At 41.2% G+C, this 72,089-nt stretch overlaps 2 protein-coding genes and 2 pseudogenes across 2 annotated transcripts; 3 read left to right on the forward strand and 1 right to left on the reverse strand.

Moving 5' to 3' along the window:
* Positions 1-1,560: 1,560 nt before the first annotated feature.
* LOC147429430 (expansin-A16-like) lies at positions 1,561-3,784 on the forward strand. The gene is made up of 3 exons (XM_086495669.1): positions 1,561-1,794; positions 2,420-2,738; positions 2,836-3,784. Exons 1-3 carry the CDS (start codon positions 1,665-1,667, stop codon positions 3,143-3,145), a joined length of 759 nt encoding a protein of 252 aa, XP_086351795.1. The 5' UTR covers positions 1,561-1,664; the 3' UTR covers positions 3,146-3,784.
* A 3,101-nt stretch (positions 3,785-6,885) lies between these two features.
* On the forward strand, positions 6,886-16,399 carry LOC147429431 (uncharacterized; annotated as a pseudogene).
* A 787-nt stretch (positions 16,400-17,186) lies between these two features.
* Positions 17,187-18,982, forward strand: LOC147429432 (uncharacterized; annotated as a pseudogene).
* Positions 18,983-25,719: 6,737 nt separating this feature from the next.
* LOC147429433 (acyl-CoA-binding domain-containing protein 3-like) lies at positions 25,720-27,156 on the reverse strand. Its single transcript, XM_086495671.1, has 4 exons — positions 27,000-27,156; positions 26,805-26,922; positions 26,170-26,232; positions 25,720-26,087 (listed from the first exon to the last, which is right to left on the reverse strand). Exons 1-4 carry the CDS (start codon positions 27,009-27,011, stop codon positions 26,023-26,025), a joined length of 258 nt encoding a protein of 85 aa, XP_086351797.1. The 5' UTR covers positions 27,012-27,156; the 3' UTR covers positions 25,720-26,022.
* Between the last annotated feature and the right edge of the window lie 44,933 nt (positions 27,157-72,089).

A 72,089-nucleotide genomic window follows, 5' to 3' on the forward strand; every position in this document is an offset into this window, starting at 1 on the left:
CGCGCCTTGTCAGAGGGGCGGCCTTGCACCCTTGGTCAACTTCTAAAAGGAGTGGCCATCTTCGAAAATTGCAGGAGGGAAGGCATTTGACATGGGCTGAGCCCTAGCAGTCAGCACCAATCGTGAAGAGCGTACCACTTGCACGACAATAATCGTTGCAGTGATCAGGCAACATTTGCACTAAAATTCTGTGTGACAACAACATCATCGTCTCCTTTGAAAAAGCGGGTGGGGCTGGTGCCCTAGTGTGACAGGGATCTTAGATCATCCTGAAAAGGCGAATTAGATAATATGAAGATTGATATTTATTTTTATTTTATCAATGAATATAGAGTTTTTGAGGTTTTTCAAAGACACTCAAGCTCTAGTAACATTAAACTTTTCAGCAAATCACAAAAGGCCACATAAGCAAGATTTCAAGAATATTCAAAAAAAAATTGTTTCTAAATTGGGGGGTAGGTTCATCTCCTTTTTGGAGATTGTCTACTTATTCACCCCTTCCTACTCTATATGTGACAAAGAACAGAGTAAAAGCTTGTGTAAGTATAGTAACGCATTGAACAAAGGTCTATTCTACAGTGCGTCTATATTCAGGCAAGCTTTTACTCTCTTCTTCATCACATAGAGAGTAGTGCTAAAAAAACCCTAAGTTTCGTGTAGTCCCACCTGCATAATATGAAAGTTACGCCTAAGTTTAAGATAGAAGGTGAGGAAACTTACGAAGTTTAGAGAAATTTAGTGTAAAAACCTTCAAATGCAGCCAAATTACGTAGAGAATTTTCTACGTATATGTTTTCCAAGTTTTTAGAAAAAGGTTATTTCTGGGACATTTAAACGCCTCTACTTAAATAAAGTAAGAAAACAAACTCTTTCCTCTGGTTTTTTTTTTTTGCATGTCCAACAATCCACAAATGGGACATACTTGAGAGATTCTCACGCTTGTGTGTGTGATAATTTTCATGGCAAAAAGGGGCCATGAGGACATACCTTGTGAAGGAAGATTTTGGGAGGAGATGATAAAGGGAGTGTAGGATCGATCATAGAGGTGGGAAATGAAAGGGCCGAATGGAGCAAGCAAGGGCTATCATAAGCCGAAAGCAAAATCGCGTGAAGTCTCGGGATCGAAGCCGCTAAGACACTTTTTGAGACTCTTAGGCTGTAAAAAGTGGAGTGTGGGATAGAAAGGTAAAATGGTAGCGTCTGTGTGTGTGTGAGAGAGAGAGAGAGAGAGAGGGGGGGTGTGTGTGTGTGTGTGTGTGAGAGAGAGAGAGAGAGAGAGAGAGTGTGTGTGTGTGTGTGTGAGAGAGAGAGAGTGAGTGAGTCGTGGGTGCGTGTGTGTGTGTGAGAGAGAGAGAGAGAGAGAGAAGGGAGGAAGTGAGAGGTGGGTTTACCGCTCAGTGGGTTGTGTGCGAGCTGGGGGAGAGGAGAGGCTAGAGCGAGGGTCGAACTGGAGAAAAGAGGTGGTGCGGGCCCCTTCTTGTGGCGACAGTTAGAAGTTGTCATGATTTCACACCTTGAAGGGGTGCTTTTATCTTGAAGGGCGTTTAAAAAGAGGGGGGTAGGGAGGGAGAATGAGCATCCAAACTTCAAACTGTCTCCAGGAAGAGAGCGTGAGTAAGCACACACAGGCACTCTAGCTTGCCCTGTGCGTGTGTGAGAGAGAGATGGCTAACTACCTTCTCTTGCTCTTGTTGACCTTCACCTCGCTCCTTCATGTGGTGATTGCCCAATACTCAGTTTGGAGACACGCCCATGCCACCTTCTATGGAGGGAGCGACGCATCTGGAACCATGGGTACTAACTACCTCTCTCTCTCTCTCTCTCTCTCTCTCTCATTTTCCAATTGTGAATTAGGGCATTCCCCATTCTCTTCTTCATGAGAAGACTTAGAAATATTCTCATGTAGGAAAGCGAAGTCTTTTCATACAATGCATAACATCATGAGCTTCTGCTCGAGAGGCACCACACACCTAGCTAGGTATGATTGGGGGCAGGGAACCACCGGCCCCCCCACCGGGCCAGCAGTCCCCTGCCCCCAATCGTACCTAGCTATGTATGCGGTGCCTCCCTCGCAGAAACTCAAGATGTTGAGGTAAGTCACAATGTGGGAATTATTGTGAGAATTTGTGTAAAACTTCTTGTGAGCTTGCAGCTTGTACAGAATTTGCTTTCTGGTGCTTTTCTGGACACTTTTTTCTCATTGAATGGAAGTCCAGAGTTTGCTTGTATGCTACTTTTTTACATTCCTCACCCTGCATGCATGTATGCTAAAATCCTACTGATGCAGCTCTGCAACCTGCATTTGCATTTTTGTGTGTGTGTGTGTGTGAGAGAGAGAGAGAGAGATGCTATGCACACGGCAATCTGCCCACTTGTCTAGGTGCATTATCTAATCTCTAGTTCATGTGAAACTGTGCAGGTGGAGCATGTGGATATGGAGATCTATACAGCCAAGGGTATGGGACACACACCGCAGCCTTGAGCACAGTACTTTTCAACAACGGGCAGCAATGCGGAGCCTGCTTTGAGATAAAGTGTTGGAATGATGCTCAATGGTGCTTGCCAGGCAACCCCTCAATTATTGTCACCGCCACCAATTTTTGCCCACCAAATTGGGCACTCGCATCCGACAACGGTGGATGGTGCAATCCCCCTCGACGGCACTTTGACATGGCGGAGCCTTCCTTCCTCAAGCTTGCACAGTACCGTGCTGGCATTGTCCCAGTCCTCTACCGCAGGTAAATTGCATTGCCCTCACATATAGCTACACTGAATTGTTGAATGTGAGTGGGAATTCATTCAATTTAGCTCATATCATGTAATGGGTTTGTGCAGGGTTCCTTGCAGAAGAGAAGGGGGCATTCGATTTACCATAAATGGCTTTCGATACTTCAATTTGGTCCTTATCTCCAATGTTGGCGGTAGTGGAGATGTGAGCCAGGCCTTCATCAAGGGCTCAAAGACCGGGTGGGTTCGGATGACACGGAACTGGGGTCAAAATTGGCAAGCCAATGTGGTGTTGGTTGGCCAACCTCTCTCATTCAAGCTCATTACAGGCCATGGCCATGTCATCACGTCCTATAATGTTGCATCATCTCACTGGCAATTTGGGCAAACCTTCTCTGGCAACCAAGTTAGGACTTGAACAAAGGCTCTTAGCTACTGAACCTCAGGACTTCCACAATGCAGCAAAATGCACATAGCTTTAGTATTTGTACACATATAGCCAGTTGGTCGCATCTATGATCCAACAAGTAGAGCATCAAGCAAGCCGGGAGAGTAACGAGTTTTTAGTCCAGGCTGGGCCGAGCATAGGTTAGATTTGCTTGATTTTATCAATGTATGTCATAGAAGCACAGCTTGTGATGCAGCTTTCAAGCCAGCCATCCAGCTACAATCACATGGGTGGTTACCCACAAATATTTGCACATCTCGCGCAACACCACGTTGGTTTCTTGCTACCAAATGGAAGCATCAATCAATTCCACAAGCCTCATATCAGCCTCAGCTAAATACATATTTGTCCAAGTTGCCCATTGTGGCAGATAATTGGTAAGCACTTCCTAGGCACTAACTATAGCAACTATTCATCAGGTTTCACATTACTTTATGTGCTTCTCATAAAGGATGCCCATCATGAAGGCCACATCTAGGGGAACACAATAAAGAAAAATACATTCCTTATTGCACACAAGCCATTTCATTAGCAACCCCAACCTCATACAGCCTTAGAATTGTAACCTTTGTAATGGAAAAAGCTTAGCAGGTCTTACTTTTTTCTTAAGAGCTCTCTCTCTCTCTCTCTCTCTCTCTCTCTCTCTCTCCACATACATTGCAAAAACATATTCTTTTACTTTAAATATACATGTTTCTGAACACCATTTGCGCCATCAAAAGCAAAAACATTTATGGTGGCCCAATAACGCTAGAAACCATTCAAGGAAGCATCTCATATAGCAGCTCAAAATTTTCGTGCTGGTTTGCATGAGAGCACTTTCCCAGCATCCAACCATGAAGAGCAACATGAAACCATACGTATGTTAAGAGTGTACCTACTCCACTCTACTGCTAGCCACCCATTGCAATGCATTTGGTAGTGTGACAGAACACTATTCGTCCAACCGCCCATGCCATAGGTAAGGCCGTAAGGGGCTGCTTGCACTTCCAGATATGGTTGTACATATTGCCTTGTGATCATTATGGCAGTGCGTGCTATTCACCTCAGCCTTCAGGACTAAGTGGCACGGGCATGGGAGGGTGGGATCTACGGTCGGGGGGTTGTGGGCCGTAGATCTGGAATGCGGTACCTTAGATTACTTTTGTGAAAAGTAAACTACGGTACCCGAGTTTTGAAAGTAAACTAAGGTACCCACATGGGTTTTGAACACGTGACCTCACCCATGAGAGACGCACATCGTAAACACTACACCATGCGCGCGTTGTGAAACGTGGGGACCCTAATTTACTTATAACATGTATGCACAAGGGCGGCGCCGAAAGTAATCTAGGGTACCCTAGTTTACTTTTTAATTATAAAAAGTAAACTAAGGTACCCTAGATTACTTTCGGCGCTGCCACTGGGATTTACGGCCCACAATCCCCCGGCCATAGATCCCACCCTCCCATGCCCGTGCCACTTAGTCCTGAGGCTATTCAGCCCGTACCTTGACGTCACTATCTTACACGGGATCAATGAGGGGGGATCTAAGGCCCAAAATTGGGGGTGCAAAGCGGCTTTTATGGATCTAAGGCCCATATTTGGGTGGTGCGAAACAGCTTTGATCTCAGCCGTCCGATCGGGTGGTGAACTAGGCGGTGAACTAAGGGTGAACTTGGAGCAAAAATGGCGCTCCGAGTTCACACCTAGTTCACCCGCCTCGTGGGATGTGGGTCAAACCCAAGACCATCCGGTTGCCACACGAATGCTCTACCACCACGTTAGCGCGTATCATACCCTAGTTTATCCGCCCCTAGTTCACCCTAGTTTACTAGATGATCCGATCATTGAGATTTCAGTCGTCTTGCCCCCCTAAAATTTGCGCCCTAGATCCCCTCTGCACCATAGGTCCATGACCATAGATTATCCGACGGCTGAGATCAAAATGGCCTTGCTCCCCCAAATTTGGACCCTAGATCCCCTTGGACCATATGTACGTGCCATATAGTTTGACGAGGCTCTCCGTAGCTTTTTGCCTCTCATTTGTCGTAACCTTGACTTAGTCTTAACCTTGCATTCTGGCATGCGATCTGCAAGGGACATTACATTCGATTCCAATATAGGCTGACATGACTCAAGAGGGGGGTATGGCTTGTGATTGATATGTACATACCATACAAGTTAGATGTTGCCGTGCTCTGGGCATAAGAAACCTCACCTTTCCAAAGAAGGCACCACCATCATTGGTGGAGAGATACTAATCACTAGAGTATGTACATTGTATATAGAGGAGCATTCTCTTGGCCTTACAGAAGAGAGGATCCTATATCTCTTCTTGGTGATCTTTATCGCTTTCATGTATAGACTTGAGTGGAATTTCATTGCTTTGGAATTCCTTGTGGAGTTGATATGCAAGACCTCTTCTCAAAGGATCCTAACAATGCAAATTAGTTAGTCTCGCTTTCCCTATTTTGAGAGGACAATTACAGCATAGATTGTTTAGTTTGGCTACCCCTCTTCTTAGCATCACTACATTGCAAATTTCTACGTCGCATGGAAAATGTTACAAGCAGACTACTTAGTCGGGCTCTCTCTCATCTTGGAGGAGTCTGCGTGTTGACACAATACCATCTGGTTGTGGTCGTGCAATCTATCGATGCCTATTTCTACAAACGATAGCTTCTACAGTGCAAACCATTGAGTCTGGCTTTCCTTAATATGGAGGCCTTTTGCGGTACAAACTTCTCAATCTGAACGTCTTGGGAGTTTTTGTGAATCAGTTGCTTTGCTCTTGGATTGAGGTGTCTTCCTCTACTCTTCAGATGAGTGACCACGGCTCTTCATCGGCAAGCTTACACATTTGCAAGCCTATTTGCACTTCTTTACCAATGTTGAGTCTATCTCAGGAGTAGTTGCTAAACTCAATTCAAGACCTTTCTCTTGGAGCAATATATTTCCATTACAATAGTACAATATAGCATTCTCCTACACTACAAGTGACAAAATCATTCTACAGATATTTTTTACCAATCGGTATTCCTCAAATGTTGCTACATGCATGGAGGATTGTCCTTTTATAAACATCACAATAGACATCTTCATTAATGGCCTAATGAGTCACATCTTTAGCTTCTGGTGGTTTGTTCAACATCAGGTGTTGGGAGAACTTTGCTTCTTCACATTATGCTAGGACATGCTTGTACAACTAGTGTGTCTCTCATGATGCCCATCTACTGCATTTGCATTAAGGTTGGTCCTAGCTATGCACTTTTGTGCATATCGTATTGGTATTCTTTGCCACGTCATGTAATATTCAATAACATTTTGCACATGAAAAGAACCTCCGACTGTAAAATTTGATGCATGTCTATGGGATGAGGTGGCTTCCAATTAACACAAGCCAATACATCTTGCCATGGAAGCACCATGCATGTGAACAAAGAGTACCTTTTAACATTTGAATGATTTATTCACATTCACAATATTCTCCAATGGTGCCTCTCCCACCCCCCCCCCCCCCCCCCCCCCCCTCTCTCTCTCTCTCTCTCTCTCTCTCTCTCTCTCTCTCTCTCTCTCTCTCTCTCTCTCTCTCTCTCTCTCTCTCTCTCTCTCAGCCCGCCTCTGTCGAAACCTAGCCCGCCTCTAAGTTCTATCACATGTCTCCCCTAGGCAAGGGCTGCCCTATGGGGGGCGTTAGTTGAAAGCCATTCCCTCCCTCCCCCTAGTCGATGGCCACAATGAGAGTAAACATGAGGAGCGTTTGCAAGCTCTTCTGTGCATGTGAGCTGCATCCTATTCGATGCTACAGTGCCTCAAACCAAAGGTATACTCCTCAGCCCATGGCGCCCCCTCTAAACGCTTGCATATCCATCAGCTCACGGTGCCTGTGTGCCAGCAAAACCTCTTGAGCACTTTTAGAGAAGACAAGTAGAAGCTTTTAACCAAGGGTTCTTAGAAAAATGGCTCGCAAGAGGACAACCCCAATTGAAAAGGCTCCAGCAAAGAGGGTCTCTCAAAGACCCCGGTGCAGCCTCGGCTAAGATTTGCAGTTGTCGTAGCGGTTTCGAACAAGGCCGATGGCTTAAGACAACTCAAGAGGCCCTTGATAAAGTGATGGAAGAGAATTGTGACCTCAAATCTTGCCTTAGTGTGCTTGAGACCCGGTTTGAATCAACGATCAATATTGCCACCAATAAGGAAATGGAAGTAGAAGCACAGGTCACCCAAGCTACAACGTCGGTGCTCGCTCAAGTGGAGACATGTGTGGCAATGGAACTCGAAGAACGAAAGTGCCAAGAAGCAAATTCCCTTAAGATCCGCATTGGCGGACTACCACAATGTGAGGTCCCCAACCCGCCCACATCAAAGGGGGACAGGGTCCTTAACAGGTCTCTAGGCCTAATAAAAATCCGAGTAAACTTTAGAAAAAAATCCAAGGAATAGACCTTTACCATTAACAATGGCTTGGGTCTATAGCCCTAGCAAAAGGCCTAGTCCTGTCTCACAGCGAAAACGGGACAATAATTGAAAATTCTAGAACTATTTCGGCCCTATAACTTCAACAATTTGGTAAGGTATTTTCAACCAACACTTATTTCCCCCTAACAGATGTGAGGGCACAGCCGTTGGTGAACTTCTCTTTCGATTGAAGAAGTTTACTAAATGATTTTAGTGCGCAGGAATGAATAGTTACTTGACTAATCAAGTCCACCTGTCCATGATTGACAAGCTTAATAAATCCCCACTTACTACCCCACTCACACATGATTCTTTTGTTATTTAATTACTACCATGTTCTTATCACAATTAAAATAATGATTCCTTTTATCTTTCATAACAGTAATTCATTAAAACAACCCTTGAAAGCAATATTGAAAACATTCTTTTACAAACAAACATCTTTAGACTTAAGACAAGGTTCTGTCAATCTAAAGTATCTCTGACCAGTACTGGCTTGTCACAAGAACACCTATAGGTACAAGGGCGAAAATGGCACCCATTCCTTATTCATAAAAACCGGGGTGGAAAAAGACATCACCCAAAGTCCGGGCGCCCATACGCCAACCAGTTGCACATACAATCAAACGGTTCTCCTAAGATAAAAATGATATCCTAAGTAGTATCCACAAACATACACATGTATGGGGTAACGACTCCACGTACACAGAGGTAACCGACTCATCCATGGCTAACTCGCCATCATTACTCATCACTTGGAGTAAAAATATTTCAAGGAATCAAAGGTGTCTTGAGACAAGTTGTCTTAAGGATGATCAATCATTATTTCCTAGGTTAATCAGTCTTAGGCCAAACAGTTCTTTCCTAATTACAAACAATGCTCGTTGGTTTCTTGGAAGTTACCTTCCGTTTTCGGTGAATTATTCCTTTCTGATTCTTACTCACTCCTTACGTATGCAATGTTACCTTATAAAAGAATTTAAAATATTTAAAGACTTAATTAAATAAGTGGAAATCCACCTAGGACTGATCAGCTATATGCTGTTGCGCTAATCCTAAAGACTCTCCTCCGTAGGCCTACTACTAGGCCTAGCCTCATGGTCATGGGACGTCCTAGCCCTCTTGTGAATTGTATTGTCCTCGTTGGACTAAGGATTTCCCTGGGTCCTCTTCGGAGCCATGGTAGTAGCTTTATAAAAGGATACTTAATCGATTAGAGAATTAATGGAATAATCTCTCTTATTTCTTTTATCCAAAAATAGAGATTTTTGGACTAAGTAAATATCTTCGATAAATATCTGGGTGAGATTTTTTTCCTTAACTCCATAGTAGTATTATTGTGCTTTCATAATTATCCTATAATTATTGGAGCTATTTTACTAATTTCCTTATTTAATTTCTCTTCAAAAATAGGCTTTAGTAATTTATGAACTACTTATCTGCTTATGGGATATTTATCCTAGGTGTATTTTTATGTATTATAATCTTGGTAATTATCTTGCTCACTTATAAGTTGATTTACTAATTTTTCTTCTCAATTTATAGTCAAAATCACACAGTATTAGGTAAGCTAATTAGCTAAACTGATTATTTATGTTTAAGATAATTATCTCGACTTCTTAATGCTATTTTCTATCTTTCTTTAATTACTATATAATTATATAAATTAATTTACTAACTTCCCTTTCCAATTTATGCTAAAAAATAGACCCTTTTGGCCTAATTAATTAGATAAAATAATTTCTTGTGCACGATATAATTATCTCCACTTTGTTACATTGATTTTTAGCTCTGATAATTACTATGTAATTATCTAAGTGATTTAGCTAATTTCTCCCTTTAATTTATGTTCAAAAACAGACAACTTTGGCCTAATTAATTAGATAAACTAATTTTTTGTGCATGGCCTAGTTATCCCAACTAATTGATAATATTTCTAGATTTGATAATTATTGTATAATTATTTAAGTGTTTTAAATAATTTTCCCCTTTAATTTATGCTCAAAAACAGACAATTTTAGCCTACTTAATTAGATAAACTAATTTTCTTTTGCATGGCCTAATTATCTCAGCTTCCTAACATTGATTTATATCCTCGATAATTACTATATAATTATCTAAGTGATTTATCTAATTTCCCTTTTTTATTTATGCTAAAAAACAAACAATTTTGGCCTAATTAAATAGATAAACTAATTTTCTATGCATGGCCTAATTATCTTGGTTTTCTAAAATTGAGTTCTAGCTTTGATGATTATTGTATAATTATCTAAGTGATTTAGTTAATTTTTCCCTTTAATTTATGCTAAAAAACAAACAATTTTATCCTAATTAATTAGATAAAGTAATTTTCTATGCATGGCCTAATTATCCTATCTTCTTAACATTGATTTATAGCTTTGATAACTATTGTATAATTATCTAAGTGATTTAGCTAATTTCTCCCTTTTATTTACGCTCAAAAACAGATAATTTTAGCCTAACTAATTAGCTAAACTAATTATTTGTTAATGAGTAATTTACCCCATGTTTTTAATAGTTTTTTTAATTGTGATAATTAACTTAAGAATTTTTTAGTTAATTAAGTAGGTTTTTCCTTAGTTTTTTGATATAAAACAACTAATTTCTACCTAATTAATTACAAAAAATAATCAAAAATTTATAAGATAATTTTTCTAGCTTTTTGACAGTTTAATCCAGCTTTGATAATTATCTTATAGTAATCTAAGTTTAATTAATATAATAACCTTTAATTTAAGACATAAAAGATTAATTTCAACCCTAATATGGCTTGATAATTAATTAGATTGATATCCCTAATCTTAATCTAAGTACTCAGCAAAATATTAAGAATTAAGAGAGTAATTTAGAGTGTAAATAAATTTAATCTTCTTAATTAATTAAATTAATTAAAAAATATAGATAAATTAACATACTAATTAAAAAAGGATTAAGCTAATTACCATGGATAATCAGCTAGAGTTTTTGCTCTCTAGTGATTTTTTAGTAGAGTTCTCTCTATGTGAGAGAGAAATGACCAGGACTCCAAGTCTGCCTTAATTGTGAAGAGGGGGGCCTTTTTATAGCTTTTTAGGGCTCCTAGGTTGTTCCTTGCACTTCAAGGCAACCCCAGCTTCCCCCTAGTGCCACCTACTGCTAAATCAAGGCTAGGCAGGTTCATTACTACCCCACACAGCCCCCAGATACACCAAATCGATTTCTGCTATTACATCATAATTTATAAAATGTCTGTAAATATCTAGAGAGTTCTATGATAAATGTCTTTTGCAGCAATGATTACCAAGACTTTACAATTTACTTAGTTAATTTAGTTACCAATATAAACTTCCAAGTGGCCATAACTATGTCAGGTTTTGTCAGAATTCAGTTCTGACAATTTCTAACCATAGTAAAGTCATGATTACGGTTCCAAAAATACCAATATTTGCCATGGTCAGACAACTCTACATTGCTTTCTTAATAAACATATCAATTTGATTAAGCTTTATACAATTTCTAAGGTTTCAAGAACTGGAAACCTTACAATCACCCAACTTAAGGAATTGAAATGTCCATGAAATTGGGAAAATCTTTGAGAAGTGATACATCGTCCTCCCATGTGGCGTTTTCACTGGGGTAGTCCTTCCATTTTACTATATGCACTCTGATTATTCTGTTTTGCAGATTTCTTTTCCTGGTATTGAGAATACAATCTGGTTGGAGTTCAAGAATTCCTTGTTTTTGCATCACAATTTGTTCGTCGTCTAGAGTGTCATTGGGGTTTGGGATATAAGGTTTTAGAAGACTGATATGGAATACATTATGAACCTTGAGATGTTCAGGCAGCTTTAGTTTGTAAGCTTGATCTCAGTGATTACGTTTATCACTTCATAAGGTCCACAATATCTGGGGCTAAGTTTTTTGAATTTTCCCAAAGATAGACTGCTTCTCTTTGGCCGGACTCAAAGGAATAATTTATCCCCTTGTTTGAAAAACCGGTCAGACCGTTTTTTATCAGCATAATGTTTTTGGTGGTCCTTAGCAACTTGAATGTCTTGTTGTATGACCCTAGTTTGGGCGTCCATCTCTTCCAGCATTTGTTTTGAAGCTTCTACTCTTGTAGTGGGGTCAGAAAAATTTAGGGGTGATATACATTCATGCCCATAAAGTGCATTAAAAGGTGACATCCCAGTGCTTTTATGGAATGAAGAATTATAGGCGAATTCCACCAAAGGAAGAAATTGTATCCATTTCCGGGGTTCTCTTCTAAGGATGTCTTTAATAACCTGATTCATTCTTTTTGTCTGACCATCAGTCTAAGGGTGACAGGCTGAACTGAAACATAGCTGGGTACCTAAGGCTTCAAATAAAACTTTGAAGTAAATTTTGCATCTCTTTCACTGACTATTCTTTTTGCAAGTCCGTGTAACTAAAGATCTCTTTGAAAAAAAGACGGCTTATGTCTGATGCAATGTAAGTTATTTTCACATGCATCAAATGAGACACCTTGGTCAGCATGTCCACTACCACCATAATGGAATCGTAACCTCCTTGAACGGTAGGAAGGCCTGTTACGAAGTCCATGCTAATGAGTTCCCACTTCATTTGAGGAATGTCAAGGGGTTGAAGTTTAGCTGGCATCATTACTTGTCCAACTTTAATCCTTTGACAGGAAAGGCATTGTTTGATGTAGCGAAGTATATCTCCTTTCATACCTCGCCAAAAATAGCTTTTCCTTATAGAATTAAGGGTCTTTGCATAGCCAGGATGGCCGGTCTGCTGGAACGTTGTGTCCTTCATAAAGGATCAACTCCTTCGAGGTTGAACTCCTAGGAATATAAAGTCGGTGATTGTAATAGAGAAATCCATCTTCAAGTGAGTAGTCCTTGATTCTGACCTTCTCTTTCTCCTTTAGGTCCTTTTGATTGATAACCTGTAGGAATTGTAAATAAACCTCATCTTCCAAGGAAGCTTCCTTAACCTTGTCTAGAATTGGGTTATTGACTATGGAAATGGCCCCAAAAAAACCTTGCGGCTAAGGGCATCAGCAACCACATTCTCCTTACCTGGTTTATACTTTGTTTCAAATTCATACTCTTGTAAGAGTTTAATCCATCTTCGTTGCCTCATGTTGAGTGTTGCTTGAGAGAAAATCCACTTCAAACTTTGATGATAAGTGATTAACTGAAACTTTCCCCCTAGAAGATAGTGCCTCCAAAGCTTGAGAGCATGGATGACGGCTAGGAGTTCCAGGTCATGAGTTGGATAATTCAGCTCATGGATTCTCAATTTTCAAGAGGTGAAGGCGACTGGTCGGCCTTCTTGGTTTCAGACCTCCTCCTATAGCAAGGCCGCTTGCATCGGTTACTACTTCAAATTCTAGAGTGAAGTCAGGGAGTTTGAGTACAGGGGCTAACGTGAGATTTCCTTTTAATTTGAGGAAACAATCCTCTTGCTCTTTTTGCCAAGTAAGTTTGGATGTCTTTTTAAGTAGCCGAGTCAAAGGCGCGGTGATGACTACGTAATCTTTGACAAAGAATCTATACCATCCTGTAATGCCCAGGAATCCTCAAATCTCGCTGATGACAGACTTGGGTTGTGGCCAATCTATTATGCCCTTAATCTTTGCGGGGTCTACAGAGATTCCTTCTGGGTTTATATAAATCCGAGGTAGCTAACTCAAGAGTAAAGAACACACATTTTCTCATCTTAGCATACAACTGATATTGGCGTAGAAGATGTAGTACTTTATATACATGGCCTTCATACTCTTTTTCATCTTTGGAGTATACCAATATATCATCGAAAAATACCAATACAAAATCATCCAGATATTCTTTGAATATCTCTTGCATGAGTCGATTAAAAGTAGCAGGAGCATTTGTAAGACCAAAAGATATTAACTCATAATGCCTGTATCGGGTGTTGAATGCGGTCTTCTAAATATATTCTTCTTTAATCCGGATTTGATGGTAGCATGACTTGAGATCAATTTTTGTGAATACCTTGGCCCCATATAATCTATCAAGTAATTTGTCGATGCGAGGAATAGGATACTTATTTTACAGGCACCTGGTTAAGTCCCCTATCATCGATACAGAGACGTAAAGATCCATCCTTCTGTTTTTTAAATAGAATCGGCGCTCCCCAGGGTGAAATGCTTGGTCGTATGAATCCTTGTTCGATAAGTTGACGAAGCTGTTCTTTCAATTCAATAGCTTCAGGGAGTGACATTTTGTAGGGTCTCTTTGAAATTGGTTCACTACTTGGAAAGGTCTCTATTTCATGATCTATGTCCCCTGGGGGAGGCAAATTTGAGAGATCTTCCGGAAATATATCTGAAAATTCCTTAAGCCATTCTGGAGTTGGGTCGTTGGATTTGGGTCGTCTTTTGAATCATCAGTCTTGTTGAGTTTTACTACAAAGATCTATTGCCCCTTGCGTAACCCTTTCAGAAGTCGACTAGCCTTAACTAAATGAGCCTTAGGCGTCCCATTGGATCCTTGTACTAATGTTTCTTCACCTAAGTGATTCTTGAAAGATAGGTTCTCTTGAGCACAATGAATGTGGGCTTGATTTTTGATTAACCAATCCATTCCTACAGATTCCTACTGGTAGGGTCCGAAAGTAAGATGAAATAAGGGTTCCTCTTAGTTCGAATTCTACTTCCCCGGCTGTAAATTGAGATAGAACCTTTTTCCCATTTGCTAGTTCTACTACTAATTTTCTGAGCTTCCTTAATCATTTAGGGGAGAGAAAAGAGTGTGTACTACCACAATCTATAAGTAATTCAAATTGTTCACCTTGTTTATTTGCAGTAGTTTGGATGATCGCATACTGTTGCCGAGCTCCAGGGTTATCAATGGCGGAAAAAAGAGTAGCTCTTTCATCTTCTTCATTCATCAGGGTTGGCTCTCCCATTGCAGCATAGGCTCTAGCTCCTCTACCTCTTCCTGTGTCTCGTCCTCTATTTCTTTCTCCTCTTTGATTATTTCCTTGGCCTGCTTGAGAGTAAGGAATGGTCCCAGCAGCCACTCTAGGGTTTTGTTCCTCAGGACATCTGCTCCTGTAGTGCCCCATTTGATTGCATCCATAACATCTGACATTCGGAAAAATCTATTCTATATTTGTTGCAGTTGTTACTGCCCTTCGTTGAAATTTTCCATCGCCCTTCCTCTAGAGTTGTTTTAGTTCAGACGCAAGAGATTTAGCTCTGAGAAGGGCATCTTGAATTGTGTGGACCTCATAGCTTCTAAGTGTGTACTTAAAGGTTTGTTAAGGCCCTGACAGAAGCAAGCAATCTGTTGTTCCATTGTCATTGGTGGTGCATAGCACCGTAAGGACGCATATTTGGTGTAGTATTCCTCTAAAGTAAGCCCTAACTCACGGAGGGTAAAAAATTCATTCATTCTTATAGCTTGATGCGTCGGAGGAATATATCTCTCTTTTACTTCCTGTTTCATTTTCTCCCAGGACGGACTAATGGAAGGATTATCCCTACAACGTTGTTTCCACCATAGTTTAGCATCTCCAGTGAGTCGAAACATTCCCAGCATTGCTTGATTTTTTGAAGCAATTCCTACCGCCAGGAAATAGTCATCCATGGCGTCAAGCCAAGCTTCAGCATCTCATTCTAAGTTGGGTCCCTATCCCTTGAAGGTCGGGAGTTGGACTTGTTTTAATAATAGTTTCTTCTCTTGGGTGGGAGTGTAAAGGATTTTTGCATTGCCCTGGGATTTTAATTAATGAAATTATTTTAGTGCTAAGGAATAATTTGTTTTGTTATGAAAATTTTCAATATATGTATATACTTTCAAACTTAAATGAAAACAAAAATCCAACAATCACCATAATCATTCATTTGAATTACACAAAACATGACATTGTCATAAAACCATGGTATATACAAGAGTTAATACAATCATTGACTCATACTATGTACAAGATGGTAACACTCCTATACAAAAATCTTCTGAACTACTGGTGGGTCAGACAGGGGATCAAAAAATATAACATTTTTTTATCCTCTAAACTTAGGCCCTACCCTCATAGGTCTGATCCTACATGGGTATATAACTTTAGCTACATGATCAAATACCCACTGGTTTTGAGACACCTCTATCCCATCTATAGTAAGGGTTTGATCTTGATCTTCAGTCCCCCTGAAAAAGTAGACTTCAATGGTTCAAAGTGTTTGTGCCCATTTGAGTCTCTTCAAGTTTAGTGACAGACCCTCTATCTGTCCCGCATCAATCAGGAAAATTCCGCCAAACTTTGACCAGTTGATTCTCCACGTAGGAGGAGGAAAAAACATCTCGTCTAGTAATTGCATGATGCTCTTGCGAAATAGAATTTTTTTGGATTTACAAGCAGCCTCGAACATGACATTGAAGATCATAAACTTCTGGTAGGCCTGGCGGACATTTTCCTGTATTGATACAGAAATTCTCATTTCCTCACTTTTAAAATATACTACAATCGCAATTGCAAAATTACTTATCAAACCCTCATGTTGTTATTCTTGCCCCCTAGGTTCAGGACCTTACTAGCTCAGGCTCTGATACCACTTGTAAAGGACCCGATCTCCCTTTGGTGTAAGCGGGTTGGGGACCTTACGCACAAGCATTGGAAGCGATCAAGGAGGACTTTTGGGAACGCATCAACTTCCTTAATGAAACGCTCAAGCCGATCAAGGTTGACCTTGACAAGATAGAAATGGTCGATAGAAGCAAGCCGTTACCAAGTGGACAAGCCATTCTCGAATTCGAGAAGAGAGAAGATTGACTTAAGCTCTTGCAACAAACACACCTTCTCAAGGGCACCAAACTATGGACCGCTGAAGAACTCACCCCATCACAATTCAAAAACAAAGGCGCAGAGCTCAAGAAAGTGCATGCAGCACGAGGCAAAGGACAGTGGGCGGTATACCGTGGGGGGAAGGCTATCATACGTGAGTTTCACTCTCCCAAGCCTCCTACCATCGCGAACACCACCCCTTAGTTACCAATTGTTTTCCCCCTAAGTGACATATGTCACATTTTATTGTATCCATGATTACTCACGCTTCATTACCCTCTTTTCAAGAGAATCATTTGTATGGTCTAACTTTTTGGTCCCATACGTCATATATGACCTCCACGGATGATAATTAATCTCTCTCTCTCTCTCTCTCTCTCTCTCTCTCTCTCTCTCTCTCTCTCTCTCTCTCTCTCTCTCTCTCTCTCTCTCTCTCTCTCTCTCTCTCAGGGTGCGCACATGCACCCAAAAGCAACCGCCGGTCGAAGAAGATTCCTGGCTACCCCACCACGAAATTGGAGCTTAGCGTACTGCCTCCTGAACGTGGTTCCACCGCAGGAACCGGAAAGCCAGGCCTCTTCCCTAGCCGTTTGAAACGGTATCCAAGCGGTGCCCTACTATTCTTAGCGCTATTTGCATGTGCAAGCCAGTGGTCAAATGCGTAGACTACCTCGCTATAGCGCCTGTACATAAAAAGCCTCCTCGCCTGGCTACAATGCACTGCCTATTAACATGGAGGACTATTGCTCCCTAGGCTGAGCTACTACAGCATTCCATGTTCGGCACTACGCATCTGCATACTACTGTAGGATACCTAAACGGCGCTGTAGTACTGAACCCTTCATCAGCTGAAATTTCTTCAACAGTTCGTAAGGTAACTGCACCCTCTCAGTATGTGCGCCAGTTAATTAATGCTGCAACGCACCTGCCACGCTGATTCCACATGTTCTGCAGCTCTTTGCGCGATATCCCCCAAGCGGCCTACATCAACACAGTACTGTATATCAGGCAGCACAGGAGAATCTGAATGAACGTAGCAGGCTATTCCGAATAGATGAGCACATGTTGTAGCAGCTTGACCTTCACTGTTTTTGCAGGTGTCACGCAAGGTATTTCTATGCATAATTATTCACTCTCATGTACTCTTATTCAACCTCATGTTCATGCTCATGTTCATTGCTGCAATCCGTTTTTCCATTATTTAGTTAAAATTATCAAATGCGAGCTATTATGTGCTCTACTAATTAGGTTGTCAATGGGTAATGCAATCGAACATGCTACAGATGTTGCCTGTAATGAACACTCATGCAGGCTAGCGTCCTCCTGCTCGAGCAAAGGCCAACCCAATCGCTTCTTGTGGTGTGCGAGTGTCTCAACAAGAATTGCCTAAGGTAGATGATAATTTGATGCATTCACTCAACGCATCCGTCCATAGTGAGCTTTCTTGCATATCACTTCTTTCCATAATTTGTTGTTGAAATGCTCATTCCTAGACTCGGTATCAAGATCCTCCTATTGGAGGAACAATTGCGAGACATGTTCCTATGTATGGGACATTGCCCACGCTGCCCCCATGGCCCATTTCGAGCAGCACGTGCTCTCCATTTGATGATGACTGTGAGGAGTTTGTCCCTTTTTCTCAAGAGGTCAACCTCATGAACACATTTGCCTCCCCCCCCCCGCGCCCCCGGTGCCATGGACGTTATGCCTGATGGAGGATCCATAGCTCCTCCTCCTCTACATCCTGCTAAGGTTGTTAAGGTCATGATTGAAACACAAGATGTGGACATAACAACTGGGATAGAGCAACCAAGTGGTACTCATATTGAGCCACCAATTAACAGCACTAGCCAAGAGCAGCCAAGTGGCAATGTGTCTCAAAAGGCAACTAAGCGTCCTAGGCAAATTTCAGTCACATGGGACGATGACACTACCCGTAATGAGAATTTACGACGAACAATGGAATCACATCAACAAGGGCAACTTTCGCTTCAAGGACTGGGAGGCCGTGGTTTTGAATCTCAATGTTGAGATGGATACCACTTACAACACTGAGAATACAAAAAATCGATTTGATACCCTCAAGAAGATGTACAAAAAGGAGAAGTTGAAATCGTCTTTCACTCGTGCAAGTCCAAGCACGTGGTCGTCCTTTGACATCCTGGATGTCATGTGGTGCAAGACCCCTAGATGTACGGGCTTGCTGGGGGGTTTGGACAGCGATGGGCCTGCAAAGGAAAATGAAGACATCTTGAATGAGCTTGAGCACGAAGTGGGGACAAATTCTGGAGTGAGTGCGAGTACATCACAAAATCCTTTAAGCTCCATGGACTTCACAAAGTTAGAGGGAGTTAGTGGTAGCAAGGCAAAGCAGTCAAAGCGGTCTCTCTTAGGAGTTGTGAATCGAACCATAGGTGAGGGCATGACCAAGTTATGCGATCCACTTTGCGATGTGGAAGATAAACACAATGCAACATTGAGAGAGCTAGAGGCAACACAAAACGGCAACAAATTTACCTCTCCACTCAATTGGAGCTTGCCAAGATTCTAGCCAAAGTCCGGGATTATTAAGTAAATGCAATATTCTATAGCAAGGCTACAATCCTTTTTAATTATCATCAAGCTCATGAGTGTATGCTTTCTGCTTTGCAGGCTGCAACAACAAAGTAGCTGGATTTTGAAGCATCTTGAATTTATGATTGCATAAGGTAACACTACTAACCTCAATTCGTTTCAAACTTACTTTAATACTTGACTAGAAATTATTTGGGTAGTCTTGTTGGTGTAGGATGGAAAGTTTGCATATATTTTGGCTACTACAATCCTTTGCTATATGCATGCAAGATCAACAACTTTGGCGACGCCATCCTCTTCCATACAAGAAGCACAAGATACACTTGAGGTCCATGTTGTACTTCATGATGTGGGAAGTTTTCATGAGTTTATTGGAGCCTGATGCATGGCGCTACGGGCCTTGTCAATGGTGGGTGTTTCCAAGGCAGGAGGTTTTTTGGACCTCAATTCACTGCCGGCTATGGTCAGAAGCCAATCTAAATAACTGGCACAAGTACTTATTTGCATATCGCCTGTCTTATGAGTCTTTCAATGCACTCTTAGTCATAGTGGAGCCTTTATTGCCTTGCAGTGGTGATTTATTTGTCCGTGCTCCCATAGCTGGTGATCTAGCACTAGCATGTGTATTGTGGAGACTAGCACATGGTCATTCTTCCAAATCAATGACTTGTCTTTACCCTATCGGGGAGTCCACTATACGAAAATACACCATGATTATATGTCGCATTTTAAGCCAACGTAGCATGTTGCAGCGCTTTCATATTTGCATTCCTAAGGGTGCTAGGCTGAAAAGCATAATGGATGGATTTGAAGCTATTACAGGGCTTCCACAAGTAGCAGGTGCCATAGATGGAACACATATTTGACTGCAAAGGAATTCATCAAAGGATAAATTTCCAACACTACATTTGCAGGCATGGATTCCCTAGCATTCTTCTGCAAGGGATCGTAGACTCCCGTAAGCTTTCTTGGAGTGTTGTATGTGGTGCCCCTGGCAGCACGCACGACTCAATGCACTTTAAGGAATGCATTCTTTACCAACAATTGAAGAGTGGTCGAGCCATCGCCAATCCCACAGTTCAACTACAAGGCGAATGCATCCGACCCTACTTGATCTCAGCTTACAAAGCCACAACTTTTTTGGTGAAGCCCTTTTGATCGAAAGGTAGGCAACACTTAATTCAAAAGCAGCACTTTGATACGCATCTTTCAAAAGGCAGAGTAAAAGTGGAAAATGCGTTTGGTATCTTGAAGAATAGATGGCGCATACTTCGCGAGTTGAATGTCGATCTGGCAATAGCACCCACAGTGATAGGCGCTTGCTGCCTCTTGCACAACTTTGTGCAGCTACGAGGGGAGGCCAAACCGAATGAGCAGGTTGACCCTCATCCAAATGATGGCGAGCCTCTGCGTGGTGAGCATTACAACTCAGAATCACGAGAGAGAGCTTTACGTGTCAAAGTAGCTTTATTTAGAACCATGCCTTGCAAAGCATACGACAGCAAGCGAACATGCTACAAAATGACAGGAGACTCCAATGAAATTATGAAGGTCAACGATAAAATTATGTTTCTTCCTTCAATAGCTTTTTTTAATGATTTACGTGTTAGTAAGTTCGTTGTGTTGACTCCCCGTTGTTTTACAGGTTGCTCAAGGCTTGTTGGATGCATTTTCCCCGGAGATTGCAGTCAAAATTAGTAGTTTTTGTACCGGGCATGTTTTTAACCTTATGATCATCGTGTTTGTATTGGTCCGATGTTCCCTTCGAGCTTTCTTTTCCAAGTACAATCAACAATTATTTATTCCTGCCTATGGACATTTATAGTATTGTCAACAATTCTTGGTTAACAACGACGTATGCCACTGATACAGCAGGCTATTGTTGTAATTCTCAAATTTGTTTAAGTACACAAATAACGTCAGTAGATTTATGTCTCAGAAAGAGTTGTGCACTGTAGAAATAGTTGTGGCCTCAGGTTATTAAGAACGATGCTCAGTAAAGTCCTATGGAGTGTAGAAAAAGCGCTGTAAAAAACAGCAGCAATATACTGCTCGCAGCAAGCCTGAAGAGATTGTGGCTGCGGAGTCAACCTGCATAAGCAAATACCCGTCAGGGTTGACGGAATTCCCGTCGGTTCTGGGCCGGATGTGCCGCATTGTGCAGGCTGACGGCCGGTGGTGTTCGGTGAGGCTGCAGCCAACAGTGCATGTGCGCAAAGAGGTCACTACAGCCGGTCAAGGTCCACGGCTCCTTTGAACGGTCGGCGCACTGTATGTGCGCAGTCTCTCTCTCTCTCTCTCTCTCACACACACACACACACATAGAAAGGTATATAAGGTGCTTGAGAGCCATCACACTACCATCAGCCCAAAGGTGAATAACACAAACTGTTAAATTGTTATAGAACATGGCAAAACGAGACTACATCAAAACCAAGGCGGATTCAACGAGAGGTGAACATACTCCTAGAACATGTTCATGCCAACATGACATACTCCTAAGACATGTACATGCTAGTTTATTACATGGAAGCTCTTGAAGAGATGGGATCCTTGGGGCAGCCAACAACAATGCAACACCACAAAGAGCATTGGCTATTGTTTGATAATATCCCATCTACCCAGACGCATGGCACTCCCAAGCTTATGAAAAGACACACAGATATTCAACGAGCTATTGCTAGCTACAAGGATTCGAGCCTCTGCCTAGAGTGATGGATTATGCTGGCCAAAGATGCATTGGGCTATTCTTGCAGGAGGTTCATTGGCAAAGACATTAGTTCTTTCAAAGTTCTATACTCTGAGCAAAGGACGCACTCAAAGACAAATGACATATTTTATGCAGCGACCCACAATCTTGCCTACATATCTTATATATTGTTGCATCTTTGCAGAGAAAGCAATCGAAGTCTGAACCAGTTTATCTAGGCAATATCTACTCATAGCCAAAGCCAATGCTTCATGCACAGAGGTCTAAAAAAATTATTTTTCTAGCAACAAGTTATACTCATGAGCGGCCTCACATGACCACAAAATTTAAAATCATTAACATCACTTGCCTCAGATAAATTCAGTACCAAAGGAAAATGATTAAAAAAAAGGCATCTGGATATCAACAAACAAGTGAGCAGAGGGAGGAAGCCAGTCTAAGCCCAAAAAAATAAATCTGTCTAATCTAGACCAAGAGGTTGTGTGTGATTGGGAATGGTAAGTGAACCCAGCATTGCTTGCATGAGTCGACAACCAAAATCAGTCCACTTTCCTGAGGTTAGTGCATCCCATTCAACTCTTTCCATTCTGATTATAACAGTTCCATTAGAGGTAGTGTCATTTATGCTGCATACCATGTTAAAATCACCCCCTACCAACCCATTAGACAGGTCAACAGACTGGAACCAATCCCACAAGCGTATATATTAGCAATGATCTTCGATCCCCAAGGGGTGGAGATAAGAAAGATTGAACAACGACCAGTAGGACGATCAAGCGCCCATTGGGGTTGCAGAGAGCTTTTATACAGGTCAACACGCCTGAATATCCTTCTTGTCCCCCTCCATAAAAGCATTGAAACCCTCAGTAATGGAGAACCTTACACCAACACTGCTATGCATTTTATGCTCCTGAACAAAGAAGATATCTAGATCTGAGGCTAACAGCCATTTATTAAAAGAATGGGGTCATTTAACCCCTTCACATTTGAGGCCAAGATCTTCATAGGAGAGTGTTTTGAACCATTTGTGTCCCCCCATCATCACTATTTGAATCCTACATATCAACCTCTAATTGAATCCCATGAGAGGCACCCTCTTCAGTTGACAACTTTGCCTTTTTACTAGTCATGCTGCTCCACTATATTATCTATGGCTGCCAGAGTTTTAGGGGAGGGCATGTCCTCCCAATAATTGGTAGAAGTTATGAAAGGAGTAACCCGATGAAAATCCTTTAGGCTTAAAGGTTTTCCTTGAGGATGTAAACCCCTCATACCTTTTTCCTTTATTAACAATTTTAGAAGAAGAAGCTGCACCTACATTAGTCCCAGTACTATTCTGAAACAACGGCCTCGGATGGGAGGGAGCTGGAGAACTCTTCCTTTGGATGTAATGAGACCCCCTTTAGGCAAATCCCCTTACGTAGGAGCTTTCCCATAAATCTACTCACGAGGCACCATGGTCTGAAGGGATGAGATCAGTACCTCTATTAGTGAAAGGACAGTTTTTAGAGAAATGTCCAAAGTGTCCACAATGGAAACAAGACCCAGCTAGATTCCCCCTTTTCAAGTAGATTACCAATTTCTTGACAGTATCAATATCTATTTCCAGTGTCAGTGGGAACTTTTTACCTGCCTGCCAAAGGATACACGCTTTATTCCGATTCGGACAGTGAATGGAGGGTGAGAAGAATTTTCCCCAACGATGCAACAATTTCTCCAATACAAGGCCAAAGAAAAGTGGGCAAATCAACAGATTCCATCTGTTGTCAAGGGATAACAAGCACGACCTGACTACATAGCATGATAGAGGGAGTGGTGAGAAGAGCCAATTTATCTGCTTTCTTAGAGAAGAGAAGCTCAAAAAGACCTGATCCTGAGTAAAATATTTTATCCACAATAGGACGTTTAAATCCAGAGTTGATTCGCTAGTAATTACTACTAAATCTGGAAGTTTACCAGTGAAAAACAAGACAACAGCTCTTTCACAGAAGACAGAGACCAGACCACTGATGAGTTAATGGTAACTTTATGTTCACCAACAACCTCAGGTTCTGGTGCTAAAGCATCCTTGAGGATGTTAGCCATGACAGTGGGGTCGGAATCCTCCGATCCTTTCCCATGACGGCATGACCAGCCACTATGCACGAATCCAACTGGAAGGCGGCGGGAAGGGAAACCATGCTCAATGAATCAAACACGAACCTGGTTCGGCAAGGGTGTTGTGGAGGGTCTCTCTCTCTCTCTCTCTCTCTCTCTCTCTCTCTCTCTCTCTCTCTCTCTCTCTCTCTCTCTCTGGCTTACAAATGCAAGTGTTCAACCATTATGTAAGTTCATTCACCACAGCACTCATCCAGTGTAGAGGAGGAATTAGTTGCTACTCTGTTTTATACTTTTAAGGAGCCTTGCATGAAAATTATGTTTGGACATTGCAATGCAAGCCTGATAGTTGCACAGGATGCATACAGATGTAACTAGCGCGATAAACTTTAGAAGAAGCTTCGCACATCATTGTGCTATAATTAATGGAAGTGTGTGCTTGTACATGGGCATGTTGACACCTTGCCAGATTATTGAGTTCACTACCCGTAAGCAGACAAGGTGGAAGGTCACAATGGCCTACATAAGCAAATGAGAAAGAGTGTTAAACGCACTATTCAATGTCCCTCCTTATAGAGATAGGAAAACAAAATCAACTCTCTCATCAGGGCCTATATATATATATATAAGCCCCTCTCACAAGAAAAGAAAAAAGTAAAGGTTTGCAGTCATTAATTTTCCGTGGCACTAGTCTACAAATGAACAAATGAGAAACAACTGCTCCCAAGAGTTCCAGGCTTTACTAAGGCCTTATGTAGGCCAAAAAACCCACGTCGATCTATTAGGAAAGTGCCAGTTATTCAGTCAACTAGAAGATATCCGGATAGGAATGACTCACAAGTCTACATCCCCAAGGTTAGTAACAGCGACCAGTGTCACTGAATTGGCATAAAGTGTATAGACCCATTTTCGGTTGCAAAAAGGCCCATCTTAGCAAAGGAAAAACGTGCATTCCTCTTTTCACTATCTAAGCCTGTGAATAGTAAGGAACATATAATAAGTCCGTTGCCTATTAGCCACAATCACAACCTGCACACATCCAAACACTCGAACAAGAAGTTCTCCCTCCATAAGTGCATCAACAAAAGCCACACAAGATCCATGTGCGGTTACAAGCCCACATTCCTGAGGTGTTACCTTTTTGCTTCAATTTTCCAGGTAAACACTTCACAATACCAAGAGGCAAAATATGCGCAAAAACAAGCATAAATGCATAAACATGCCATTTTCCTTTTCTGTTCACAAGGACAGAGTTAATACCCACGTCACCTTTTCATCCACTAGCAGTTTGATGCTTGAGATTTTGCATAAAAATGATCCGATGGTAGGCCTATGCCCATTACATGAGGCAAGCTTGTGCTGTTGCACAAGCTTGCACACACATACAGGCAGCACGCATGGAATGGACTTTACAGAATGACATCACGCTGTGGCTTTGTTTGAGAGAAACTCTGACGTTTACGCTGCTAAAGACCTTTAATTTCACCCCTACATGGTCGGATAATTGAGATACTAAAATTAACTGCTATGAGAAGAGAATATTGGGGGGAGGGGAAAAAGCCGCACAAAACTAGCAAACACTGTATAAGTTGCAAGGGCAATATGAATGAGAAGAATATGCCTCGTTATGGGGCTGAGGCCGCATCTAGAGCCAACCAGACAAACTATACTAAGAAATCTACTAGTGCAGGCACCTGATTGAACCTGAGTAATAAACGCAGAAATGCACAGCAAAGCCACAACTTAAAATCCTCGTCAATGTCTTACCTTTAATTAAAGTCTCAAGCAGGCACATTACTTTCAAACAAATTGAGCACCAGAAAGCTTCATAAAATGCTAAAAGTAAAAAGTAACACCACCTTTTTCTCAAGAAATTTCACTCAGGAAAAAATGCTTCCCTGAAAAAGTGAAGTATGAACACACAATAAAAGCTTTAAAAATAAACTTAAGAATTTATCGCAGTGACCTTCTACTTGAAGGTAAGCATGTCAATTTTTTACTAATCAAAACAACAAAACATCGCTAAGCATCATTTAAGTGCAATGCCACAGGGCATCTACCCAGAGAATGCCAATGAATAGATTGCACATTTGGAGATGAGAACCATGTCCATTTTGCTACCCTGTTAGTATAACTAATCTATGCGATAGCAAAGCTTTGAGCTGCTGCCCAAAGTAATTAGTTCCATTGAGAATACCAGAAACAAATTGATACACTAGCCATGGCAAGCTTAAGCTTCCTGAAGCTGTGTAACCTTTGTAATGTAGTCCTCCATAGCCTCCTCCTTGGTCTTACCTAGAGCCCCAAAATAAATACTACAATAAATGACCGGCATTTTGAAGTCAGAGTCAGAAGCATCACAAAAACAAGCAAATACCTTTGAGCGCATTCCAGGCATCCCATTTTGCCTTTCCCTTCAGGTCCAAAAGTCCTGGTCTAGCTGTCAAAAATCCAAATTCAGCCAAAAACAGACCGTCTCTAACTCCTGCCACAGTACACACCCAACATACAGAATAAACCCTTTATATCCCTAAATTAGCAGCAAACATACATGTTTGCTACTTGTAACGTGCCCACGGCTATCAGATTGCTTAAAAATTTGCATGTCTTTGATTTCATTACATTTCTGTACAACCAAAAAGATGTGTGCATGTATGGTTGCATGTGTCCATGGGTGCATGAATGCAGGCATGCACACCATAGATCTGAGTGTGAAATCGTTCAACAGCTCCATACTTGGAGCAGCAACTTTAACTAGATTTGCTACATTTATTTAAGAGCTATACACACTGAAAAGTGCAGTTCTTTGATATTTTGCAACCAAAAAGCCCAGATCTTGATGGCAAAATGTGCAACTCTTACGCCAATCTTGATGCATATGCACACTACTTTCATTTCCTACCCAAAAACCTTAAAATCTCTAGCTCTCCTAACACACTATCTAGCCTGAATAATACATGTAAGTAACTATGCAGTTGCGAAATTGCGAGCTAAAAGACAGAAAAAGCTTACATGTATTGCAGTCCCCGGTTGTTGCCTGCTTGAACAAGCCATACAAAATGAGCTTGTCTTCATCGGAGGTACTCTCCGGGAGTTTGATAGCGTCCTTGGAAGCCTTGTCAAAATTCTCCTGTGAAGCAAAATAGACAAAGCATATTCACTATCACACGCACGCACTCAAGCGCTCACACAAGTAAAACAACTTACCGCTAGACCCATTTGCACCTCACCCTGCCGCCTGCACGCTCTTGCTCTCTTGTTCCTGCACACTCACAACAGAAAAGAGGCTCTTTCTACCTACAAGCTCTTCCTCCAAGCTTTCACATCCAACAAAAGCTGCCCGACAGAACAAAAGCTCCGTTTCCTCAGCATAAAGTTGCCTAGGAAATGCCATATTTTAGTAGCAACTTTCTGAAAGTAGACAAGTCTCTCCAAGGACTCGGAAGTTCGAGTGTGGAAAAAAACCGGGGTCCAATGTATTTTAACCGGCTGAAATTGTAAAATCCCGCTTGGATTTTAAGCTTGCCTTAAAGAAAACCGGGAAATTTTTTGAAGTTTGAGAGTAATTACCGGTCAAAGCTTCAAATTTTGAGCTGAAAGCCGGGATAATTTCAAGTTTGCCCTTATTTCCACCCGTAAAAAAATGTTAATTTCTAATCCTTCTAAGGAGCCTTAAAAGTCTTTTTGCCGCGGAGGAGAAGGCCTTAGGCCACATCACGTGGCCAACGATGGCTATGCTTGCGTGGATTCCAATTGGTGAATGTTGATTGGTCGAGCAAAAGGACCAGCGCCCAAAAATAGGGACGACCGACCCCCTGTCCATCATTGGGCGGGGGTGGATCTCTTGTCACGGCTTCCTTAACCAGGTGACGCCACCAATAGGCTACGAGAGCTTTGGTGAAAAGCTAGTGGTTTATTTAATTCTTATTCAAAACTAGGCTGGCTGGTATGTAAAGCACGCCCACCCATCCCCAAACTCGAGCAAGCGCCTGCCCATTGATGTGTAACCAGCCTTAGTGCAGGGTCGAAAATTTGGTGCCAAGAGATGGAATGCCTGGATGGGCGACACGTGGTGACAATATTAGGTCAAGCGCTCTTTCTGTGTGAGCCCTGCGTGTGTGTGCTATGCTAGCAACGCGTGTAAGGAGGTGTTTACGAGGCGTTATTTTCTGTGTTGAATCGCAGAGAAGTTTGTGCCATTTAATGTGATGGGGTGGGTGTTAATGAAGGTCTATGCTAATTCGTAGGCGAGTTTATGTGTCGGCAGCATTTTGCGAGACATGAACCAAGGCATGGAGGACATGGCAAGAGCTACACTGTTGGTGTTGATGTAGTTGAGGCGAGTCATCAATGCCTTCGAGCCACTATTCCATGTGCTAAGTGAAATGTAGTGGGGAAGTTGTCAGATGTGAGGCATTTTGATTGGCTTGAGGGACAGTAGGTTGCATGTATATAAAGTGTGGGTAGTGTTTTGTAGTGCATGTTCAAGTTCGAGTGTTATATGGTGTGGAGGAGTTGTTGTGAAGCTATAGTGTGATTTGAAACGGCACTGAATTCTAATTTTACAAAGAGTGTTGATGTCAATGAATAAATTGATGTTGATGCCATGAGTACAAGTGAGGAGATGGACTTTGAGCAAGGTGTTTTGTGATTGTGAATGTTAAGTTATTTTATGGTTTTGGTGGTTGTGTGCGTTAATGTGATGCTTTTATTGAGCCTACTGGTTGCTTTTCATAGAACTACAGAATGTTGTTGAGTGTTCTGGTTGAGGTAGTCATGTCACTCTGATTGGCACTCACACGCCATGTCCTAACCTCAGCATGGCTCTGAAGGGTTGGACCAAACCGAAGGGATCCTAGGAGGTTGATTTGCAATGAGAGGAGTGACATCGTGGAGGGTGAGAGCTTTTATGCATTCATTGTGTTGCAGTTGTGAATGCCAATACCCTTTTTGACCAATTGAGGTGTTGAAATTCTGTGACTATTGTTAGACTCTACTTCGGGTTCATTATGCCATTGAGCATGGCCTTTTTATACTCCACCTAGGCAAGTTGCGCCTATTGAGGCTGTGCGAGGTGGATGAATCTCTTTCAAGCATTGTTTGTCACCATAAATTTGAATGGCATGGCTACCCCATGGAATGTAGTGTGGATGTGAGTTTCCATGATGCTGTCTGCGATCATGAACTTGAAAGTTGTGGCTACTCATGTGATGCAATGTGCATGTGATGTCATAAAATCTAATATCTAACCAACCCAAATTATTTTCCCATATTAAAGTGATAATTTAATGTGGGATAATAGCTAGACGGGAACAAGGGTTACAATATAGACACGTGCTTATGGGTCTATCTCAACACGGAGCCAATGGTAAAGGGGTCCAAATGAGAGATGATCTGTCAAAAATCAAGGCTAGCTAATGGAGCTTAAAGACCTTAGGGTTAACTTCAATAAAGACCTCCAATGGTTAGTGTTAAAAGTCCTTTGACCTTAGGTAAGCTAGGATTGTGCTTGAGGTGGGAACCCAGTCCAAGCTTGAGGTGCTTGCTGACTAAGTTGCTTGAAGTGCTTAATGACTAAGGTGCTAAGGTTCTCCATGACTAAGGTGCTTGAAGGGGTAAGGGGTAAGGCGTTCAAAAAGGCAATGCATGATCCCTACTCATGAGGGGGCGAGCCCTCTTTGTAGGGGCTAGAGAGAGAACACACACACCCTCACACAAGGGATCCTTGGTACAAAGAAATCAGTAGGGACACTTGTCAACTCGCTCTTCATGTTGCCCGCATAGTGTGCCGATAGCCTATTGGTTAGCCTCCCAAGGGGTCCAATGATAATTTAGTTGATTTAATTAATTGTTTTTGCATTTATCAAGTCCTCTCTCTCAAAGGGGAAAGGGGGACTCTTGTCTCAGGGCTACCCTTGTTGCTTGATATGCACTAAGCCTGTCATTGGCCAAGCTAGATAGTGCTAGAAGAGGGGGTCAACCAAAGCAAGAAGGGGTCTAGCTTGGGGGATATACTCTCCCCCACTCTCTTTCTCTCTCTCTCTCTCTCTCTCTCTCTCTCTCTCTCTCTCTCACACACACACACACACACACACACACACACATGGTGTAAAGTGCAAAGCGCAAGAGCTCCATCTCTTTCTCCAAGCTAGTAGGGAAGTTGAGAGCCTACACCAACACTCTTGGCTATGGAATGCAAATCCAGCCAAGAGCCATGCTTCAATGCTTAAGCTTGCCATCTTCTCCATCTTCATTACTATGCTATTATGTATGCTACCAAGAAGAGTGATGATAAGTGAGCTACTGCTTTTTTATCCTATGAATATTTCTTCTTCTTCTTCCCTACCCTCATTTCTTGCTAGCTCTCTCCACCTTTAAAGGTGTTTGAGGGGGCCTTGGGACTGAGGCTGGGGATAGTTGATGCTTTTTACAAAGTCCATGTTATTCTATTAATGCATGAAGCTTTCCATCTTCATTGCATCACCTAGGTCACAAGGAACACAATGATTGTATTGTACCAAGTCTCTCTTGATGGGAGAACCTATAATACAAAATCCTATTGGAGGGGGGACTGGCTCCACATAAATCCGGTCCTCAACTGTTGTCAAGTTATCTAAACTCTCTCTCTTGAAAAAGTATTGTTCACGCCAAGTTAATTAAGTATTATGGCTATGTTGCTACCGTCAATTAAGTTCACCCTCTATGTTCTCAAAGTAGTCTCCCAAAAATGTTCTCTCTAATTCTCTTAATTTCGCTATTCTCAAAGTTCATAGGCCATTTCCATTACATGCGAAGTTGCATCAATTGTGTCCCGAGTTTTGTTTGTATAACTTCTTGCTTGGCCACAAAATGAAGGTAAGGATTTGAGCATGCTTCCATGAAAATATTAGCATTGCAGGACTAAGGTGACCAGCTTTGAAGCAGACCTTGGGTGTAAGCTCCTTGAGACCTAGGGAGCCCGCCGGCCTCCCTCCTGTTGTCTTCTATGCAATAATTGATATATGCCTCTTTACATGTCCATTTGAAGTAGGATGAGAAACTATAGCAACCATAAAAAGAGAGGCGAGTTCAAGTTATGCTCATTATGAACTTGAACATAATGAGCATAAAAAGAGAGGCGAGTTCAAGTTATGCTTGTTTATATTTATATCTTTTAGGCTCTTGTGAGAGGGTGTTGACATTTGTGTACCTCTCCCTCCAAAGAGGGATCATTGAGTATTGTGTCAAAACATTATTTTTTATGCTTTTGGAATCTACTGTAATCTAAATAGTTCATTGTTATACTTTTTTACAAACAACGTGATATTTTGTTATGATATCACATGTTTTAAAATACTAATGTGACTTTCTATTTTTCTCTCACAAAGAAGGCTCTTATTATATAAAATTCTTCCCAATAGCCTTATGTACGCCATAGTGAATTTTCACCTTGTTTACCGTTGAGCGTGGTGAAGATAGTAGGGAGAAACTACACACATATTACGTATTTACAACTGCACATTGTTGTACATTACACCTTCGAGGGGAGACCATGGAAACCACCTTCCCAATAGGGAAGGAGAATATATACCTTAGTTGGTGAGACCTTTGTGATGTAACCCAAGGTTGAGGATTCAAGACTCACGGGTTGCGTTCTCTTGGTTGTATTCTCCAGACCTTAAAAGTCTTGTGATAGAAAGAAGTCATAGCCCAAAAGGTAGCGATGGAGGAGTGTAGGGATTGAGCATAGAGCTGGAGGTGAGGAGCTCTCAGGGTGTGGAGGGAGGTTGCTAGGTAGTGCCTAGTAGGGCTGATGCAGCAGATGGAGGGTGGTGCTACCAAACTGCACTACTCTTGGTGGAGCTGGCTAAGAGCTTGTGGGAGCTCTTCAGAGTGTTGTTGTGAGTGCTTGGAGCCAATGCCTATTACAAAAGTCAGAGGATTGGTCATGATGCTCAGAATTTCTCTGGGATAGAAGTTGTCAGGACAACATAGAGGCATGTCACTAGGGATAGCAAGCTAAACAAGGATGACAAGAAGCCGGACAAAAAGGACAACGACCAAAGAATGACTAGCGCAGAGGTGTCCAAAGAGACTGATTCCCCATTTGAAGAGATGCAAGAGAATCCAGAGTCATCTATCAAACCGTTTGTGGAGGCCAGTGATCATTGAAACCACCAACAACCCAATTGTTGAGTCAAAGATGGTCAGGACGAGAAACCAGAAGCTTGACCTAGCTAATCATATGTGAAAGTTTCAGGATCTACTACTAGTACCAATCGGTTCAGAAAGAAGAAGGATAAGAAAAAACAAAGTATTAACTTTCTGGTTTAGCAGTCCTCATGGGTCTTGATACCTACAAGTGTTCCTCTCGGTGTTATGTTTCCCACAGTGGCTTGTTGGGCAAACGGACGACTGTGGGCAAGTCCCTCTCTTTGGTGGCAACCAAAAGCCATTGGTGTTTAGGTTCAGGGTGGCTCCCTTAATCAGCCAATGTATTTGGTATTGTGGATTATAAGTGGGGATGGATGCTATGGCTTGACGAGAGCATGGTTGCTTTTCTTTGTACTTTTTTGGTTTTTTTAATAATAATACTACACTCACTATTGTGAGTTTGGAAAAAAAGAAAAAAAAGAAACAAGTCATAGCCTTTTAAATGCTATTCTCTAAAGCTTGCATTCACTTTTTTGGCATGCTTGAAACAAGATGAGGAGGCACAAAGGCCTGCTAAGTTAAGGGGAGATGAGGAAGAGTAAGTTTAAATATATGCCTACAATCACATGTAATTTTTATTGTGTTTCAATATAAAACTGTATTATCTATTATACATATATAATCACAATTGGTTTATATATTACAAAGGGCCCCACTTAAATAATGTGAAAGGCGTACATTGCTCATCTACATTTTGAAGCAAAAAAAAAACCAAGGTGAGAAGGCACGAAGGCCTGCTAAGTTAAGGGAAATGAGGGAGAGTAAGTTTAAGTAAGTGCCCATAATCATATGGAATTTTTGTTGTATTTGAATATAAAATTGTATCATCTATTTTTTAAAAGTGGCTCCTACTAGCTCGCTTAAAAATAAAATACATTGATTGAAAGATGCCTACAAGATTCTCTGTACTCTCATCTCCTAGTCCTCACCTCCTACTCCTATCACCAAAATGTTTTTTTGTATGTGTGTTGCCCTTCCCTACCTCTAGACTCGTCCCTTATGAGCATGCAAATTTGCCTTTCTTGCGAGCTTGCACCTAAGCTTCCCCTGCCATTCATGGACTTGCACCTACAGAGTAGTCCCCCCACGTCGTCTCCACTATGCCTATATGGAGGAAAGACACGAGAGAGAGAGAGAGAGAGAGAGAGAGAGAGAGAGAGAGAGAGAGAGAGAGGGAGAGAAGAAGAAGAAGAAGAAGAAGAAGAAATTCTATTCACCCTCTGCTTTATGAAGAGTCCCTACCTTTGCTCTCCGACGAGAGAGAGAGAGAGAGAGAGAGAGAGAGAGAGAGAGAGAGAGAGAGATCCCTAATTGGGAGGCATGGCCTCCACGTGGTCTGTCTCCCCTTCTCAGTCCTCTACCTCTAAATCTCCTCAAGCATCTTCTTGTCATCTCCATTAATGGGCCATTTTTTATTTTCTTCTAGTCGGTACCCCCTACTCGCAAATGGCTTATATATTACAAAGGGACAAATAACACACTACACATTAGTATTTAGAATTAAAATAAAATAAAAAGAAATTAAAATAAAGAGAAACATTAAAAATCAAAACAAAAGAATATTTTAATGCTTTTAAATAAGCATAGAAAATAATAAAACAATTTAATGAAGTGAATATTTTGAAATCCTCAAATGAGAGAATGGTTTATCAACCTCACTGTATCAATGTTCAAGAAAGGTGTGTATGAGCTTAGTCTTAAGCCGATTGCAAAGGATGGTAAAAGGAAAAAAAACCCGATAAAATATACTACAATATAGTTCAAACATTTTGCAAATTTGAAAATTTCTACTAGTAGTTCTAGTTTGTACTTATATAAGGAGGAAACACCGCTTAGACAAAAAGACTTTCTCAAAGACTACATTATAAAATCAAACTCCTATGAATATTTTATTTAATGTTTTGATCTCTAAAGTCATTTTCAAGCATGCAAAAAAAGTAAATGTTGCTTTGGAAAATAAATTTCTATTCAAAAGTTTTAGCTTTCTATTCACAAGATTTTTTAGTCCCTTAGGGACACTTGTCTCGCAAAGAAATTTGAACTATCTTCACCCTTTGGGTACTAAGGCTTTTAGTAGGCCAATGAGAAGGAAGTAAATAAAAAGTTAAAATAAAAAAACATTCGGTATTTTTTCATTAAACAAAGATAAATTTACTAGACATAAAGTATAATCAAACAAATTAATGAAATAAATCTTTATGAAGTCCTTAAATCAAAAGACTCTTTATCAATAGTTTACATCACAGGATCAAACTCCTATGAGTACACTTTTTAATCCAAAAAGGTGAATGCAACCTCGAAAATAGCATTCAAAAGTTCATGATTTCTTTTCATTCACAAGATTTTAAGACCGTTGGAGACACTTGTCAAGCAATGAAGACACTTGTCAAGCAATGAAAATTGAACGACCTTCACCCATAGTGCACTAAGGCTTTAGGAGGCCAAAAAGCTTTAGAGAACAAAGGATTAAACAATATACACATAGGAGTTTGATCCCATGATGTGAGGTATTGATAAAGGGTCTTTTCATCTAAGGTAGAACTTTCATTCTACTAAATTATTTTACTATTTTCTATGCATCTACCTTTTCTTATAGCAAAGCATTAAAATACTCTTTGGTTTAAATTTTTAATGTGTCTTTTATTTTATTGTTTTTATTACATATAAATTTCTCACAAAATATGAGAATTATCAAATTTTGTATTTCATTATATCCTATGCCTATTAGACCTACCTTTTTCTATAAAACATTGAATTTTTCTTTTGCTTTAATTTGACAATGGGTCTATTTTATTTCCTTTTCATTTTATTTTGTTTTAGAATGCTAATGTGAGACTTTCAACTTGTTATTTAAGTGGGGCCCTTCGTAACATATAAGCTATTTGTGATTATGTGTGTATAATGGACAATAAAACCTTATATTAAAATACAAAAAAAAGACATGTGATTGCAAGCACTCATTCATACCCGCTCCCATACTCTCATCACCTTTGTGACTAATCACCTTGTTAACCTACATATAGTCTTAGTAAAGCATGGAATTCTTGATGGACTATTGGATAAGGATTTTTTATTAATGCCACATGGCAAGTTAATGATGGGAATCCATTTTTCTTCTTGTTGTTTGGTAAGAGGTGTAGCCACATGGCAAGTTAATAATGGAGAACTTTTTTTTTTAATAAAAGAGGGATATGATTTATGCATTGTCTTATGCAGAGATACATCTGAGATTTGTTTTACTATCAGGCAAAATGGTGGCCCTTATGCATGGGCACTAGTGCTTGAAAAACCCCTAGGTTTAGAGTAATCCCACCTACAAATTTTGAGATTTACCTCTAAATTTTAAATTTGAAGGTTCCAGTTTCTCAACTTCCCTCTCATATAAAGAAGCACACATAAATGTCCCTAAATTTTTTTAAGCAAATTTTCCACATTGTAGAAGTTTGTGCAAAACATTGTTTTTCATGGTAGCTTTAACATGGTGGTCATACATTGATGATACATATCCAAAACACGTTCTCTTCAAAATGAATTTCACCACCTTCCTTGACTTGTTTGTAATGCTTTTGAACCAAACAATATCATCTTTTTTATACCAATCTTACAACACAAGATCCAAGTTGTGCGCATTCCAACCAAACATGTGTGCAAGCTAGGGAAGCAGTCTTACAAGAGATGATCAACTGCTTTGTATTTTTTTGCATTGTCCCTGATCGCCTGTACAACATTAAGGACACCTATTTGTTGAATTTTTTCTACTGTGATATCAACTAGTTCCTTGACTTGATCTCACCTGAGTTGTCCATTGCTTTGATGAAACACTCTCCTTGAGGACTGAATAAACGCTAAATATTTCACCATCCATCATTGGCTATATTGCATACTATTTGATCAATTGATTTTAGGATCAACTTATCAAGTTCCTTTTGGGTGTCTGCAAAGAATTTATCAAATAATGTTGTGTGCATCTGATTATATAATGGAGGAAAAAAAACTACACCATACTCACCAATCTTCTTCCATGCATGCTTCCATGGCTCTCTATTATCATCGACATAGAACCACATGTAAGATAGATAGCTTGTGCAAGAGCAGATAGTGCCTCTTCAAGAGAAATTGATCGAAAAATTTTCTCAAGACTTACTTGCCTTGCTCTAGACATTCCAAAATGGTAATCAAGTGACCTATCTTGAGTACTAATTCTTTGTGTGTGTAGCAACCGGCACTGAGGTTGCACCACTAGTTTCTGTGCCTTATGTAGAGGCAATACTACATTGATTCTCTGAAGTCACAATGCTTGGAGCCAGTAGTTTAGGCCACTTTGCATTGACTACATCACCCAATAACTCTCTCAAGCATTCAATGGCATTCTCATGGTCTATATGTCATTACATCTACCTCCATTTTCCCTATTACTTGTTCCATTCCCTGACCAAGGAAGTGCTCTCTAATACGAGGTGCACCTCCTGATTTTTCTTTGCCACATAACTTACTATGTCAATCTACAAATGATCTAACATTCTCTGCAAATTTCCGCTTAGGCCCTGGCACCTAACCACCAGCCTTGCGCTTACCTTTATTGGAAACTCAAATAAAAAGATACAGTGATGTACATGAAAAAAAAACTAGTGTAGTGATGATGAGCACTCCATTGCAACAATAGAAATGATCCCCATGCACTTGCACCACCTAAGCCCTCCGCAAGGATGCTCCCTACCCAAACCTGTTAATTGATTGTAAAATACAACTCAACGAGGATCCAATAACTCCTAGTCCCAATGAGTCAGTGCGAACTTGAAGTTATTAACAACCCTATGGGGTGTTAATAACATGAGTTGATACCACTTCACATAAAGACATGAATGAAATCCTAGGGATGATCTAATGTCTAAGTTTGGCTTTTTTGCATTTGTCCATGCCTAACAAGAACACAATTTACAATGTCTTAATTGGCGACGACATTCATCACACTTAAGCTTTAACAAAGCAAAATTATGTGCACCACATGTGACACCATTGCATGGTAATTAAGCACAATAAGAAAAAATTGGCACCAATAGCAAGACCACCATGTTGGGTTTACACTATTAATAGCTAATGACCATCGTTGACCTTTAAAACATCACTTGGAGAGAGAGAGAGAGAGAGAGAGAGAGAGAGAGAGAGAGAGAGAGAGAGAGAGAGAGAGAGAGAGAGAGAGAGAGAGAAGTAGAATCCATCTCTGTACAAAAAATTCCATTTACAATATGTGGGATAATTGCAAAACATATAATTTTGGTGTCTACAAATTTGATGGGATATACATCTTTACAAAATTACAAGAGTCAACATAATAAACTAGAAATCAGGCACCATCTCACTTAGCAACCACAAACACACTTTTGAGTTAAGCTTTACTCATATTTTACATAGTCTTTCTTTGCCTAGGTGGTGGCCTCAAATAGATTTTGCTCATTATATTTACAATCATGTCTATATCTATTTGATTTTCCTTTGCCAAGGAGCATTGTAATGCTCTGGAAAATCTTTACACCAATCACATAACTGCTTGATGTAGAAATCCACTTCATATGTATAACTAGCATTAGTGTACGGGCAAGAAAATTTTGGATTGCAAAGCTCAAGGGTGCTCCATGGGCACAGCTGGTGCTTCAACTGGTTTGTGATACTAGTCACTTGCTTTTCAATTCCCACTCGCAGACGGCATCACCAAGCCCCAATCAATGACACCAACCTGAGGCACACCCTACTTTGTAAAATATATCATCATGTTCCATAGATGCAGATCATAGTGCATGATTCCCTTACTATGTGCATGTGCCATATCTTCACTAAGGCATTCATAAAAGCAGGTGTCACTCAAGCATATGCTAGTACATCTCCAAGTCTTCCTTTGTGGGAGGGAATTTAGGAGCTTCCTTTTGTCCCACCAATATATTGGCAAATCTATCCTTTGGTGGTGGGACGTACTCCAGCATGTCACTAAAATTTATTTTACTTAAGCAAGGAAAGATGAGGGACCATGGCTCTTTGTGTGTTTGTGTTATGCATCTTATAATTCCCTCATGAAACAACTGCACCCTCGCCTCTAAAGAGTGGCACCTCTCCACTTCATCTCCTTGGAAGTCCTTAACTACATACTACACTTTAAGTGGAAACAAGTGATGCCTTCGATAGTGCACTCTAACACAAATTTGTATCTTCCTTTGCCATGCCTTCTACCATGCTTGATGGACTTAGGTATAAGGTAAACACCGATGGTGCACTGAGACATGAAGAGAGTGTGTAATAAATTATCGCTATCTACACCAACTTGTGCATCGAGCCTTGACACTATCGCATCTTGAGAGAGGGGGGGGGGGGGGGGGGGGGGGGGTTGATAGTATTTAACATATACAAATGACAATGATGATATTAATGAAGCAATGAGTAGGAATTTGATCTTCTAGAAATAATGGATCATTTATATGAGGGGAATCAGCCTACTTTTCAAAACCAACTTTGGGAAGGGAGGCATGAATAAGGTGATGGAGGAACTGTAGATATATAGCAAAATTGTTGATGTAGCTTGCCGATAGAATGTATTAGGGGCATTTTGATAATGAAGTGCAACCTAACTTTTGGTCTTATGCAATGAAGACCGCACAAAAAGGGAACATTGCTCTCAACCTCGCCGCCTTGGTCCTACCATTTCTCTAAAATTACTCCCTTGGAGAAGAAGTTTTGTACTCGAAAGCAAAAGTTGGCTATTTCTTCATAAGAACACTACTGGTTTCCACAATGGCACCGTACTTAGGCCCTACCTACTACTTTTGACCTATAATGTGATAGGCAAGAATACATTCAATTTCATGTGGATGGGAGTCTCAATGAAAAATGTTTTCATATACACGATAGTGATGTGTGTGAACACACTTAGGGCCATCGAGGAAAAGTTCGAGGCACTTTTCCCTTCAAAAATTATGCATGCATTCTCCCTTTATAAACTATCAACCTCATCTAGATTCTTCCTCAATGTTGCTATCATCCATGCCACAAAAATGGATTTCTCTTGCTGGCAAACATGAGAAATGTGGGACCCAGCCCTTAGCTTCCCCAAAGCCCCTCAAGTGTGAGCTCAAGGACATCTATGCATGGTGGGCGGCAGCAATAGCCTATGCAAAAAGGAAAGAGAGATGATGTGCCCTCCGTGGGCCTTCACAATGCAAGCCAAAGAACCAAAATTTTCTACCCTTTGCTTTGTGCTCTAGACAAGCCCATTGCCGTGCAATTTGAGGTAGGTTTCTCCTTGAGCTTGTGTGTGTGTGTGTGTGTGTGTGTAAGAGGCACTTCCTCTGCATCCTCCTCCTACCAAAATTTCCATGGAGAGCTTCATGAGATTGAGAAGGAGAGTGTGCATGCCACGCAATGCTCATGCAAGGCTCTCCATGACCTCCTTTCCCTTTACATGCCTCATGCATCCAACACGCATCTTGCCCAAGGTGCTCCTCCATATCCTTCGTCCTTCCTCAAGGAGAGAGAGAAAGAGAGACCACTATGATACTAGTGAAAGGCTGAGGGAACTAGGACATAAACTTCTCCTCCCAACCTACACTTATATGACCCTTGGCTATAGAAGTCCCCTAAATTGCATGCCTAATCTAGGCCCTTGTCCCCCTAGTGACTCCTACCATTGCTCTGACACATTCAAGTCCCACAACCTATCTACAATCTAAAGAGTTCACAAATGTGGTGCACAAGGGGAGAGACAGAGAGACCTTGGGGGGTTCACCATTCAATACCCCCCTATATAACATGCATTCGAGGGGTATTAAAAAAAACCCCTCCTTTAACATCTCTGAATGAATAAAATGACCCCTTATTTTATGATTTTTTTCCAAAATTGAATATAGAAACCCCTTATTTTAATGTACTGATGTTAAATTGCATCAATTTTTTGCATTTTAAAACCCCTCCTTTTGAACTCACGTTATACATTAACATGATTACATAGTGCACCCCCCCGAGAGAGAGAGAGAGAGAGAGAGAGAGAGAGAGAGAGAGAGAGAGAGAGAGAGAGAGAGAGAGAGAGAGCACAGAGTGGGGTGGAGCAAAGTTGTAAGAAGTAGCACTCACTCCTCATTGCTATATGTATACAAAGAATAAGGTAAGTGGGTCAATGAGGTTAGTGTGCATCTAGACACCGGACGCCCATCGATTGAGGCAAAGGGAGATTTGCCTTTGCCCTCGGCCAGACATCAAACATCCAACCTAGGGCAAAGGCGTATCCGCCTTTAATTCCAGCAACCTCCCACTTAAAGGCAAATGTGCCAATAAGTGGGTGCTACTAGATAAACTACTAGTATGTACAAGAAAATAGGTGAGAGACTCTCTCAACCTACACCCACTAGCTCGCTCACTTTCTCGAGGAGTTCACCTATTAGTACCCCCCTATATAATGTGCATTCGCGGGGTATTAAAAAAATCCATCTCTTAACATATCTGAATGAATAAAATGACCCCTTATTTTAGGATTTTTTTTTGAAATTGAATATAAAAACCTCTTATTTTAATGTATCTCTATTAAATTGCCTAAATTTTTTGCATTTTAAAACTCGTCCTATCAAACTCACGCTATACATTAACATGATTACATAGTGCACCCCGCGAGCTCACTTGATCTAAACATAGTCGTATCAGTTCCAGTGATAGTAGGCAAGGGTGCGTATCCATGCTAGAGCCTGCATGAAAATCTTGCAAACATCTTTGTATGATATGCATAGCTCCACAAATGCAGCATGCTAGTGTTGGTCATGATATGAATGACAATGCTTGTTGTTGTAAATACTCCCACTATAACTGCTAGGTTAGGACTCTGCTAGTGTTGGTCATGATATGAATGACAATGCTTGCTGCAAATGCTTCCACTGTTGCTACTAGGTCAGGACTCGTTGTACACGAGTCACCCAAATGATAATGAAATCTACATAAACTTGGTTGTACTAGCCTCCTCAATGGTATCTACATGCATTACATCATTGGGACTGCTCATAACATATGGATTTGTCATCATCAACACTGGGATGGCTTCCCTCTTATCCATAGGTGGAACTATGTGTCTTGGCACCAACTCATCAACCTCTAGCACTCAAGATCTAGCATGAGCATATCAATGAACTCAATGTTCATCATCTTTACTATGTCTCTAGGGAGCAGACGTGCTCTACCTATGTTTGCATAAACACTTGCTATGTGTCACAAGAGCATTGCCACTTTATCTCTGTCTCTACAAAGTCTATTGGTATGTCTTGCACATCTAAAGGTTGTGTCTCGTGAGCATGGTGGAGCTCACTCCACGAAGGAGACATGTATCATCTCTCGCTCAACACATGCCAACAAAAAAATTGAGACCATGTCGTTTCATACCTCAAATACATGCATAGGATATAACAAGCCACTCTAGGCTCCCCAAGCAATCACTAGTGACCTGCGATACATTTGAAACAACCGCTCTTTGAGTAGTATCTTGACACCCATAATTTACTAGCTATCTAACTAAGATCAAACTTTGTCTCAGTTGAGGAACATAGTGCACATGTCAAAGCATATAGGATGCACCACTAAGTAATGACAAGCAAACATCTCTTTCACCTACAATGTCAAATGCCAAACCATTAGTCGAGTATACACAACCAAAGCTCCCACTAGAGAAAGTGCTAAACTGCTAATTATGTGGAAAATTTCAACCTCATCTACCAATGAACGGGGAGAAGTGCCACCTCTCAAAAACATGTAAGCATAAGGAATGATAAAGGTAAAGGTGATATCACCATCATTGGCATTTTAAGTCACCGCTTTAGCATGCATCAAAACCATCTTTGCATCTCGCATAAATTGCTTTTGTTGTCTCATACATTAAAAGCAACGACATCTAATGTGCCTTGTGTGACCACAATGCCAACAACACAAGTATCGACATAAACGAGACTTTTGTCTCTCATGTGTCATGTCTACAGACTCCAAAACATAACACACATATCTGTTATATGGATGCCAAGAAACCAAATCTATCACGAGAATTCGTAGGAGAAATATGACAGAGTCTTCCTTGTAGACTTCGCAAAATCTCAAGAAAAATCTCAACCATAAACCATGTCAAAATGGTTGCAAAGTAGAATATCACTCGACCACTATATCAATTAGATCCTCGCATATGCACAATGTAGCTCTATCAAGCAATGTACAGTAGCAACGTCCAACCTCTACTCAAAACCAAGCAAAGTCAGTGCATAAACAAGTGCCAAGTGATAATGCAGGCACAATGAGTAGCAAAGACTCAAGATTGGGATAAACAACTCTCAATAGAGCATAAAACGCATAACCATTTGCATAAGTAGAGAGCAAACATGATGCTCAATATACATTACACAAAACTGCATGCATAATCTAACAACTGCAAAGAACTTGCACATGTAACCTGTAGAACCAAAACTTGTGACTACCTATAACCTATGGCCACTATGAGCATATGCAAATCTCAATCCTGTGAGAATGGGTACAAAGAACACCAATTTGTGCCTGAAACTTATAAAACTTGTCAAAGTGAGAGTAAAATTGATCACTATCAAAATGGAAGTAAATCTTGACCACACTAGCATCAAAGATAAAGCTACAAATATGTAGAAATCATGCATAGAATCTAGGGAAAAACGGGCAAATTATTTTCTCCAAGGCATGTTGCTATCTCAATTTTTCTAGTTTCTACTCAACCCAACCAATTGCTCACGATTAGTTGCTCAACTCTGATCTGGAGCGTCAATATCATCATCATCATTTGGCTTTTAATTAGACTTTGGGTCCGGCTCTATAGTATCATCCTCCTCCTCATCTGATAAATTGCTTGATCAGAGATTGATAGATATACTTCCATGATAAATTGCTTGATCATATATTCAGCACTTTCAAATTGTTTATTGTTGCCTGCTTTTGATCTATAGTTCATTGAATCTCATAGTATTCTTTTTATAACTCTCATCAAATTTTGATTCTCCATGGCTAGATTGGATTTTATGAATTGCAATGTTGGAATTAGGGTTGCATGAAAGCACACACAGCTTGGAGAAGACGAAGGAAGCTCAAGGCACATAACAGAGAGTGTATTATTTAGTGTGCACTAGAAAGATGGATAGCCCTAGAATGATGGGCGTATGTACAATGCACGGGGGGAAAAAACCTCCTAGTGAGGGAAAAAATGCCCCGGTGGTCCTAAGTGTGTTCACACACATCACTACCGCATGTATATGGTAACAAATCCACCCTCGGGTGATGTGGTGAATGAGAGCTGGCACATGAGTAAAGGGAAGTGCCATGCCCTGAAGACATGATTAGTCCACAAAGGAGAGTAAGCCCAAAGCTTTGCAAAAAGATTCGAACTTCTCACGATGTGAGCGGGATGGAAACACAGACAACACCTCTATAATCACCCGACACACACTCTTGGGATAACACACACACACACACACACACACACACACACACACACACACACACACTATGGGGCACCACTTGGCTTACACAATCCACCTGGCCGAGACAGGGAACACACCGATGGAGTGAGAGGAGAGAGACTATCCATTGGCCCACTCAACGCGCACACACACACACATCATCTCAAAGGAGGAATATTTTTGATGCTTAGATAAAATTGAGCTTGAGCCAACACCAATGGGGTAAATAGCTCACACCATATGGATGAAATATTCCAGATACAATCACAATTTTGAGCAGAGGCTTCACTCTCACAGGAGAAACTTACACAATCAAAATATCAGGAAACCAGTAAGGAATTCGACAAAATGAACAGCACCATTGCGTCTGGAACGGACTAAAATCCCAGTCTACAATATCAAAGTGCTCAAATCCGAGCTCAGATGAGCAATTTATGGCCAAAACAAGCTCCAAAAACAACAAAAACTGAGTTGCGGTTGTTCCTCCTCTTCTGTCCACATTTTTTCTGGTTTTTTCTCAGGTTTTTTAGTGTCCACACTTCACTTTATCCCTTGGGCACCTTTGGTCTTTTGATTGACCTCAAACAGACCCCGAAGAGGCCAAAAAATGGCCACACAGTGCGTTTTTGTTACCCTTCTACATCCATCCGCACACCTGGCACTCAACTCTTCTCAGTAATGCAACCTGCAATCATGTGATGGGGACCCTAAGTATAGTTCTCATGAAGACCTTTTTGCATAATTCATCACAAGAAAACACTCCCGTTGTGTCCTCACTTATCCACGTGCAAGCACTACAAGAGGTTGTGTGCTCTTGTGACGCTGTTAGCGACGGAAATACACCGGGTTTTTATAACCCCCGGCGTCGCTAAAACCGTCGCTACGAGCGTCGCTACGAGAGCGTCGCTATATGCGTCGCTATAGGTGTCGCTATATGCGTCGCTATATGCGTCGCTATATGCGTCGCTATAAGCGTCGCTATATAGCGACGCTCATAGCGACGCATATAGCGACGTTTACACAGAAGACTATAGCGATGCTCATAGCGACGCTACAGAGCCATAAATAGCGACGCTTATAGCGACGCCCGAGAGAATTTTTTTTTGGTGGCAGGGCATTCACCCATCAACCATATTGTACTTGATTCACTTTTTAAAAAAAGTGCAAGGGTAGATAATAGACCCAAAATAGTCACCCACAAGACGCATTGTTTGCAAAGTTGACAATTGTACACATCATAGGCAAAATGAATTGATTGGCAAATGTAATAATGACAATTGTACAACATCATAGGCATAAAGAATTGATTGGCAAAAGGAACTGCGGTGACAAATGTAATAATATACATGGTTCAAAAAGACGTATAAAATCCGTCTCATGATACATAATCTATGAGAAACCCTAAACTAATGCTATCTAGCTACGGCTAAACTGACGTCGTCTAGTCAGACGTCTCATCGCGTCCAAGCGGCGTATCTGTCGGATTCTGCAAAAAAAGACAATAAGACAGCCTTCAGTAAGTATAAACATATAACGACATTTATAAAACAATACAAAAAATAAAAAAGAGTAAACCCTAATACTAACCATGCCGCCGCGAGAACTGAGAATGTCCATCAGGGCGTTTAAGCCCTTCCTGCCTGCGTACTCGCGCTCGTACGGTGTGGGATCACGTCCTGTCATCGACCACTGTCAAAACATACAAAGATTTCATTATGTTAGCATTAAAAAACTCATAAACCCTAAACTATCGAACATAAAGAGCAATGTGAAAACACTTACAAAATCGGCCTCAAATGATGCCCATCCACCGCTCCCCAAGTGGTGCGAGCTCCCTGCCTCTACTCGCGCTCTGGCTGCATCCTTCTGTTGCTTCCACTTGTCGGGATTCTCGCGCGCTGCTTTCTTCGCATTCTTCCAATCTTCTTTGGCCAGCCAATCTGGCCTGTTCCACCCATTCTTGATTGCTTTTTGCACTTGGAAACGCTTGTGTTTGCAGTATTCGCGCATTCGAATCTTCATCAGGTCTTCATTGAAGCGCTGATCCCGTGTTGGAACGGGAAACTCATCATGAAGTATGCTGATGACTCTGTTTTTTAAATCACTTGGTACTTCACTCCATTTGTTTAGTATGTAGTGTCTAAACAGCTGAGAGAAAAGACCACGCATGCGCGAGATCACCTTCTTGCCGTCATCATCCATGATGATGCCGCCGCTGATGTCGACGGAGTAAGGCAAGCCCTCTGGCCGGTGACGCGTGAACCTGGGTGTCCCGGCAGGGGTCTCTAGCGGCGTGTCGATGGGGGTACGGACGTCAGGTGTCTCCACCGGCGTCTGGGCCCCGAAGCGAGGAGTGTCGAGTGGGGTGGCTCCTGGCGGAGTAGGTAGAGGTGTGTAGCTTCTAGGAACAGTCAGCCGTGCAAAACCTGGCGTAGATGGCGATGCTGTGGCTGGTGTGGGGGCAGGCAAAGAAGGGGAGGGTAAAGAGCCTCGTCAAACACGAGGCGGTGTGGAGGCATCGGTGGCGGAATCCCCACAACAACCGCCACCGCCACCACTAGAGCGCCGGTGTCTAGATGAGTGTGAAGCTCGTCTCGTCGACGCCGAAGCTTCAGAGCGTGCCAAATGCTCCGAAAGAGAGGGAGATGCGGATGGAGTAGGAACGCGCGATGATGCGCCAGAGCAATGACGCTCCACGTACCACTGTCTCTGCTGCGGTGACAAAGAAGAAAGAAACTCCTCATCATCCATACCTGCATTAAACACACGAATATTTAAACTTAATATTGAATGAATAGAGTAGACAATGACGCAAAGACCATTAAATACAATGACGTAATGACGCATATAAATACAATGACGCAATGAATTGAGTGATAGAAGAGGCAAGTCGAAAACTCAGAATTTTCAATCAAAAGATGTGAGCGCGAGTAGAAAAGAGCGTTATACACCATGGAAGGTACTTAGAGAGCCAGAGCTTTTACAACACGGAGCAAAATTGTTCAAATACAATATTTGTGGCTTTAAGAGATCTCTCTCTCATCCTCGCATAACTCAGCATAACTTCCTATATCTATATAGAGCTCTCCGTTTAAACACATATCCTCTGTTTCATTTTGTAGCTCCTCTGCATGCACCCCATATAGAGTAGTAGCATCTTGATGCTCGTCTGGCACCACCGCAGCGGCTTCTGATTGAGCATCTTCTCTGATCTCCTCCATTGATGTCGTTGTGATTGGCACATGGTAGCCTTCATACGTCCTTGCACTACGAGGGGCTACCTCTATGACGTACCACCAGTTTGATGTAGACTTTGTAGGATGAAATATTACCTGCCAGAGCCACATAACTTACATGAGAGCTTTCAAGCACATAACTTGTAAAAGGGGGATGTTAACTATTTACATACTTACTTGTTCACAATGCTCGGGTAGTACGAAAGTGTCTCTTAGGTCAGTCCATTTCTTAGTAGAATCCACCTCAAGAAAACCAGACTCTCCTCTACGCACAGTAGCGTTGCGACCCTCCATGATTATCTTGAACCATTGCACGTCGAACAAGTCGACAAAAAATCCTCTGTAATCGATCCTCAAAATCTCTTGCAGCGTGCCGAAGTAAGTGAGTTCCGCCACCACAGGATCTGCATCAGAGGAACGTCGTCGACTAGACTGTTCAAATTTTGCCATGATTCCACAATCTTGAGTAAAACGCTTTTTGTCGATTCGTTCCACCCTAAAATGTCGACCTTTACACCATGCTGCTGTGTATGACTTATACTACAACGAACAAAGATTATGAGTGGCCGTTCAAACGTTTATAAATAAAGTCACTTGCTAGTCGTACATTGCAAACTTACCTTGGTCGCGCAACCCCGAGAGTACTCCCACTCTTCTTCAGTCACTTCGTCACCGCATTGTTGTGCGCTTTTCAATTGGTTGTGCAACCATCTTAAGCTCATGAAGGTTGGTAGGCTCTCCAGAACCGCTGGATAGTGCATCGGTGGTCGTCTTCCCCGTCTCCACTCGATTCGTGCCCTTTGTCGCTCTTGCTTTGCATCCTCATATTGTGAAATCCACTTTTGCATCACTGGATTGTGAAGCATGCAAAATCGGTTGATTTTAGCCTCTAGATCTTCCGTCATCTTCTTCTCAACACCGAGATTGCACATGACAATCCCAGATATGAGCTCATCATCTATGGTTCGCCATAGCGTGTCCCGGGATTTATCAAATCCGTCTAGCCACTCTCTAATGTACACTAGGGACTCTGATACCAACCAACCTTCTGCCATGCTACCCTCCGGACGTGCCTTTTGACGCACATATCCCTTAAGCGTTTTCATGAAACGCTCTAAGAAGAAAATCCATCTGGAATGAACTGTGCCAGCTATTTCCACCTCATCAACTATGTGAACAAGAAGATGCACCTGAATGGTTAGCATTGTAGTAGGAAAATGTTTCTCAAACATGCACACAAGCTCCGCAGCATTTAGTTTGGCGAAAGGTATGGAGTCTACGTTGATCTCCTTTTGTGAGATCCATTGCACCAGCTTTGCAAGTTTGTAGATTGTGTTACGGATGTCGAGAGACAAACATCCCTCAATGGCAACCGGTAAAATAAACTGTAACGTATGTGCAACAATGATATTAAAGTCCACATTTTATGCAATGATATTAAAGTCCACTATGAATGTACCTGACACATTTTATGCCAATTGTGTGACTTCAAACCGGTAAGCTTTCCTTCTTTAGTAAAACACGTTCGGAGCGAGTGCATTACGCCAGTGGGGGTCCGCAAAGATCGAATGGTCTCTTTTACTTTGCGTTCTTGGGCTCCTGTGAAAATCCATGGTGCTTTAGGGAGTTTTATCGATCCATCAGACGCTGTTTGCGGCCAATATTGCTCCATACGATCCACATTTCTAAGGTCAACTCTGGCTCCCAAAGTATCTTTCTTGCCGGTCAGATGGTCCCATAGTAGATTACCCACATTCTTGAATATGTGCATTGGATCGAGCAAGTGATTGATCATGAGTCGGGGCCAGTATGGTAACTCGTACCATAGAGATAGTCTCTTCATCCCTGGAGGCAATCCGTCATCGCACATCTCCTTCTGCTCTAACCATGCTTGTGCAGACATCCTTGGTGGCTCTCTTCCCAAAAAGCCGTCGCGTAACACATGATTCTCTGGAAGATACGCTTGATGACCTTCGTAGATTTGCTTCTTTAGTGAGGGTGCCCTACGTGCATTCAGTCTAGGTCCACATGTGACACATGCTCTGTATCCGCTTGTTTGAAGCCCTGCATGTATACACATGATAATAGATCAACTATGGGAAAAAACAAGATTTACAGTGTCTGAGTGAGGAGTGTCAATAGATCACCTGAGCATTCTGTTAGCCCGGGATAGTCATGCATGGTCCACATTAGAATGCCTCTGATCAAAGCATTCCGTCGTCCTGTGTGTCGGCTCATATCCACCACCTCTATGCCAATCCACAATTGTTGTAGCTCTTCCAATAGTGGACGAAGATACACATCCATATTCCCCACTTTATATCGCCTTGGCACAATCAAGCTTAGCCATAGGTGCCCCTTCTTCGTAGTCAACCACGGGGGAATGTTGTAGTTGACGATGACAACGGGCCATACACTGTAAGATGTTGATCTTTGACCAAATGGATTTACGCCATCCATAGCCAGGCCTAAGCGCAAATTTCGAGCTTCCCTGGCAAAATCCGACCATGTTCCATCTATATGTTTCCACGCTACGCAATCTGCAGGAATTCGTAGCACACCATCCGAAGATTTATTCTCCTCATGCCATGATGCTAGGGCGGCCATGGACTTACAGTCGAAGAAATGCTTGATGCGAGGAAGCAGAGGGAAATGTCGCAAAACCTTTTGTGGAATTTTTGTCCCGTGGAGATCTACTCGATATCTTTCGGAATCACATTTCGGACACTTCTCCATGTCTATGTATTCCCCTCTGAAAAGAATGCAGTCATTAGGACAAGCGTGGATAGAATTGTAATCCATCCCCAAGTTTTGCAAAATCTTTCTTGCTTCATCTCGGGAATCTAGCATCACATTGTCAGCTGGTAGTATGTGCTCTTTCAGCAATCTACACAACATAAAAATATGATACAGTCGTGTAAAAATCTATCAGATCATTATACATTTAGAGTTTTATTAAAGTAAACTAATTGTAATAGATCACCTGAAAAGCGCTGTGACGCTAGTGTCACTCCATCAAACTTTGCCTGCATGTTGAGAAGAACCAGGAGTGCTTTCAATCTAGACATACGTGCTCCATTATACAATGGCGTATCGGCTTCACTTTTCATATCATCATAGATAAGCCTTTCTGAATCCATGATCGTCTCGATCATTTCATCAATCTCGGGCTCAAACATTGCCTCGTTGGGAATGTGCTCTGCATGATCATCCCCCGAGCTGTCAGAGGCTACATCTTGTGGCCTCACATATGCTGCTTGACCAAAGCGCCTGCGAACACGTCTATTGGGTTGCAAGATTGCTGCTTGTTGGCCAACGTCAGAGTCCGACGAGTTATAATTGGCAACAACTCGATCTATAATAGATGGATCGAACTCGCCAAATTCGCGAACGTGCTGCAAAGAAACACGTCTTGTCCGTCGCACAGCATGCTTGCATTGATTACAAGGACATAAGACCCTCGTTGAGAGATAGGTGTTTCGGTTGGACGGTCCCACATCCTCGTCGCTACTCATAATGAGGATAAAAAACTTATAACCTGGACAACAAATTTAATATTCTATTGGCATTCTTCGTCTTATCTCTCTCTCTCTCTCTCTATCTCTCTGTCTCTCTCTCTCTCTCTCTCTCTCTCTCTCTCTCTCTCTCTCTTTACCTCACATTCTCTAGTCATGTCCAATCCCTGCACACCTCGGTCTAGAGGTGCACGGAGATCAGAACCACTGGGTTATAATCTCGTCTTTATTGGTCAATACCTATATTTGTGGGTACAAGAAATCTACACACCCACGTCTACATGATACTGCATGTAGTGGACAAAACCCCTTTGCCTCTTCTCTAGCTGTAGCACTTCACAGCATCTTAACATCTTTTCACAGTAGATCTTTTCACTGTTCGTCTAACTCTAAACCCTAAACCGTAAGTAATTCTTGCGTGGACTCGATCTAACGTAAATAAGCGTAAATCTAAATAAACGTAAATCTAACTAAAAATAAACCTAAATCTAATTTAACGTAAGTCTACATCTAACCTAATCTTTAACGTCTTTTGGGATAGTTTCCTACGACGTTAAAACTCTCTTCTTCTTGTGTGTGTGTGTGTGGGTAAACCTAAATAAACCTAAGTCTAATCTAATATAATATAAATCTAAATCTAACGTAAATTATGTTATATTAAAAACAAAGAACTAAACTAACAGGGATTATAAGAACCTTAAAACTGATTTAACACATAATTTTTCACATAACTCGGCAAGAGTTGGCATTCTCATCACTAAAGATGTGAGAGTTAACTTCCGGCGGTGACGCTGCCTCATCTCCATCCACATCTGACGACAGCAATTGGCCCTTTAGACCGTTCTTGCTCTTGTTACTAACTTTGAAGTTGCTGTTGAATGACTAGAGGTTGTCTAGATGGTCATTGTGTCGGGGATATAGTGACTCTTGCCGCCCTGAAGATCCACCTTCTTCCCTATCTTCTGAAGACATTTCACCAGTACTTTTGGATCGACGGAGCCCACCATGAGTGAAGGCAGCAATACCCTATATTCCATTGAGGGCTTTCTTCACCCGCTTCATGCAGGCATCGCAGTCTATGGAGACCTAAATCTAATCTAATATAACGTAAATCTAAATCTAGCGTAAATAAACGTAAATCTAGTTAAAAATAAACCTAAATCTAATTTAATGTAAGTCTACATATAACCTAATCTTTAACGTCTTTTAAGATAGTTTCCTACGACGTTATAACTCTCTTCTTCTTGTGTGTGTGCGCGTGTGTGGATGTGTGTGCCAATAAAAAGAGATAAATGGTATAACCTTTCTATCACCCATGCCAAGTATGATAGATTGATTATGCCATTTCCCTCTTGAATAATAGGTCTTGAGTTCAACTCCTCGTCGGCTAGATATTTAGGTCTTTTAATTTTAATTAGTTTCCTACGACGTTAAATTAGTTTCTCTCTCTTTCTCTCTCAATGTGTGTGCGTTTTTTTGGATCGTATGCATGTTTTCTCTCTCTTTTCCTCTCTCAATGTGTGCGTTTTTTGTTTATGCATGTTCTCTCTCTCTTTTCCTCTCTCAATGCGTGCGTTTTTTGTTTATGCATGCTCTCTCTCTCTTTTTCTCTCTCAATGTGTGTGTGCATTCTTTGTTTATGTATGTGTGTGTGCGTTTTTGTTTTTGTTTGTACTCTCTCTCTCTCTCTCTCTCTCTCTCTCTCTCAAAAACACTATGTGTGTGTGTGTATGTGTGTGTGTGAGAGAGAGAGAGAGAGGGAGAGAGAAAGAGGGGAAGGGAACATGAGAATGAGGAGAGGGAAGGAGCATACCTGGCTCTCCTTCCTCTCCTCGTGTGTGTGTGTGTGTGTGGAGAAGAAAAAGAGAGAGAGAGAGAGAGGGAGAGAGAAAGAGGGGAAGGGAACATGAGAATGAGGAGAGGGAAGGAGCATACCTGGCTCTCCTTCCTCTCCTCGTGTGTGTGTGTGTGTGTGGAGAAGAAAAAGAGAGAGAGAGAGAGAGAGAGAGTGAGGGAGAGCATTACCTGCTCCTTGCTTGAGGGCGCCGAAAAACTCAGATCTGAGATCTGAGTTTTTTGGGCGCGCTCGGTTATTTTTTTAGCCCAGCCGGCGTCGCTATGAGCGTCGCAAATTTCTTTGTAAATTTGCGACGCTCATAGTGACGCCGGGAATTTTTTTTTGGAGCGTCGCTGTGTGAGCGTCGCTAATATGAATAGCCTCTTGTAGTGAAGTCTTGATCCCATTCGTCCTCCTGATGCCATTGAATGCCACTTGAAGCACATGCTTACCTCGTGGCATCGGCCCGCTGATAGCTTCCTTGAGAAGTTTTACACTCTAACAACTCCTCATTATTATAGAAACACACTGATATTGGTGATGTTGAAAATCGATGTACTATGTACATGTTGTCCTACCTGTATACATGTGGGCCCCACGTAACCACCTGGCTCTGGAAAATAGGCAATCCTTTCTTCGATGCACCATGCATGTGTATGTACATATGTGCAATCACTTCTTCCAAAATACTCCTAACATAATTTTCCCATCCCCTAGCCTGCTAGATCATTCATGATCAGCAGTAGAAAAAAGAGATATGAGACTCGCCGCGTCACAGGTCTCCTCATCCCTCACAGATATTACTTGTTCTGCAGACAACTCATCTTTCTCCACCATCATTAATCTAGCATGATATAATTTAAGATGCAATCCATTTACCCTTGACTTATGTAGAATCCCATCCAGGTTATCTAGCTAATATGTACCATTCAAAAAACACTCCATTACCTTGAAAGGGCCTTCCCACTTAATTTGAAACTTCTTTTGGAATGTCTTGTCCAGCTTACTATTGTAGCGCAAAACCAAGTCATGTTTCTTGATACACTTACTTTTGATCTTTTAATTTATCTTTGCTAAAGCCTTATCTTGCATTTGTACATAATGTTCCAATGCGCTCATCCTATCCAGATGAATCTCTTGTAATTGTAAGAGCGTCTCTTTGAATGCATCATTGGACTAACCAAGCAACTTCTCTAACATCTTGACCACAGGAAACTCTAATTTGACAGGCAATAGTGCTTCCTTTCCATATACCAAATGAAATGGAGTAAACGTTGTACCTGTCGTCACCGAAGTACGGCAAGCCCATAATGCACTAGGCAATTCCAAATCCCAATTCTTTCCTTGGTGCGCTGTCACTTTCAAAATAATTTGTACCAACTCACCATTGAATCTTTCATTTAAGCTATTACATTGTGGATAATAAGGAGTGGTATACTGGTGCCTAATCTTCATCTTTGCGCATAAAAAGTCTAATAGTTTAGCTCTAAATCTTGGCCCCTTATCCGAAAGTAGCTCCAGTGGCACCCCCAAACTTGCAACATATTTCATCGTACACAAATTTTGCCACATCTTTTGTAGTGATTTGTTTTACTACTGTAGCCTCTGCCCATCTAGAGAGATAGTCCACTACAATCAAAATATAGCTTTTGCCCCTGCTTGTGATAGGTAACAGGCCTATTGCATCAATCCCCCACTTTTCAAACACATCAAATGCCAAATTAGTTTTTCGTAGCTCTGGCTTCAACACTCTCTTCCCAAATGTTTAACATCTATTGCAAGACCTACACCAATGGTCAACATCCTTGTGAAAACTAGGCCATACATACCCCTCTTGCAAGATCTTTTGCAAGGTGATCTTTAGAGAAAAATGTCCGCCACATGCGCCTTCATGATTCTCTTCCAACACTCTATAAAGCTCCTCCCGCCAAGGTACACGTCTCAACACGAGATCAGTCCCTTTCATGTACAAGACATCACTAATCAATTTGTACTTGGATGCTCTATGCACAAAACCATACTTCTTAGACTTCTGAATGTCCTTCAGAATGATTCCTGTTAGCAAAAACTCCTCTTCTCGAGACAAACTTTCCCGGCCATGATAAAGAGGTAAATTGGTCCTTAACACAAATAGCTCCCCAATCATGCTTGAGCTGCTTCATGTGCCTCTCCATTTAGAGCACGTTCAATGTGTCTGATGCTCCATGCTTCAAACTTTTTTACCAGGCCTTTAATTTTGGAACACATTTCCTTCAATGGTGTTCTTGCTCTTCCACACACCTAACACTTGCTTCACAACTAACAAGGCATTACCTTTTATGCTCAACCTTCTAATCCCATGCTTCAAACAAATGTGTAATCCGGCTTCCAATGTAGCATAGTTAGCCTCACTGTTACTATGCGCATCCAATTTGAACCCTCTCTTGCATACTAGCTTTTCCTCTGGATTGTAAAGGGCTATACCCCCTGAAGACGCATCATGGCTCTTTCTGTATGAGCCATCAAAGAACAACAGTACATGTGCATTGCTGATCTGTGGCACTTCTTCAACTACCCGTTTCACCACCTCTTCCTTACCAAGAAGGGGATTCTCCTCGTAAGTCAACAAATCAGCTAGGGTAGCTCTTGTACTATCTTCCACTAAAAAAGAGAACTCAAACTCTTGCATCACAATTACCCATTTCTTGACCACATTTGACATGTTAGTGCCATTAATTAACTATGGCAAAAAGGTGTAACTCATTAAGTAAACAAAAGGTCGTGGTAGCAAGTATTGACAAAATCGTCGACAAGCAAATATTACACTTGCCATCACTAGCTCTACTTCCAATAATTTTCTTTCTGCTACCAACTTCACTCGACTTGCACAATACACTGGCCTCACATAATGGTTTCCCTTTCCCTTTTGCAATAGCATGGATCCAATGGCATCATCCCCTACTAATGGATTTACATAAAACACTTGCTCCCAAGCAGGAGCCTGCATGGCTGACAGCCCCCCTAACACCTCTTTCACCTCTTGAAACACTTCTTCACACTTGTCATCCCATTGCAATGGATCATGCTTTGCTACTTGTTGTAATGGATAAAGGAGTTGTGAAGACAATGGAATAAATCGTGCCATGTACTTCACTTTGTGTATAAAGGTTGCCAATTGCTTTGTACTCTTAGGTGATGGAAGAAGAATAATAGACTTAACCTTGTTTGGATCAGCCTCAATGCCATTCTCTGACACCATATGGCCCAATAACTTGACCCTTGGCTCTGCTAGATGACATTTCTTTGGATTTAGTTGTCCTCCATTTTCATCATATCAAGCCAATACCATCTGCAGCTTCTCATGGTGTTCAACCCTACTGTTGTAGACACAAAAGTCGTCCATAAAATCTTTAACACAACCACCAATGAATGGTGCCATACCCAATTTTCTCTCTCTTGATAGAAGTATGGTCCATTTGACAACCCAAATGGAAATACTTTGTAACAATAACAACCCCATGACATACTGAAAGTTGTCTTTGTTCGATCTTTAAGAGCAATCTTCAATTGAAAATAGCCTGAAAAACTATCACACACACTGTACCTCTCATAACCTGCCCCACTGAATCCAAGATCTAATAAATGAATGGAAGAGGGTATGGGTTCTTCTTGGTGGCTGCATTTAAGGGTTTACAATCTACAAAAATCCTCCACTTCCCATCCTTCTTTGGGCTGACCACTACTGGACTCACCCATTTTGTGGTCTCCACTGGGACTATGAACCCTGCCTTCAATAACTTGTCCACCTCTTCTCGCAAGGCTTCCATTTGCTCTTGACCCATCCTTCTTAACCTTTGCCACACTGGCTTAGTACCTTCCTTCATCTTTGTATGCATCTCTTCTCCTTTGAACCCTCTAATCTCTTCATATGAAGTAATGAACAAATCAGGAAAACTAGCTAGCACGTGCAAATATATCTCCTTCTCCATAGTTAAGAAGTCTCCACTGATCATTTGTGTCATCAAATCCTGCTTCTTTGACGATTCAACCTTGGTTTGCATCAGCCCTTCAATCACTTCATAAGGCCCTTCACTTTCATCTTCAATCTCATTTGCAAATGCAAATAAACCAAACTCATGGATCTCTTTGTCCATCAGAAGAAATGCAACATCAACATCCTCATCTCACTGCTGGTAGTAGTATTATTATCCTTGTTAGACACTGTGGAATAGTTTTCATCATCATAGACTCATCCTCATCTTCATAAAGTTCCTCCAATTGTTTCCTTGTGTCCATATCATATAGCTTCTTGGCACCTATCTTTCCATAGAGGCTAATCGTACCACGTTGCTAAACTTGAACAGCTCCCACTACACGTAACCATGGTTTGCCCAGTATAATAGGATATGCTCCCAACCCCGCCGACATCACATGAAAATCAACCACCACCTTTGCATCATATGCCTCCACTTCGAAGCTCTTTACAACACCCAAACATTTTACTTTCTGATGGTTTGCCAATATGATCCGAAAGCCTGACACCCCAGTCACTGTAAGATGCATCTTCTCAACGCATGAGTGTGTTATGACACATATTTGGGCTCCACCATCAACATAACCTTGTCCTAGATTTTTTCTTGTGTGCCACATATCTACTATTGGGCAATATGTCTAGTAGCTCATCCATCGCCAACACCTTCACTGGACCTCTCTCTGGTTCTTTCTTCATTGGGTTAACCATCCTCTTCCACTGTCGCTTTAGCTTAGACACCATCTCTATAAGCTGCCCAAAAGTAACATCTGCTTTCTTGATTGTCAAATCCTCCTTCAAGTCATAGCTTAATTGCCCATCTCCTAGTGAAAATCTAAAACATGAAACTTGCAACAAGCCCTTCTTTTCCTCTTGGCCTTGATATCCTCGCCTTCATGGCTCTTTCCCTTCTTCTTACTGGGACACGTGCTACTTCTTCCTTCCTTATCCTATGTGGTCCTCTTTCCAATATGCACCACTAATGTATCCTCCAGCTTTGCTGCCTTCTCCAAGGTGACCACACTTATCACTTTGGTCTTTCCCTTTTCCTCTTGGGTAATCCACTGGTTCCTTCTTCTCCCTTAATTTCAATGCCATAATCATTTGACCTAGTTAGCACCTATCTTGGCAATGGATACATGTCTCCCCCCATCCTTGGTGGCTTATCACATTGTGGGCTGATGTGGCCCAACTCTTCGCAGTTATAACACATGGGCATCTGCCTCCAGACCCTACCATTGCTTTGTCCAACACCATTCTTGGGTTTTTCTTCACCTCCTTGGCTGATTTGCAAACCTTACCCGACCTCGATTATTTCCCACGTTACCTAGCATGTTTAGGCTGAGATTCTTCATTAAATCTACCACATGCCTCATGTCTTGCCTTAACCCATCATCTTGAACTGCTGTAGTGATTGTTGTTGGAATAACCTGAGGAGTAGCAGAAACCACTGGTTCATGATGAACCCCTAGCATGCGACCTTGCACAGAATCCATAGGCTAAAACTCAGACCTCCTGAGCAAAGACTCTACTTCTAGCTGACTCATTCTTCTCAGCTTCCACTCTTTGTTCCTCGCTACATCTAGTGCATCTTCATATGTCCTAGGCTTCTTTAGCTCCACTCTCCTTCGTATATTCTCCCAAAGACCAGCCAAGAATCTATCCTTCTTCATCATGTCAAGTGGGGGCACCTGTGGTGCTAAGGCCTTGCACATCCGCTCCCATGCCATTGAAAACTTACGTATGTACTCATCTACTGGCTCACCTTCCCTTTGCACCAATCCTGTACTTCTTGCCACACTTATCAGGATCTTCTATCTTCACAAACTCAACTTCCAATTCATGCCGTAGATTGTCCCAACTTAATCTCACAGGTGGATCAGCCGCACGCAACTCCTCTTCAAATGCTTTGGACCAAACTCATGCATCACTCTTTAAACAAATCTGGAGAAGACGTAACATCTACACCGGATTATGAATCTGATTGCTAATACAGGCAACCTCCATCTTTTCAAAAAAGTCTTCCACATCTTCATCACTTCTTCCATGAAATTCCAGATAAGAGAAATCCATGGCTACCCAAGTTCCGATGATTTGAGAACCCCATCTAACACAGGTGCAAGAACCCAAAACTTTTTACTGACTCAATCCCCAGAAACTTCAATGGAGCTCAAGCTTTCAGAAAAGGATAAACACATGTACATCAAATGAGTTTTCATAGTTAATCATCGGAATTATAAGAAGCAAAGGATATTCCAGTATCTCTCTTAATCTTCTTAGCCCAAACATAAAGACTATGCGCTGTTGGTAAAAAATTTTCTTGTCCACATGAACATTTATCTGGATTCTTCGTGCCAAATGAAAGGGAGTGAACTGAGGTCCGTCGTGATTATCCATTAAAATCCATCCATGTAGCTCTCAAGAAAGCACACTTGACTAATTACCCTTTGATTTTGCCAGATTTTCAGCAGCATAAGAACATAAATGTCTCAAAAGACCAAAAATCCAGCCATCACAACTTAGAAAAATTTTTTCAGAGTTTTTCCAAAATTAGAGTAGTAAAAACCCAAAATATCGACTGTATATGCATGCATAACCTGATGAGGCGGTCCAGGGCGGGCAACAAGAGAGGCGACCTCTAAACACCCTCAAGGCTCCTGTGCTGCTCAATTGGGGCTTTGGCAACCACAAGCACAACACAACAACAAACCCACAGCCAAACCCAAACAAGATGGGTGCACCACCTAGTTATGGTATGCGAATTAGGACGCAAGAGAGATTTTGTCACAACCAAGAAGATACACCACAAAAAAACACACACAAGCAACGTCACACCAAAACACACACAAAATGGACTAGAGAGAGAGCTAGAGCAAAGGGAAAAGAGAGAGGAATGGATCTTGCGTAATACCTTATTTGTGACTTGCAAATGGAGATGGTTCGTTATGTTGCTATCGTAGAGCTTGTACAAAAACTCACTCAATGCTTAGTGAATGCTAAACATTGCCAACACACACACTGTCTTAGGGTGTGGGAGACCTCTCACCACAATACCCTCTTACAATGGACACAAAATTGGCAATGAAAACATACTAAAACACTTTCTAAAGCAAGATCAAACGATAGAACTCAAAATACACAAGTCACCTTGAATTCACTAAACCGTATCGCACAAGTGGAAGGATGAAGATTTGAACGTTGAAGCACGCCTTTGATGCACCAAACCTCAATTTATTGATGATGGAGGAACATATACAATAGTGGTTTTGAGATTTTGAACTCATGCTCTCTCACTTGCAATGTGTAGCTTGAAAGCTTCTCTCACACCAAGAGTGAAGCTCACAAAGTGGTTGCTACACCTAAGTCTCTCCTCACGCATAGAGTATTGGGATGCTATGTGAGATATTGGAGGTTGTTTTACAAGAAGGAGAGGGGCCTTTTTATAGGTTGGAGACCCATCATTAAGATTATTTGGAAATCCTAATTTACAAGCTAACAAATCAGGATTATGATTTTTCCTGAATATCAAAACATTGCGGGCCTTCTTTGTCTGCTTGAATCGTAGATGTGGGCTCAAAAGAGAGCATTATTGATGGTAGATAAGGTGAAAGTAGAGTTTTAAGGAAGGGGAGAGAGAGAGAGAGAGAGAGAGAGAGAGCTACTATGCACATGTCTTGAGGTGAGGTGTCTTTTATGGTTAGGTCAATGGCTATTTTGTGTTAATATGTTAGTGGTTAGTGTTAGTAATTACTAGAAAGTTAATGATGTATTTACAATGGGTAGAATAGGGTGGATAGTTGAATGAAGTGAGAAAATCCTTGTGATGGTGAAGCTTGAAGAAGTTTTTGACTTGTGTAGGTTCCCAAAATGACTATTGATCCTCTTCTTCGTCTTCTCTTCTTTACGCCACCGCCACCAAGGTTGATTATCGCGATGAAAATGGCAATTCGGTTGATGAGATCTCTTAATTTGAAGAGGTTAAGCATGGTACGCATGCTGAATTTTATGTATATAGAGAAGGGGTAAGACGGAATTGTACTTTGGAAGTAATAGAGAGAGGCATAGAGATGGTGTATGTACATGGAGAGCTCATATGAGAGCTATGGAAGTAAGAGGGGAGGTTAATGGTGAAGAAGGTGAGAGAAACCATGAAAGGTGCAGGTTTGAGTGAGGGATTGAGAGGAATGAGAGTGTGTGTGTGTAGAAGAGTGGAAAGAGGTGAGAGAAGACTATGGGCTACTTGTGAGAAAAGTGGGCAGACTGGGGTCCACTCAAAAAATCATAGCTCACCGGTGATTGCTCCAAAAATCACCAAAAGTTTTGAGGTGATTATTCAGCTTTTGTTCCAAATTTTCTCTTTCGACCACCGCTCCAAATTCAGAGTGGAGATGGGTGCCAAAATTCTCACCAAAAAGCCTGTTTTTTATGCCTGCAAAAGTCTTTTAGTGGCCCCCTCCTTTGTTGAATTTGTACAATGCATCCAAGAGTGAGCCCCTCCTTTGTCATATCATAATACAAAGCATCCAAGTTGCCCTTTGCACATGCATGGAGGAGGATTATTGGTGAATAAAGAAATATATACATGGTGGGACTAGTGTATGGACTATTCATGGATTTTAGCTCAATGAGTACATGGTGTTAGAATAATGAGTAAAAATAATAAACAAAATATGGAGGAATTATGGATATGGAAAGATATTGGAATCATATGATATGGTCCCTCTTTGTATTATTTTGGGTGAAAGAGGAAAAGGTATGCAAGTAAATGAAAATAATATAATAAACGTGACTAAGGGAGTAGAAATCATTTTTTTGTTTTCACGAGGGTGAGGGTGAAAATGTGGGGGTGATTTGTATAAAAGAAAAATATGAGGTTAGAGTATGTACACATTGGCAAAAAAATATACTTATGGTGTAAGAGGATGAAAGAAGGCATACACAGGTTTAATAAAACACACACCTAAGTATAAATATTTAAATAAAATACCAAAATAATTATAAAATTCCCTATATTTAGGCCATATATACAATGTAATATTTACACACAAATGGACCATAATATTTTTTATTTTTTTTATTTTTTTAATTTATTTGGCTCAACTAGCCCAGTGACTAGCTAGCTGAGGAGTTTTAAGGAAATAAGGGGAAAGTCCCCTAACTCACACACACCTATGTACAGTGAAATGGTAGGGATAGCCACAGTGTTTGGGTGATTTGGTAGGGTGAGGTAGCTCACTATGGCAATTACGGAGAGCCGAAAAACGTCTATCATTAGCTCTCCCCTAGGATGATGGTATATTCATGTACCATCATAGAGCATCTTTTCCAAAGAGAGTCCTTCAGAGTCCTTGATGAGATCTTCATTGTTTGGCCCCTTAGAATTTTGGCCGGAGTTACACTCATGCTTCATGTAACAATGCTTACATGAGACAGCACCCTTTTGACAGATCTTTGATAGATCCTTTGGTAGAAGGCGACTCAAATAAGGCTTCAAGCGATACTCGTTTACCTTCCTGGAGTGCTCTTTCCCATTCAAGTCCATAAGTTGATAGTAACTTGAATTGAAAGCCTTCTTAACTATGTATGGCCCCTGCCATCTAGTTTCAAATTTGGCATCAAAACAATTATCGAGTCGATTGTCATACCTTAGCACAAGCTCTCCTTCCTTGATGCCTTTGTCCTTCAGTTTCTTGTCGAGCTTTTCTTTTGCTTGTGTGGCTTTCCTCTTGTAGCACTCGTAAGCTGCTTCTCTTTTCCACTCAAGCTCCACTAACGTAAGGAGTCGATCCATCCATACCTCTTGATCATCTTGTGCACCTTTGCCATGAAGCCGCATTGTTGGAATGCTGAGCTCGATAGGCTGCAAAGCCTCTTGACCATAGACCAAGTGAAATGGTGTGAACTCCGTGGCTTCCCTATATGTGGTTCGATATGCCCACAAGGCACCATCCAAGAAATCATCCCATAACTTTGTTTTGTTTTGCACCATCTTTCTAATGATACCTGCAATGACACCGTTAGCCTTCTCCACCAAACCATTTGACTGTGGGTAGTATGGTGTGCTATGACGATGTAGAATGTGAAGCTCTTCACAAACTTATGTGAGTAAACCCTTCTTGAACCCCGGACCATTATCCGAAACAATCTCTAGAGGTGTGCCAAATCTACAACAAATATTAGTGTAGACAAACCTGCTCACTATTTTCCCATTTACCCTTGCCATACTTTGAGCCTCTACCCAATATCACGTGTTGTTTCCGCTTCATTTCTCCTCTTTTCAGGCAGTTTTCACATCAATTGTAGGCATTTGTTATGGCCGACAACAACACAGATGTGTTCAAGATGTTTACTGTTGAGGAGATTGGATAAAGACAATTAACCTATGTTGGCTTACATGATGCAACATGTTCTTATGTCAAAGGGTGTCTGGAATATTGTGCAGGGCATTGATGTACATCCTATTTCTGAGGATGTAGGCGTTGTTGAGGATGTTGCAAGTCATGCTGCAAGGATTGTTGCTGTTAGAGTTGGTTTTCCTACAACTGAGGAAGCTCGTTGGGATGTCAAAAATGTGCATGCACATGCATTGACTGCATTATCTGTGAAGCGCACTATTACTCCCCACATTTGTTAGCAAAATCTACTAAACAAGCTTGGGATATTCTGGCATTGTTGCATAAAGAGCTAGAATAGAAGATTATGCATGAGGAAGATGATATGGACACTTTCCTTTGTTGGTGTCAAGGATATCAATGAGCAACTTATTTATGCAGGTGAAGTCATTTAGATAGTTCCCTTGTGCAGACTGTTCTCGATGCCTTGCCAGATTCTTACCATACTTTTTTTAGTACCTAGAGACTTATGACCCAAGGAAATCATAAAGTTGTCAAGTTTGATGCATAATGCACATTGCTTTAGCAAGAGTTGCTTTCCTCAAAAAACAGGACCACAAATTCTGCAGTTGAACATGCTTTTATTGTTGCTCAATGAAAAGGTGGTAATAGTTATGCAGCCACTTCTTATGGTTCTTCAGCGAGTGGACAATCACATGTTCCTAATGCTTCTGCTAGAATAAATTTGTCAGGAAATTTTGGTGATAAGGGGAAAAAGAAGATGCGTTGCCATTATTCTAAAGCTAATGATCACTTGATCAAGCAGTGTCCTAAGTTGAAGTCCAAAGAGGCTAAGAAGAAAGAGGGTGGTTCCACTACAAATGCAGCTATTGTTGATTCTTCTGTGAAAGGAGACTGTGATGCTGATGTTGATGCAGAATGAGCTTTTAGTGCAGAGTGTACCTATAATTTTGTTTTCCATGATGCATGCATGTCACTCGGTGCAGATTTACATGTGTGGTATTTTGACAGTGGTTCTACAAAGCACATTACTTCACATCGTGATTTGTTCACCTCTCTTGAGTTTGTCCCTCACGGGAATTCAGTTACTTGTGCCAACAAGGCCTCTTATCCGGTTCAGGGAGTTGGAAAGATTGTGCTTACTACTGCATATGGCAGTTCTTTCACACTTGTTGATGCACTTTATGTACCTTGGATCAAGAAGAATATTTTGTGTGTATCTGCACTTTCTAGACTTAATCTTGTAGTACAATTTCTGGATGATAGATGTACAGTACATGATCTCAGTTTTGGTGATGAACTTGTTGCATCTGGCATTTATGATGTGGGTTGTATAAGCTCATTTTTTATGACAAGTGTGGGTAGAATTTTGCAAATGCAATTGTGGATTCAAAGGCTATTTCAGATGCAAAACTTTGGCGTGCATGTTTTGGTCATTTGAATTTTTCCAGTGTGCTACGTTTGCAAAAATATCATATGGTTGCTACTTTGCCGCCTCTTTAAGCACATGTCAAACATGTTTGTGAAGGTTGTATTTTGGATAAGATGCGGCATTCTAAGTTTCCAAAGGATGGTTCAGTTAGGGCCACATGCAGGTTGCAGCTTCTGCATAGTGATGTTTATAGACCCATGCAAACTCCATCCTTGGGAAATTGCCTTTACTTCGTGACTTCCATTGATGATTACTCGAGGCATGCATTTGTATTTCTGCTTAAACCGAAGTCCAAAGTTCTTATGTGCTTCAAACAATTTCTTGCTATGGATGAAAATATCTTGAAATGTACTATGGGCACCCTCCGTTCCAATCGAGGGGGGAGTTTATATCTCATGATTTTAATGCATTTCTAGCTAATCGTGGGATAAAACACCAATTAAATTGCCTTATACACCTCAAAAAAATGATGTTGCTGAGAGGAAAAACAGGTCACTCACGAAAATGGCATGATGTATGGTCAAAAGTTAAGGTTTGCCACATTTTTTTTGGCTTGAGGCCATCATGTGTGCCACTTATGTACTAAACAGGTGTCCTACGAAAGCTTTGCAGTCTATTACTCCATATGAAGCATGGCATGATAGAAAGCCTTCTATTGAGCATAGGCGTGTTTTTGGTTGTTTGGCATTTTCTTTGGTGCCACAACTGCAAAAAATTGGATGATGAGGCTGTTAAATATATTTTTGTTGGTTATAGTGTTGAAATAAAATTTTATTTGTTATATCATCCGCAAACAAAGCATATCTTTGTCTCATAGGATGTTGTGTTTGTGGAAGACTCTGTTCAACCCTTGTTGTCATAAACTAGAGATAGTAATGTCAGCTCATAGGACATTTATAACACTTTGTTGCCTCTTTTTAGTGGTGCGTCTAGCTTTGGATGTGTCTAGCTTACATGATGTTGAAGAACCTCTATCTTTTGATGAAGCACAAAACTTTAAAAAATGGATGGCTGCCATGCAATCAAAATATGATGCACTTATAGAAAATGCCACATGGACTTTATGTGATTTTCCTCATGGAAAAGAGGCCATTGGTACAAGATGGGTTTACAAGTTGAAACACAAGCCAAATGTGAGATAGATTGCTATAACGCTTGACTTGTTGTGAAGGGTTATACAAAGGAAAAAGGCATAGATTATGAAGAGGCTGTTTCTCCCACTTGTCGTATGACTACTGTGCGTTTTCTATGTGCATTGGCAGCTCATTTTGGTTGGGATGTACATCACTCGGACATTGTTACTGCTTTCTTGAATGGTGACATATTTGAGGAAGTTTATGAAACGTAGCCTCACGGTTTTGTAAAGAAATGACAAGAGGATAAGGTGTGTAAATGTAACAAAGCTTTGTATGGGTTGAAGCAATCTCCTCATGCTTGGTATGAGAAGGTTGACACTCATTTGGTCAAAGGAGGCTTTTCTAACAGTCCAACGGAAAGCACATTGAATATAAAGTGTGAGGGTGATGTACTTCTCATTGTGGTTCTTTATGTAGATGATTTGTTGATCACTGGACCAAATGAGAGACATATTTCTAAATTTAAGGCTGATTTGAATGCTACTTTCAAGATGAAAGATTTGGGGTTGTTGCATCATTTCTTGGATAAACAATTTAAGCAATGTGATGGTGGTATTGCCTTGTGTTAGAAAAGTTACATAGAGACATCGCTATGTAAGTTTGGACTTGAGGATTGCAAATGTATTGCCACTCCCATGGAAACAGGTTTGAAATTGAGTCTTCATGATTCTGGTGATCCTGCAGATGTCACTCTTTTTCAAACTGCTATTCAATGCCTCATTTATGTATGCAACACGAGGCTAGATATTCAGTTTGCAGTCTCACAGGTCAGCAAATTTATGCATAGCCAAGGGTCTAAGCATTGGCAAGCTGTCAAGAGGATTTTTCTCTACTTGAGTGGAACTTTATATCATGGCTTGTTTTATCGCAAGGAGGGATCATTGCCACCAAACTTACATGCTTTTTCGGACTTAGACTGGGCTGGTTGTTTTGACAAGTCGTTTTTATTTCATGCTTGGTAGTTCATGTATATCATGATTGAGTAAAAAGAAACCTACTATGGCCACTTGTAGTTGTGAGGCTGAGTACAGGGCAGTCTTGACAACTACAGTATAGTGTGTACGCCTTATGGTTGATTTGGGTGTTGGACAGAACACTGCCAACACTATCTACACTCACATTCATAGCGCATTTGTTGCTGCAGGAACACAGTTTTTCATGCTTGCAAAAAGAACATTGAGGTGCATTACCACTATGTCAGGGAGAGGCTCTTAGCAGGAGAGATCAGCTTGGCTTATTTGCTAGCAGAGGAAAACCTTGCAAATGTTTTCACAAGGAAATTGTCTCGTTGTTAGGATTTTTTTGGAAGAAATGATTGCGCATATGTACATACACATGCATGGTGCATTGAATAAAGGATTGCCCATTTTCCAGAGCCAGGTGGTTACGTGGGGCCTACATGTGTACAGGTAGGACAGCATGTACACAATACATCGCTTTTTATCATCACCACTATCAGTGTGTTTTTCTATAATAATGAGGAGTTGGTAGAGTGTAAAACTTCTCAAGGAAGCTATCAGCGGGCCGACACCATGAGGTAAGCAGGTGTGTCAAGTGGCATCCAATGGTGTCAGGAGGATGAATGGGATCAAGACTTGCACGTGGACAAGTGAGGACACAATGGGAGTTTTTTCTTATGATGAATTATGCAAAAAGTTCATCATGAGAACTATATTTGGGGTCCACTTCACGTGATTGCAGGATGCATTATTGAGAAAGGTTGAGTGTCAGGTGTGCGGATGGATGTAGAAAGGTAACAAAAACGCACTGCGTGGCCATTTTTTGGCCTCTTCGGGGTCCGTTTGAGGTCAATCAAAAGGCCAAAGGTGCCCAAGGGATAAAGTGAAGTGTGGACAATAAAAAACCTGACAAAAAACCAAACAAAACATGGAGAGAAGAGGAGGAACAACCACAACTCAGTTTTTGGAGCCTGTTTTGGTCATAAACTGCTCATTCGAGCTCGAATTTGAGCACTTTGATATTGTAGACTGGGTTTTTTGGCCGTTCTTGATGCAATGGCACTGTCCATTTTGTCAAGTTACTCACTATTTTCCTGTTGTTTTGGCTTTGTAAGTTTCTCTTGTGAGTGAAGCCTCTTCTCAAATTTGTGATTGTATCTGGCATATTTCATCCATATGGTGTGAGCTATTTGCCCCATTGGTGTTGGCTCAAGATCAATTGTATCTAAGCATCAAAAACCTTCCTCCTTTGAGCTGATGTGTGTGTGTGTGTGTGCGTCTTTGTTGAGTGGGCAAATGGATAGTCTATCTCCTCTCACTCCATCGGTGTGTTCCCTGTCTTGGCCAGGTGGATTGTGTAAGCCGAGTGGTGCCCCATAGTGCGTGCGTGTGTGTGTGTGTGTGTGTGTGTTATCCCAAGAGTGTGTATCGGGTGATTATAGAGGCGTTGTTTGTGTTTCCATCCCGCTCACATTCTTTTGGTGCCCCCACTGAGGATCTTCTTTAAGTACCTTCAGCTTAGAGATTTCAGATTACAAATTACACATTACAGGTTACAGGATACAGGGGTACAGGTACATGTATAGGTGATCCACACAGGTATAGGTAGCTGGACTAGAGTGATATACATGCAAGTGGGAGTCACTTGCAGTTGTCATGGGTATGCATCATTTGGTGCATGTTTGAACGCATTGTCTTGTGTTATACGTTACTTGTGGATACTGCCATTGTATGCCTTTGTGGAGCCATACTTGGTTTTATTTGGCAGTCCCAGCCATCTCTGAGACTTGGTTTGGAAGATAGTCATTTCTAAGACTTGACTATACGATATTTGCCTAAACCTTCATGAGAGGGTCGTGGTGAGGTTTTATTGAGCTGGGAAATTCTCAAGTGTGAGATCCTTTCGATGATACAGTCGGCTAGAGCACCCTTTTTGTGACCTCGTCACAGGCTATGTACTAGTGATTCCTACTTGATACTTGGGTACCATTGGTAGTAGTGATAGCCGTTTTTCGGCTCTCCGTAATTGCCATAGTGAGCTACCTCACCCTATCAAATCACCCAAACACTGTGGCTATCCCTACCATTTCATTGTACATAGGAGTGTGTGAGTTAGGAGACTTTCCTCTTATTTCCTTAAAACTCCTCAGCTAGCTAGTCACTGGGCTAGTTGAACCAAATAAATAAAAAAAATAAAAAATATTATGGCCCATTTGTGTGTAATATTGCATTGTATATATGGCCTAAATATAGGGAATTTTATAATTATCTTGGTATTTTATTTAAATATTTATACTTAGCTGTGTGTGTTCTATTAAACCTGTGTATGCCTTCTTTCATCCTCTTACACCATAAGTATATTTTTTTGCCAATGTGTACATACTCTAACCTCATATTTTTCTTTTATACAAATCACCCCCACATTTTCACCCTCACCCTCGTGAAAACAAAAAAATGATTTCTACTCCCTTAGTCACGTTTATTATATTATTTTCATTTACTTGCATACCTTTTCCTCTTTCACCCAAAATAATACAAAGAGGGACCGTATCATATGATTCCAATATCTTTCCATATCCATAATTCCTCCATATTTTGTTTATTATTTTTACTCCTTATTCTAACACCATGTGCTCATTGAGCTAAAATCCATGAATAGTCCATACACTAGTCCCACCATGTATATATTTCTTTATTCACCAATAATCCTCCTCCATGCATGTATAAAGGGCAACTTGGATGCTTTGTATTATGATATGACAAAGGAGGGTCTCACTCTTGGATGCATTGTACAAATTCAACAAAGGAGGGGGCCACTAAAAGACTTTTGCAGGCATAAAAAACAGGCTTTTTGGTGAGAATTTTGGCACCCATCTCCACTCCGAATTTGGAGCGGTGGTTGAAAGGGAAAATTTGGAACAAAAGCTGAATAATCACCTCAAAACTTTTGGTGATTTTTGGAGCAACCACCGGTGAGCTATGATTTTTTGAGTGGACCCCAGTCTGCCCACTTTTCTCACAAGTAGCCCATAGTCTTCTCTCACCTCTTTCCACTCTTCTACACACACACACACACACACACACACACACACACACACACACACACACACACACTCATTCCTCTCAATCTCTCACTCAAACCTGCACCTTTCATGGTTTCTCTCACCTTCTTCACCATTAACCTCCCCTCTTACTTCCATAGCTCTCATATGAGCTCTCCATGTACATACACCATCTCTATGCCTCTCTCTATTACTTCCAAAGTACAATTCCGTCTTACCCCTTCTCTATATACATAAAATTCAGCATGTGTACCATGCTTAACCTCTTCAAATTAAGAGATCTCATCAATTGAATTGCCATTTTCATCGCGATAATCAACCTTGGTGGCAGTGGCGTAAAGAAGAGAAGACGAAGACGAGGATCAATAGTCATTTTGGGAACCTGCACAAGTAAGTCAAAAACTTCTTCAAGCTTCACCATCACAAGGATTTTCTCACTTCATTCAACTATCCACCCTATTCTACCCATTGTAAATACATCATTAACTTTCTAGTGATTACCAGCACTAACCACTAACATACTAACACAAAATAGCCATTGACCTAACCATAAAAGACACCTCACCTCAAGACATGTGCATAGTAACTCTCTCTCTCTCTCTCTCTCTCTCTCTCTCTCTCTCTCTCCCCTTCCTTAAACTCTACTTTCACCTTATCTACCATCAATAATGCTCTCTTTTGAGCCCACATCCATGACTCAAGCAGACAAAGAAGGCCTGCAATGTTTTGATATTCAGGAAAAATCATAATCCTGATTTGCTAGCTTGTAAATTAGGATTTCCAAATAATCTTAATGATGGGTCTCCAACCTATAAAAAGGCCCCTCTCCTTCTTGTAAAACAACTTCCAATATCTCACATAGCACACCAACACTCTATGCGTGAGGGGAGACTTAGGTGTAGCAACCACTTTGTGAGCTTCACTCTTGGTGTGAGAGAAGCTTTCAAGCTACACATTGCAAGTGAGAGAGCGTGAGTTCAAAATCTCAAAACCACTATTGTATATGTTCCTCCATCATCAATAAATTGAATTTTGGTGCAGCAAAGGCATGCTTCAACGTTCAAATCTTCGTCCTTCCACTTGTGCGATACGGTTTAGTGAATTCAAGGTGACTTGTGTATTTTGAGTTCTATCGTTTGATCTTGCTTTAGAAAGTGTTTTAGTATGTTTTCATTGCCAATTTTGTGTCCATTGTAAGAGGGTATTGTGGTGAGAGGTCTCCCACACCCTAAGACAATGTGTGTGTGTGTTGGCAATGTTTAGCATTCACTGAGCATTGAGTGAGTTTTTGTACAAGCTCTACGATAGCAACAGCCTTGAGGGGTGTTTAGAGGTCGCCTCTCTTGTTGCCCGCCCCGGACCGCCTCAATTTTGGTGCCCCCACTGAGGAGGGCTTGTGTATTTTTGTGTAGGATGAACCTTTAGCATTGTCAAGTAGTTTGCATGAATCACAAAAATTTGTATGATCCTTTCATTCCCATTGCAAGGCAAAAGGTACACATAATTGTTAGTACTAAGTTGCAATTTCAGCGAGTAATTAGTAGAATTTTGGACCCTCTTAGGTTGGCCGAGATAAATGCTTCAGTAAATCCTTTTATTTTGCCTCTCATTAGATACGACCTTAGTTTAGATGTCTATATTTTTGTTTTGTTTTAAGCATAAGGTCATGCATAGACAATGGATAATGGCCCAAGAATAGAGGTTTTTCCCTTCCATTTCACTCCACACATTAGAATAAACATTGCAATTAGTAGAAAAATCCATTTTCAACAACGTATGGTGTTCATGTTTGGTGCCCAAAGAGTAGGAGAAATTCTCGCATCACCAAACCCTGTCATCCTGCCTATTGATTATCATAGGTCATTTGATGTGAATATTTTTATTTTGTTGTAGAATAGATTGCAATTTAGAAAACATTATTGTGTAAATTTTTTTAAGAAAGAAAAACAAAAACGTGTTGTCACTTTGAAACCGATTCAATGGAGGCCCAATGCCAAATGTCCGAATATCCTCTTTTCTTTGGAGAGCCTGGAAAGGATGCAAAATTATTTTCAGCAAATTTCAAGATGTCTTGTCGTATCAAGAGGATAGTAACCGATCAAGAACATGTAGAGATGTTTGAGGTGGTCTTTAGGAAAGATGCTAGCACTTGGTTTGACTCTTTGCCTGAGGAAGTTAAAGGGAATTACACGAAAGTTGTGAATCATTTCAAGAGATACTTCTTTGATCCCCAAAACACTCAAAAGCTATGGCAAGACATTGTTTCTCATAAGCAAAAAGACTTAGATGACTACTACTTGTACAAGCAAGACTTTCTATGTCTTTGGCCTGTATGGGTGAGAAATGTTTCTAACCCTGGTGATAGTGCAGAGTTCCTAAAGAAGGAGAGGTTCATAGCCGGACTCTTTCCTGACCTTAAGGTAAAGGTTGAGGCGGGTGCACCTGCTACCTTTGATGCAACTGAAACTAGGGCTGCTGAGAAATATAGCAAACTCAAGTGCTTAAGGGGAGAGGTTCCAATAGAAGGTCTGAGACCCAAAGGTAAGTCACAAGCATCAACATCTAGGGAGCTTCCTGAGGTAACGACGTAAGTGATTGAGAAGTTAAATGAATCTTTAAGCAGCCTGTAAATTCACCTTGCACAAACTGTAGGTCCCAAGGGACAAGCAAAGAAGTCAGAAGAGCGTGAGTCACCAAGACCTAGGAGAGTCTTGCAATGTTGGAATTGTGGAGAGTCTGGACATGGGATGCATAATTGTCCTTGGCCCCGTGGGGAGCCAGGGAGACCTAACTTGAACTACCCTGTGATGAATGCAGGTGAAGGAACTAGTCAACAACCACGGCTTCTACAAAGGCCAAATGGAGCAAGACCACCTCCACGAGGAGTGGAAGGAGTTCCGCCTTTGACATACCCAAATGTGCATGTGTAGAGGTGACAAATTCCAATGAGGTTGACCTAGAAGCAAATGGCATTAAGTGTGGCCGAGGAAAAGGTAAGGAGAAAGAAGGAGTTACGTCACAAAGTGATCATGGACGAGAAAAGAAGGCAAAGGAGACCAAGGAAACCAAGAGGACGCGA

Source organism: Adiantum capillus-veneris, chromosome 22 (genome assembly GCF_014529385.1).
Source record: "Adiantum capillus-veneris isolate H3 chromosome 22, ASM1452938v2, whole genome shotgun sequence".
NCBI classification, from domain to species: Eukaryota; Viridiplantae; Streptophyta; class Polypodiopsida; order Polypodiales; family Pteridaceae; genus Adiantum; species Adiantum capillus-veneris.

Coding starts and splice junctions, on each gene's coding strand:
- LOC147429433 (XM_086495671.1), bottom strand. Junction 26,233..26,804: donor AACCGGGGACTGCAATACAT/GTAAGCTTTTTC, acceptor GATTTTTGACAG/CTAGACCAGGACTTTTGGAC. Junction 26,088..26,169: donor TGCCTGGAATGCGCTCAAAG/GTATTTGCTTGT, acceptor TTGGGGCTCTAG/GTAAGACCAAGGAGGAGGCT.
- LOC147429430 (XM_086495669.1), top strand. CDS start 1,665: ATGGCTAACTACCTTCTCTTGCTCTTGTTGACCTTCACCTCGCTCCTT. Junction 1,795..2,419: donor CGACGCATCTGGAACCATGG/GTACTAACTACC, acceptor GAAACTGTGCAG/GTGGAGCATGTGGATATGGA. Junction 2,739..2,835: donor GTCCCAGTCCTCTACCGCAG/GTAAATTGCATT, acceptor GGGTTTGTGCAG/GGTTCCTTGCAGAAGAGAAG.